Below are 72,089 nucleotides of genomic sequence, written 5' to 3'. Positions count from 1 at the left end.
CACACAGTCGCGTATCTCTGGAGAAAATCTTTTCTACGCGAACGCAAGTACAAGATGCGATCGCGATTCTCCCAGGTGAGTACCCTAACATTAAAACACTGAAAATCTAAAGAGAACCCACTTCTACGCAAAACATAGTAATGACTCTTCCTACTCCCCTAACCTCTGGAAATCATCTCCAACTCTCAATTCTTCAATTTTATTGCAAAATCTTCACTCGTCACTCTCAAGGTATGTGGCTTTCTCTCTTATCTCTTAGTTTCTTTTTTTCTCTCCTTTGCTTGGTGTGAAATGATAAAAGAGCAGCCAGTTCTTGAGGTTTTAGGGCTTTAGTTTAATTTTTGAAGTGTAAATCTTGTGTGCTTTACATATTTGCTTGTTGGGTGAGGTTGGTTGAGTGATTGAGCGTTAACTCTTGAAATATTTGGAGATATATCTGAGCTTTAATTCTGTGAAATTGCTATAAAAACTGAATTCCCATATTTTGCTTGATGAAATGCCTAAAAGAGTTGTGACTGGGTGAGGAAGAAGACCTCACGATCTTGATGCCCACTTTCGCGACCACGTAGTTCAAATTCTGCTACAAGTAAAAATTGCCATTTGCTATCGCGGTTCTCCTTCTGCGATCACGTAGCTTTAAGTCTGCTGAGGAACAAATTGTTCTTCGCGATCGCGTTCCTATTTCCATGATCACGATTCATTAGCTCCCTGACAGCAAAATAGTAACTCTGCCAATTCTGATCCTAAGGCTTTTTTATCACATTCTTTAGCCTAAATACCTCCTAATACAATGCTTTAAGTGCCCATACAGGTGTTTAACATGTTTACTCTTTTGTAGGTACTTTGAGCTTGAAATGGCTTAGACATCAAATGAAAATATTCAAGAATATGTCGAATAAGTTGCCTAAGAGAAGTACTTTGATCGGGACATATTCTTATCTTTAAGATTTTCCCACAACTATGACAAACAGTTGTGTAAAAGCATTATCAAGGAAAAATGCATTCTTTTGGCCGACTTTGAAGGTCGATAGCCCGAGTCTTGTTGAAGGTTGGTGTCGAGTGGATGGATTCACTTTGCTGAGGAACCAAAAAAAGCCAATCACGAAGTGACAAGGAAATTTTATGCATTTCCTTGGAGACCGACTTCAAAAATGATTTGGTTGTTACTGTCAGGGCAAAGCAGTCCGCTTTGATCCATAGTTGATAAATGCATACTACAATATTCCTAATGCTAACAACAATGTGTACAGGGAAAGAGCTACAGAGTTGGGCACACAATAATTTGTGGACCATTTGCATGGCAGAAAGATGCCTAATTGGATAAAATATCACTCAAGGATGGAGTCTTCTGGGTTCACTGCCGAAGCCAAGACTTGTCTCTCCATTATCTGTGCTCAATTCATGCCTTCACGTAATGAGATAGAGATTACACTTGAGAAGGCAAGGGTGATTTGTGCTATCATGGACAGCACACCAGTGAATTTGGGACAAATTATTGTTGATGAGATAGCATCGGTTGTTGCGGAGAGGACTAAGAGTTTATTCTTCCCATCCTTGATCACTTATTTATGCTATGAGGGGCATTTCTTCCTGTGACCGCCTTTCCTACCAAAAAGCTAACCCAACAAAATTCGGGTTTTTTCTAGACTAGACCTATGAGAAAGAGGAGTTTTCTATTCTACTCCCTGGTATTGAACTGGGGTGTATTGGTACTAGACTTGGCGATTCTCGATGTGAAAACACAGAGCCGTGGTTTTTTTTTCCAGTTTCTGATTCCTGAATGACGACTGGGTAACATATTGCTTCTTCCAAAGCATGGGGATAACATTTCTCTTCTGCATGTCCATGGAATTTTGAAAAATCTAAATCAGGTTTAAATTTGAAAGACTGGGCAAGGAAAGAGTCCATCTTTGACAGATCTTATTCGCGAGCATCATTCATTAAAGCCAAACTGGGTAAGATTGAGTGGAGGCAGCTGAAGTGGAGAGAACATGAAAAGAAGAAGACCAAGTTCTTGAAAAAAGATGATGAGCACACTAAGAAAATTTTGTTGATCAGATGACAGTGACAAGGATGGCTTGGAGCTCACAGTTTCCCGTACCTCCAGATAGGAGTGATGCAGTTTCAGGGAGAACCTCTCACATTTTATCTTGTTTGTTTTACTTGCATTGAGGACAGTGCAACATTTTAGGTTGGGGTGGCTCATTATATAGGATGGATGTATGTGGAGCATTATTATTTTGTGAACTTGATAGATTGGTTAACTTTTGTAGTTTAATAGCGATATTTTGTAGTCTATTTCTAGCATGTTAGCACTAGTTTATATTTTGTTTTTGTTACTTTCTTTACTTGTAGTAGTAATAATTAAACTCGTTAATTTTTTTTTATACCGCGGTTCTTTTCTAAGGAAATAATATATGTCGAACCGGGTAAACTTTTTCTATGATGAATGGCGTGACAACTTTCTTAAGGGATTAGTCTTGTTTAGCTTTTCTCTCTTAAAAACAAAATTTAGTTAGTTTAGTAGCTAGTAGTGAATAAATTAGTTATTGGGCGTGATCTTTTTATCCATAAACCAATGTGTGGCTTCTTTCTTACCAACATATTTATACTTTACCGTATGAATTATTGGTGGTTTAAAATAAAAAATGATTGAAGTGATAATCCTTGTTGTGACTTTTAGGTTCTATTTTTGGCTCTTTGATTGATTAAATAGTCTTTTAGGCTATATGCGATTTTCTTTGAGTTTATTGGTTTTAATTGGATTTTAGATTTATATTTCACTTGAGTTTGCATGTGCCATGTGTGATGATATTTATTGAGAGTTCTTTTGCATTATTTATAGTCTACAACTTGTCCGGAATGTTCTTCAAGGCAAAATCCTAGACTAATTTGATTTAAAAAATGATGTTAGCCCTTCCATGGACCGTTCTTTTGACTTAAATTTCATACCCTTGTATATTTTTCCTAGTCAACCCTTTTTGGGCATTTAACCTTTTCTTTGGCGACCATGTTGTAAATTTTAACCTTTTATTCTTTATTGATCTATCTTTTGGTACCCCACCTCCCTAAGTACTTTGAAAGTGTAAATATATGCTAAAAGCCTAAGTTTGGGGGTGACGGTTGGAAAAGTTGTGATGTGAAAGTTATTTTAAAAGAAAAAAGGTAAAACAAAAAAAAATAGTGGAACCTTCCTTGGTTTTTGAAAAAAAAAAGTAAGAGAGAAGGAAAAATAAGGAGTTGTGAATAAAATGGAAGACTAGGGAATGAAATGAAAAATGAAGAAAGGGTGGAAACGTTTTTAAATGAACTATGCTTTATATTGCGAATTGTAGTGCTTAGGGAGGTTTTGAGTCACTCTTACCCAAATTGGACCCTACCTTAACCAAAACACTACATTACAAGCCTTTAAATCCTAAATAATTTTGAACCAAGTGTGTCTACATTAGTGGAGAAATAAATGAAGGGCAAGCCTATGGCACTACATGTGTATAATTGAACATCTTTGTGTGAGAGAGAGTTAATTCTTTCTATTTGATATTCTATTTGTATATTAAAATGCATTTTTATTAGTGTGGGTGTCTCTCTTAACTGTGAGGGCACATGAGATTTGAGTTGTGTATTTAATCCAATTTTTAATTGGGAGGAATGAACAAGGAAAAGTTGTTTTGATAAAGAGGCAAATTTTGAAGCTTTAGTGTCCTGACTTTATTGCTACTTTGATTAACTTGGTGTTTGAGCACTTGAAATGAAATGATTTGTTGAGAAGTTGTTGGTGATTCATATGTTTTGGATTAAATGTTAGTACCAAATAAAGTCATGTACTTATGCTTAAAGTAGATTTTTTGACTTGGTATGATGTTGATGCACTATTGAGTTGATTCTTGAAAAGAGAATGTATGTTTTGATTTGCTTGAGGACAAGCAATAGTTTACGTTTGGGGGTTTAATAAGTTGGTATTTTACCAACTTATCTCTTCTTTAATCTAGGATTTTTGCTATGTTTGATTGATAAAATAGTGTATTTAATATCGTTTACTTCCATTTTACTGGTTTTATGTGATTTAGAAGTGATCGGGAAGAAACTAAGTGAAAACAAGTCAAAAAGGAGCTAAAATGAAGACACAAATTTTGCCCAGTGAATTACCCTATGCGAATGCGAAGGTCATATCGCGAACGTGAAGCTTCAAGAGGCAAACCTTTGAGAACGTAAAGGTCATATAGCAAACGCGAAGGCATGATCCCGAATTCGATGAAGACCTTGGCGGAAAAACTGGACAGTTCTGGAAATTCATATTTTTTTGTCACAAACCATTAAATACTCGACCCAACTCATTTGGAAGATATTTAATGGTTGTCTTTGGCATATCCTTGGACAAAAAAATAAGTTTGGAGCTAGAGTTCTTGCACACACACTTGGCAATTTAAGATTTGAAGACTTTGAATGAGAATTTCTTACCCATTTTTATTCATTTCTTCATTTTGTTTCTTTGCATTGAATATATAAGTATGTAGTATTTATTTCATTACTTGAATCTTGTTTATGGAAATATTCATTATTAAAGTTTGGATTAAATCTCTTGGTGTACTTATGTATTGAATGATTTTTGTTAATATTGAAGTGAGTTATTTATTTCTATAATTATTCTTGTTCTTTAATATTTCCAAAGGGATTAGCTAACCCTAGGACTCGCCCATTAAATTCGGCTTAAACCTAAAAACTTGAGGCGTTAACCCTCATTTTATAGATTCTACCTAAGGATAGGATTGAACTGCTTGTAGCCATATTCGGGTGCACTTAATCTCTTACTTATTTTAGGGATAATTCAATTAGAAAGTCTTGTTAGTCTTTGGAAGAAACTAATAAAAAATTATTATCCAAGGCTAATTAACATAAACTCGCTCATATTTGTAAAATCGTAAAATACATTGGATCGTTACTTGAGTGTAATTCCCCGTGTATACATGCTTGTAATCATTGATCATTTTACTCGCTTTCTAGGTTAGTTTACATTTTTGTATTTAGACATAAATATTTTCTCAAAACCCTTTATTAATGTTTGGCTTATCATGATAAGCGATAATTCTCTTACTATCCTAATAGCCTACATATTATTCTATGTGGGATTCGACCCGACTCATAGTTGGGTAAATTATATTGCATGCGACCGTGTCCACTTACTCATTGAGTAGTGGATTTAGAAAATACCAGCGTATGCCCGGAATTGAATTCGAAAGTTCCTAGGATAATTTGGATTTTTTTGTCGAAAGTTGGCAATTTCAAGGTTTAGAAATTTTATAAGTTTGACCATGGGTGAATTTGTGGCTATCGAGTTTAGATTGTTATTTCGGAACTTGGAATAGGTCCGTATTATCATTTAGAACTTGTGTGCATAGTTTGGGGTCATTTCTAGTTGATTTGGTAGGAATCGAATGCTTTGTTGTGAATATTGAAGTTCTTGAGTTTCATAGCTTGCAAGATGTATTTTGGTGTTCGATTCGTGGTTTTATATGTTTTTTATGTTCCAAGTTTGCGAGAAAGTTCATATGAGGTTTATGTATTTATGTGAAAATTTGGTGTAGGGCTCGAGGGGCTCGGGTGAGTTTGGGAATGATTTTGGATGTTTTGGTGAAGCGTCAGATTTACTACCGTTGCAGACCTCGCATTTGTGATGATCTGCTCACATCTGCGAAGGGCCGCATTTGCGAGAAATTTTGTCGTATTTGCGATGTTTGGCTAGCAGCTGGGGGACTTCCCAAATGCGAAGTGATAGTCGCATTTGTGACATTGGAAGGGGCAGCAAGCTTCGAATTGCGAAGAGTCGGGTCACATTTGCAACATGTGATGTGCAGGCTGGTTTCGCATTTACGATGACTGTGGTCGCATTTATGGAGGTTGCAAATATGACCTCCACAAATGCGACATCTGCAACTTGTTAATAGCTGCGTATTTCGGGACTTAGACTTATTTTATCACATTTGGTATCCTAGACTTGGTGAGGGGCGATTTTTAAAAGAGATTTTCACACATAGCTATAGGATAAGTGATTTTTATTTAATTTTGATAGTATATCTTGTTTTCTTATGGATGTTTACACCAAAATCATGGAATTTGAAAGGAAATTTTGTAAATTTTTTACTATGTTTTGAAAAATAAAAATTTGAAATTTGCGAATCGATTTGAACTCGTGGTGTTATGGGTAGTCGGGATCTATCCCTCGACTCAGGTTTTGACCGTGTGATCCTGGGGTTAACTTTTGTTAACTTTTCGAGATTTGGATAAATATTGAGACTTTTTTGTTTGGAATTGATTCCTTTAGCATTGTTTGATGTTATTGAGTAATATTTAGTTAGATTTGAGGCGGGCGAAGGTGAATTTTAAGGGAAAGGCATTTTTGGAGTATTAAATTGGCTTGTTTGAGGTATGTATATTGCCTAACCTTATGTGGGGGAATACCTCTTAGGATTTGGCCTTAATTATTTATTCGAATTATGTAAAAAGTGACGTGTACATGTGGTGACGAGCGTATATACGAGTTTTATGTATGGCTTATGACCGGATTAGACCTTTAGCTATTAATATGCCTTAATTTTAGGATGTATCTTATATGAAACAAATTTAATCACTTTATGTCTACATGAACATGACTATTATAATTGTTTTATCTGTAGTAATGCTTTATATGTTAAACAACATCCGTATTTTACTATTTTCATGTCCTTGTGTACCTTGTTGATAAATTATGAACTTATATCCTTGATGAAGTTTTGGCATATTTTTTTGTGATTATTGTGGCACATGTAGAGAGAATTGTTAGGTGTTGGCATGAGGTTTTTATCGTGCAATTATGATTGATATTGTGTTAGGACGGAGCGATATAGTGGGATATTGTTATTATGTCAGGGCGGAGCGATACTGTGGGATATTGTTATTGTGTCAGGGAAGAGCGATACGGTGGAATATTGTTATTGTGTCAGGGCAGAGCGATACACTGGAATATTGTTATTGTATCAGGACGGAGTGATAAGGGTGGATATTATTATTGTGCCAGAAATGCGGGCACAAGGTGCCATGTGTTGTGTTTCTATTTGATGACATGTTGTTAAAGCTGAACCTTTACTTGCATTGAGTTGCTATCACTTGTATTAAAGAGATTGTTATTATCTTTGGTTATACATTTTGTTCCCAGTCTTTGATATATTGCACATGTTATTTGACTAGTGAATATCACAGGACTTGAACCTCATCAATTCTTTACTAAGGTTAGCCTTGATACTTACTAGGTACCGAATGTGGTATACTCGTACTATACTTCTGCATAATTTTGTGCAGATCCAGATGTTGGTGGCAGCAGACCCCGAGAGTGAGAGCATGCTTGGTTCATGAGAATTCAAGGTAGAGCTGCATGTTGTTACAGTCCCTTGGAATCTTATCTTTTACATAGATACTGCTAATTTTATGTTCGAACAACATTGTATTTTTTCAATATTCTGTATGTACTCAATTAGAGCTCATGATTCTATACGACCTAGTTATAGGAGATGTTTTGAGTATTGCCACTTTGGCTTGCATTAACTCTATTTTTGATTTTATATTAATTTCTGTCTTATTATATCATGATTCATTGATTTAAATGTTGTGAAGTGACACGCTTACCTAGTATTCTAGATTAGGTTCCATCACGACCCCTATGGTGGGTTTTGGGTCATGACAAGTTGGTATGAGAGCCCTAGAATCATAGGTCCTACGAGTCTTGAGCAAGTCTAGTAGAATCTTGCGGATCGGTACAGAGACGTTTGTACTTATCTTTATAGGGCTATGGGCTATGGGTTTTGGGTCATTAACTTTGCAGATTTGTTTATTCCAATGCTTGAATCTTTACTTTTCTATTCTCTCATAAATGGTGAGGACATATTCTGCTGGATCAGGTAAGCAGACACCAGTGCCCCCTATTAGAGCCGTGAGAGGTCGGAGACGAGGTAGAGGTGAAGGTAGGGAACGTGATACAACTAGAGCACCTCCTAAAGTAACAGATGTAGAGACTCCAGTAGCTCTAGTTGAGGACCAGGAATCCGAGCATATTGAGCATGCACCTGAGCATCCTATTGATAAAGCAGGGCTCCAGGAGCCCTCAGCACACTTCATGAGTATGTTTGGGAGTTTGGCCCAAACAGGGCTGATTTCGATGGCACCATCTACCTCACAGGTTGGGGGAGGAGCTCAGACTCCCGCAGCCCGTACACTAGAGCAGTCAACTCATGCTTACTAGACACCGAGTGTTGTGTCAGTGCAACCAGTAGTTGCAGTTCAACCCCAGGTAAGGCCAATTGTGTTGACGGAGGGACATAGGAGTTTGGAGAGGTTTTAGAAGTTCCACCCTCCCCAATTCAGTGGAGGGGCTTCTGAGAATGCACAGGGTTTCTTTGGATCATTGTCACCGCATTCTGCATATTATGGGTTTAGTGGAATCGAGCAGGGTCGACCTTACTACTTTTCAGGTGACGAGGTCGACATACAAATAAATGGTGGTAGACTTGTGAAGTGAGTAGACTAGCTGGCGCAACACTACTTACTTGGTCCCAGTTCTCAGATCTTTTTTTAAGGGAGTTTATTCCACAGACCTACATGGAGGAGTTGCGCAGGGAGTGTGAGCAGTTGCGTCAGGGGAGCATGATTGTGTCCGAGTATACTATGGGGTGTACAAAGTTATCACATCATGCACCTTCCTTGGTTTTCATAGATAGAGAGAGAGAGAGAGAGAGATAGATAGATTGATAGATAGATAGATAGATAGATAGATAGATAGATAGATAGATAGATAGATAGATAGATAGATAGATAGATAGATAGATAGATAGAGAGAGAGAGAGAGAGAGAGAGAGAGAGAGAGAGAGAGAGAGAGAGAGATTTATTGAGGGACTTGTCTTTAGCCTCATATTTGGGATGGCATGGGAGTTGGAGACTGAGACTGTATTTCATTAGGTTGTGGATATTTCTAGGAGGTTATAGCGTATCCACGGTCAGAAGAGAGAGGATAGGGAGTCAAAGAAGCCTCGTGGTTCTGGAAGATTTAGTGGTTTCTACTCTTTGGCTCAGATCTGTCATGGTAGAGGTTTTGTCAATCGACCATTTCAGTCTGCACTTCAGGTTACTTGCAGTGCTCCAGCTAGTCATAGACTCTAGAGCACTCATATCAAGAAACCATCTTTAAGTGAACCTTCTGCACGGGGTTCCTACAGTGGTCATTTTAGTCATTCGAGGTAGACTCAGTACCAGCAGCCATGCCCGCACAGAGGTTGTTTTTAGTGTGGTGATACTAGGCACAGGGTGAGATATTGTCCTAAATTTTGGATGGGTAGACCTCAGTAGGGTACTTGGGTTATGGTTCCCGCTCCAGTTGCTACTCTACCTGCACAGCCAGCTAGAGGTGGAAGACAGGCAGGTAGAGGTCGTCCTAAAAGGGGAGACCAAGCCCATTGTTATGATTTCCCTGGTAGAATTGAGGCATTTGTATCAGATGCAGTTATTACAAGTATTATTCCATTCTATCATAGAGATGTATCAGTTTTATTTGATCCGTGTGTCATCCTACTTTCCTTCATATTTGGATATGTCTTGTGACTCTCTAGATACTCATGTTTATGTGTCTATACCCATTGAGGATTGTATTATGGTAGACCGTGACTATCATTCTTGTTTGGTCACTATTGAGAGCTACGAGAGTAGGGTTGATACGGTATTGCTTAATATGGTGGATTTAGATGTGATTTAGGGTATGGATTGGCTATCTTTGTACTATCTATTCTTGATTGTCATGCTAAGACCATGACGTTGGTTATGTCGGGGTTGCCTAGTTTGGAATGGAGAAGTTTCTTGGGTCAAGTTCCTAGTAGGGTGATGTCTTTGCTAAAAACTCGGCAGATGGTTGAGAAGAGGTGCTTGACGAACTTAGCCTTTATTAGAGATGTGAATGTTGATACTCCCACGGTTGATTCAGTCTCCATGGTGAGGGAGTATTCAGATGTCTTCCCTCTAGACCTACCAGGTATGCCAACCAATAAGGACATTGATTTTGATAATGATTTGGCACCACACTCAGCCTATATCTATTCCACCATATCGCATGGCTACAGTAGAGTTGAAGGAATTGAAAGAACAGTTGCAGAAATTTCTAAATAATGGTTTCATCATGCCTAGTGTGTCACCTTAGGGTGCTCCGGTTCTATTTGTGAAGAAGAAATACGGTTCTATGAGAATGTGTATTGACTCCCGGCAATTAAACAAGGTTTCCATCAAGAGCAAGTATCTATTGACGTGTATTGATGATTATTTGATCAGCTTCAGGGTGCTAGGGCCTTCTCAAAGATTGATTTGAGATCAAGGTACCATCGATTAAAGATCGGGGCTTCATACATTCCTAAGACGGCCTTCAGGATCCGTTATGGGCATTATGAGTTCTTGGTGATGTCTTTTGGGCTGACCAATCCCCATCAGCTTTCATGCACTTGATGAATAGTGTGTTTCAGCCTTATCTGGATTCCTTCAATATTGTGTTTATTGATAATGTATTGGTGTATTGTCACAGTCGGGAGGAGCATGAGCAACACTTGAGGATTATGCTCTAGATTTTAAGGGAGAAGAAGTTATATGCTAAGTTTTTCAAGTGCGAGTTTTGGTTAGATTCAGTGGCATTCTTGGGCCACGTGGTGTCCAGTGAGGGAATTAAAGTGGATCAGAAGAAGATTGAGGCAGTTCATAGTTGGCCCAGACCTTCTACCGCTATGGATATTAGGGGTTTCCTAGTGTTGGATGGGTATTATTGCCACTTTGTGGATGGGTATTCATCTATTGTAGCCCCATTGACTACGTTGACTCAGAAGGGTGCCCGATTTAAGTGCTCAAACGAGTGTGAGGAGAGCTTTCATAGGATCAAGACTGTCTTGACTACAGCTCCAATGTTGGTTTTGCCTCCGGGATCAGGTTCATATACAGTCTATTATGATGCTTCACGGGTTGGTATTGGGTGTGTGTTGATACAGGACGGTAAAGTGATTGCCTATGCGTCATGCCAGTTGAAGCCCCATGATAAGAACTACCCAGTAGATGATTTGGAGTTAGCAGCTATTGCACACGCGCTCAAGATTTGGAGGCACCACTTATATGGTGTATCTTATGAGGTGTATACGGATCACCAGAGTCTTCAACATCTATTCAAGTAAACAGTAAGTCATTAGTAATATATTTTATTTTGAATTATTACAATTAAGCAAATATTAAGTTAAGTTAATTACAATAAAATATGGGTTAAAAGTGTAATAGGCTATGCTTGCAATTTTTAGATTTTAATTGGCATGGCTATATATTCAATCCTATTTCTTCATCCTCATACCCATCAAAAGGCCCAAAGAATTGGCCCATTAGCCCCTGACCCAGTCTGAAATCTCCTAGCCCAGCTCCCCTTTTCTATCTCAGCAATCCGCGCTACTATTAATGCGCCAATCACCACCTACCACGTCACATGTATCTCCTCTCACAAAGAAAACACACTTTCCATGCCTCTCACAAAACAAGCACAACTAATCAGACCATCAATCTTGGCATCGGACGGTCAAAAATTCATCCACACATTTTTCCTTTAAAAATTATCCCATTTCTCTGCTTATTCGCAGCCGTTGGATCACTCAGATCCAGCGGTTATCATTTATTCTCGCATTTTCCATTTTATTAACTTCCCCAAAATAGTCTCACCCGTTGATCAACAGTGATTCAATAGTCCTCATTCACTCAACCAGCGAACCCCATTTATCCTTAAGATCAAACCTTAATCACTCACTCACCTCTCATACGCCGCCCTCATTCTATCTCACTCCCTCTTCTCTCACCATTTTTACCCAATGAACCCCAACGGCAACTGGTGGTTCACCACCCTCTCTCCCATCACTAAACCCCCACATTTTCCCCTTTCTTTCTTCTCTATCAGATCTCTGGACCTTTCCCTAGTACGAGAGGACCGGGAAAGACGCACCTCTGGTGTACCAGTTATCGTGCCCACGGTAAATGATGGGTAGCCAAGTGCGTAGCGGAGAAATGCGGAGGTCTATCACTTATCCCGGTCAAATTACTTTGGCCTTCATAGGATCTGGAAGATCCTTTGGTTTTGTTAAAGAAACAGTCAAGATTTGGTGAGCCAAAGCATATTCGAGATGGAGCTTCAAAAATGGGAGCGAACAGCCCTCAACGACTCCTTCTCCTCACATCAATCCCTTAAAAGGTGAGACTCCTCTCAAATCTCTTTCTTTCTATCTTTCTCTTCTTTTTATCACATAGACTGCCACTATTTGAAATTCAAAACCCAACCGGGTAGATGAAGCCATAACTATGGCTATGATATAATCTATTAACTTGCAAGGAAAATAATGAGATCTAAGTTAGCAATCTAAGAGAGAAGAGAAAGGAACTAAGTATTCTTATTCATAATCCTCAAATGGGTAAAGTGCAGTACATATAACGTGACTTAGATGGAGACTAAAGTAAAAGAAATATAAGACTAACTGGGCCAAAGTAAAAATACTCTAGGGACTAAACTGCTAGTTCTCAAATTGTATACCGACTTAACTACTTCTTATTCTCGTACTACTCCCGCAGTTGTGCAATTGACGCAGTTTATATCAGTACTCCCCCCTGAAAATCTTCATTGTCCTCAAGGAAGAAAGGATGGAAACCCGACACGCAAAATACTAGCATTTTCCCAAGTTGCTTGATCTTCTGAAAGTTGATCCCATTGAATTAGAAGCTGAACAATTGCCTTATTCCCCTTCTGAACCATCCTTCTGTCCAACACATTAGCAGGGCAAGGAAAATAAGGGCTAGACAAGTCCAAAACTGGGGGGTGAGATACTTTCTGAGGGACCTTGTAACAGGGTTTAAGTAAGGATACATGGAAGGTGGGGTGCAACATCAACTGTGGAGGCAAGGACAGTTTGTAGGCAACATTGCCTACCTTCTGAAGGATCTGGTATGGTCCATAATACTTGGAAGAAAGTTTGGTGAAGTGTCTACTAGATAAAGTCATCTACCTATAGGGTTGAATCTTAAGATACACCCACTCTCCAACCTTAAACTGTTTGTCTGATCTTTTTCTGTTGGCTTGGTCGACCCTCCTCTGTTGAGACCTGGACAGATGGAACTTAAGTAGCTGCAACTTGAGCTCCTTTGTCATCAAGCTTCTAACCACTTCTGGTACCCCTGAATCTCCTTGCATATAAGGCAAGTGTAAAGGTGGAGGCTGACCATACAAGGGTTCATATGGTGTGGTCTGAGTGGATGTGTGAAAGGTGGTGTTATACCACCATTCTGCAAAGATCAAATAATGCCCCCAATCTGCAGGTGAGTCAGAGCAGTAGCATCATAAATAAGTCTCCAAAAACCTATTGATAACCTCAGTTTGACCATCGGACTGTGGGTGGTAAGCAGTAGAAGTGTTTAAGGTCACTCCTTGGGTAGCAAACAGTTCCTGCCACAATTTGCTCGTGAAGATTGGGTCCCTACCACTCACAATATCTTCAGGCATTCCATGAAGCTTAAAGATATTTTCCATGAACAACTTGGCAATGTCTATTGCAGAATAAGGATGTTTAACTGCTATAAAATAAGCATACTTTGTCAATCTATCCACCACCACCCAAATGACTTCTTTCCCATTATACTTGGGCAACCCCTCGATAAAATCCATGCTAATGCTACTCCATACCAGTGCTAGAATTTGTAGTGGCTGCAACAAGCCTGGAGATGCAGAGTGGTCATACTTGCTTTTTTGGCACACATCGCATTTTTTAACATAGTTCTCCACTTCTTCCTTCATCCCCCTCCAGTAAAACAGAGCAGCAACCTTCCTGTAAGTATGGTCGATTCCAGAATGACCACCAGTAACTGAGTCATGCCACAGTTGAAGTATCTCCTTCCTAAGCATTACACTAGACCCAACCACCATTCTCTCATTCTTTCGCAATTGCTGATTAATGAGAGAATACCCCTTCACTTCTTCTTTGAGATTATCCAATTGATGCATTAACTCTTGTAACTCTGGATTTGTAATCCAGCTATTCATGATGGCCTGTAGTAGGTCAGTTCTCAAGGTGGATAGTGAGAGAGCAGCAATTTCCACTGCATAAATTTTGGACAGAGCATTTGCAACTTTATTCTCCTTACCCTCTTATATTCAATTTCAAAGTCATATTGCATAAGTTTAGTCACCCACTTCAATTGTGCTCTTGTGTGCAACTTTTGCTCAAGTAGGAATTTTAAGGCCTTTTGGTCAGTTTTAACAATGAAATGTCTATCTGTTAAATACTAACCCCACCTTGTGACAGCCATTACCAATGCTAGAAACTCTTTGTCATACACAGACATAGTTTGGTGTTGTTGAGATAACCCTTTACTTAGATATTCAATAGGTTGTCCCTTCTGCATAATCACAACTCCAATTCCCACATCACACGCATCGGTTTCGACTGTAAATACCAAGCTAAAATCTGGCAGAGCTAACACTGGTGCAGTAGTTAGAGCATTTTTCAATGACTGAAACGCTGCAGTTGCCTTCCCAGTTCACTTGAAACTATCTCTCTTCAACAGATCAGTCAGCGGCTTGCTAATCTGCCCATAACCCCTAATGAATCTCCTATAATACCCAGCCAACCCCAAGAAGCCTCGTAATTGCTTGACAGTAGAAGGGGTTGGCCACACTTATACTGCCTGGATCTTCTTAGGGTCAGTAGAGACCCCCTTGGCAGAGATATAATGTCCCATAGACTCCACACTTGTTGTAGCAAAATGACATTTAGATTTCCTAGCAAAGAGATAGTGCTGCAGCAACAATCTAAAGGTCTCTTTTAAGTGAGCCATATGATCCTGCATAGTCTCGCTAAAAACCAGTATATCATCAAAGAACACTAAGATAAACTTCCTCAAATGCTCTTGAAAAATGTGGTTCATCAAGCCTTGAAAGCTACAGGGAGCATTCGCCAAATGGCATCACCAAATACTCATAATGACCTGAATGGGTCCTAAAAGCTGTCTTGTGAATGTCTGAGGGTGCCATCCTAATTTGGTGATAGACTGATCCAAGATCAATCTTAGAATACACCCGCCACCCCCCCCCCCCCCCCCCACCCCCCCCCCCCCCCCAATTCATCCAACAGCTCCTCAATGATAGGTATAGGGTACTTGTCTTTAATTGTAATCTGGTTTAAAGCTCTATAATCCACACATAATCTCCACCTGCCATCCTTCTTTCCTACCAATATAACTGGAGAAGCAAATGGACTACTACTGTGTTGTATTAAGCCCTAGGATTGTAATTCCTGCACCATTTTTTCAATAACATCCTTTTGCACTGGAGAATACATATTGGTCCCTTCTTTGAATGGAATGTGATGATCAAAAAGTTCCCTGAAAGGGGGCAACCCCTTTGGTTCACTGAAGACTGCCTCAAACTCATGCAAAACCTGCTGAATCTCAACAGGTTGAATCTCAACAGGTTCATTGCCTAGAATCGGCTCCTGTCCCTCCTTGTGCTTCTCTTGTGCATTCCTTGTAACCACCTTAATCATAAATAGTTGGGCACATTCCCTTTGTATTTTCTGCAAGGCATCTGACTCCACCATCTGTAGTTTGGGTCTAATCCCTTGTAAGAGTAACATCTTCCCTTCAGTTTCTTAAAATTGAACAAAATGTCGCCCAAATCACTTAACCACTGGACCCCCAACACTACATCACAAGTTCACCCCGAACACTACATCACAAGTTCCCAAATAAAGCAATAAGAAGTCTGCTCTAAACACAGAACCTTGCAACAACCACTCAATTCCCTTGCACACTCCTGAGATTGGCATTGTGTTTCCATCAGCTAAATTAGCATCAAGTAATTCGCATGAATCCACCTTCCAGCCCATTTTAGTCACCAAATCCTTGTCAATGAAGTTATGAGTTGATCCTGTATCAATAAGGATATTGAGTGTCCTATGTAGACAGTAACCAGGGAGTCTTAATGTCTTGTAACATGTGGTGCCATGAAGAGCATGGATTGAGATGTCACACGTCTCTGCAACCACTTCCATGTTAAACAAATCTTCCTCGGTTTCCACCATTGTCTCCACTTCCTCTAACTCCAGCAAGTACAGTTGAGCCTTGGCTTTACACACATGAACAAGTTCAAACTTTTCATCACAGACATAGCACAAGCCCTTAGCTCTCTTCTCACTCAATTCTGCAGGGGTGAGTCTCCTCCTCTTAGTCCTATCAAGGACTGTATTCTAGACATGTTTTGGTAAATAGTTAACAGGTGTCGTTATAGGTTTGGCATGGGTGGGTTGTTGTGATGAAGCATTGGTTCTATTGAAGATGTTAGATGACTGTAAAATGGAGGTTCTCAAAGCTTTGGATTGTTTAATAAAGATTGACTCCTGTAACCGAGCCAAATGATAGGCTTGAGGCAGGGAATATGGTTTCAATATCCTCACACATCTCCCAGTTCTAGCTTCAACCCATCTAGGAATATACTAATATCATAGCTAGGTTCCAAATTGAGCCTAATCATAGCTCTATCAAATGACTCTTGAAATTCCGCCACCCCTCCCGTTTGCTTCAACTTAACCAATTCACTCATAGGATCATCAAATTCTGCGCCAAACCTATCGGACAATGCCCAAATATACTCATCCTAACTCGGAATTGGAAGGTTAAGGGGTACCCTGCTCCTCATATAAGTCCGGTGCCACTGCAATGCCAAGTCATCAGGTGCATGGAAGCAACTGTAACCTTCTGATTGTGTGGAACTTCATCCATTGTAAAACATTGCTACACCTGGTACCACCAGTCCTAAAATCCCTTGTCGTTGAACCTAGGGAACTCGATCCTATTTTTTCTCAAAATCGAGTATGAGGGGTGGTAGTTAGGGTAGGTGTTGTAGTGAGTTGAGTAAGGTGAGTACACTGGTTGAGTATTGGGTAGGGTGTTCATAGTTGGTAGCATCTGGTTTTGGTTCATAGGAATGGGTATTGGGTTAGTCATAGAGTTGGGAATCTGGTTAATTGTCCCTGACATTGGTATGTGGTTTTGGGGAAATTGAACTGAAAATTGTGGTGAGGGAATGGGTGCTATAGGTGGAGTCATCTGAGTTCTGGTCATGGAAGCTTGGTGTGTAGCAGAAGTAGGGTGAGGTTGATAGTTGTGAGTTTGATCTGAAGCTGGGTTTGGGAGTTAACAATCTGGGAACCCATTGCTTGATTAGCCTTAGGGTTTGAGTTGGATTGTTGTAAGGGAGATTGATTATCAATACATGCCAGATGCAAGGGCCCTTAGGTGGGTGAGTACAGTTCCCCTCGAGTTAGCTCAGTTATTGTCAGCTCTTTGCCCCTGCTGGAGCTCGAAGCAGCTGCAATAGCTTCCTTCAGTTCCCGACATGCCTGTTCGTTCACTGCTTCCAGTTGATTCTGTCAGACATTGAAATTCGCCACTTCAATAGCCATTCGATCCAACCGATTCAACACTTCTCCAATTTCACCAGTCATGGTTGATGACCCACAGAGCATGAAATTGCTCTGATACCACTGATATAATCTGTTAACTTGCAAGGAAAATAATAAGATCTAAGCTAGCAATTTAAGAGAGAAGAGAAAGGAACTAAGTATTCTCATTCATAATCCTCAAATGGGTAAAGTGGAGTACATATAATGTGACTGAGATGAATACTAAAGTAAAAGAAATATAAGACTAACCGGGATAAAGTGAAAATACTCTAGGGACTAAACTGCTAGTTCTCAAATTATATAACTGACTTAACTACTACTTATTCTCGTACTACTACTCAAGTTCTATGTATTACTCCCGCAGCTGTGTCACCTTAGCCATTGTCTTTAAATGCCTATGTATATATCATGCCTTCGGAAATTGGATGTCTTATTGATTCTTTACAAAATAGCATGTTGTGAATTGATTCTTGCTTGTTGAAATTAGGTTCTTGAAAACTCTTAAGGTTTTAAACATTGTTCTAGTAGGCATGTGCGTATGACAAGATTAATAGGTACAATATATGATCGTCAAATTTGTTTAAATTATTAGGGGAAGCATGTATCCAAGTTGGTATGTTATGGGTCTTTGCTTGAACCAATTTGAAGGGTGATAATAACTTTGTTCCTACCTTCCTGCTTCTTTGAACTATGAATGCAGAGTGTCATCTCTTGTATGCTTATGACTGATATGAAGTTGTGTTAGGGATAAACTTTTTCGAGAAACTATGGCTACAGGTTCTATCACTGACAGTATAAATCTGATTTGAAGTTAATAAATGAATAGGTTTAAGGAGAACTTTTGTCTTGACTAAACACTTAGATTCTAAAATGATGGAATACATGACTGTCTTCTCTATTTGCATCTGCTAGAAAACCAAGCATAAACAAGCTTTTCTGTGATAAGCTATGGGATATCCCATTATAGGAATTCTGTCACCCTTACCTCTTTTACCTCTAACGTGATTCTTAGTTATGATCAAGGACTAATAAGTTATAAAAATGATTTTGTCTTTATGAACAGATAAGTAGATGTGCATGCGCCCTTCGTTTTCTTTGATCCTGGAGAATGACTGATAAGGATATTGTTTTACTATACATGTTCTGGAGTAAAAAAAGTTCGAATATGACCTTTATTGCTAGTAAAGTTATGTGATTGCATGTTTGACAAACTCACCTAGAAGTTTATTACCTGCCAAACTAGGGCACAGAGGATTTAATGAGTTTTGCATGTCTTACTTGGTTGATTGGAGCTTGCTGGCATCTCATATGTGTAATCACGGTTGTCCTCATAGTAATCCTGCCTTGGTTTCAAGATATCCTCCCAGAAATTCTAAATGCTTATGTATGTATTATGTTTGAGGCATTTGAAACATTGATTTGTAAACCTTAGACCTAGAATTAGAAGTTCTATAATCCGTGATAGGTGTTCCTGTTGTGTAACAGTTTGTTTGAAAGACCTACTAGTTAGGAAAATCTCGTGTTTAACTCCCCCATGGAGGAAAAGGGGTTAGTGGCTACTGATATTCATTATAAAGATTGATTCTCATCAAAGGATATCCTTCCTTGGCACAAGCACTGCTCTGGGTCCTTGAGACCCTTGTGAACTCTGAAGTGTCCGAGGTCTAAGGGAGATCCTTTGAAAGCGTAATGTGTTTAAGAAATTCAGTAGTTCTTACTTTGCTAACCTTTGGGGAATTATTCACAATTGTTTGGTTTAACTTACCTTGTTTATCTGATGCTACAATTATGCATTACTTTGTCATTGTATTTCTGTCTTTACTTTTCTTATCAAATAAAATCAAGTTATCTCTTCCTTTACACGAACGCCTGCTGGGCCTGCAGAGCTCATTTTGAACGTTGTCCCAGTTCAAATAAACTGTGTTGTTGCTGCTCCTGTTTCTGGAAAAATTGCATGGGCTCCCCGTTTTGTTTTTCCGTTTGCATCCGTACCCACTTTTTTGTTAAAAGCGTTTTAAAAAGATGATTTTGCCCTTCTTTAATAAAAGACTATTGACAAACTGCAGGACAAAAATTTAAGCATGTTTAAGCTGAAATTTTAACAAATAAACTAAAAAACTTCAGCTTGTTTAGACTGAAGTTTCGGATAAAATTCAGGACAAAACTGTAGACTGCGTTACAAAAATTTAGCATTTTTTGGTATGAAATTTTTTTGCAAATAAACTAAATAACTTCAGCATGCATTAGCAAAAACTCTTTAGAAAATTACTTACTGCAAGACAAAAATTTAAGCATGTTTAGTTTGAAATTTTAGCAAATGAACTAAAAACTTTCAGCATGTTTAGTTTGAAATTTTAGCAAATAAATTAACTAACTTCAGCATGTTTTGTCTGAAATTTTAGCAAATGAACTTAGCAAAAACTCATTAGAAAATTACATACTACAAGACAAAAACTTAAGCATGTTTAGTCTGAAGTTTAGCAAATGAACTAAATAACTTAAGCATGTTTAGTCTGAAGTTTTAGCAAATGAACTAAATAATTTAAGCATGTTTAGCCTGAAGTTTAGTTTAGTCTGAAGTTTTAGCAAATGAACTAAATAATTTTAACATGTTTAGTCTGAAGTTTTAGCAAATGAACTAAATAACTTCATCATTTTTAGACTGAAGTTTCGGATAAAATTAATGGCAAAACTGTAGACTGCAGGATAAATAATTTCAGTATGCATTAAAATGAAGTTTTAGCTTCAAGGTGAAACAACTTCATGCAAGTGTGATTCTGAAGATGAATTTGCACAAGTTTCTGATCTTTTTATAAAGTTGCTGAAAGGAGAGAAGGAGTTCGTTTTATATCTTTTGTCAGGGGTGTAATTGTCATATTATTACGAATTTTTTGTGAGATGATTACCAAATCAATAATTTTAAAAAATAGGTTTCAGGTTAAAAGGTGGCACAAATATAGAGTACGGCTTCAAATTCCCCCTATTTCTGAGCCTGTCGTGCTGCCTCCCGTTATTTTTTAATGGGTTTGATTTACCATCAGCCCAGAATGAAGAGTCTAGCCCCCTTTAAGTCCTTTACTGACTTTGTATATTCATTTTGTGTTAAACTGGGTTTGATTTACCATCATACTTTTCGTTAGTATGACTAGTTGGAAGTTAGCTTTAAGACAATAAATTGTGTAGGATAGAAGCTAAAACACATTTAGACTAGTGCTATCTTTTATAAAACCCGTAACTACTAATACATGTTAGTTTGTCATCAATAAATTATTTTACCAAATTTCTTCTAAAATTGTCTCAGCAAGTGTTTGCAGAACTGGCTTTAAACAAAAAAGGCAAACATTTAGGAATGATCGGTCATTTTTAGAAAAACTGAAATTGGGCTCACCTCACCCTTTTGAAAGGAAACGCGAAGGCAAAGTATAGGGGATTTGCATTTATACCTAGTTTTTGGGTCACCTTTTAACTTTATATTCGCTTTGCAAAAGAAATTACAAGTGTATCCACATTTCGGGTAACTTTTGACATACGAGCCTGAAATAGCAAAAATAGCTAAACTTCAGATATTTTTGCCTGAAGTTTGGCCTGACTTGCAAAGTCAATCACGCAAATTTTAGTTCAATAAAACTGAATCATGTTTTGACTGAATTTTTTGTTTTGTAATTGTTGAACTTCAGCTTTCTAGGAGTTGAAGTGTATTCTAGGAGCTAGGAGCTGAAGTTTGTTTTGTATTTGCTTAACTTCAGCATTCTAGGAGCTGAAGTTTTGTTTATATTTGCTGAACTTCAGCATTCTTAGGAGCTCTTACAAAATTAAATTGCAGCAACTGGAACTAATTTCAGTTGTTTCTCTGATATTGCTATGTCCAGAAGCGAGCAAGATAAGAATATGCATGTTTACATTATATCTATCAACAGATATCTATCTAGTCCTTAAAGCAGTATTATATTTCAAATTGGCACTGTACTGTTCTTACAAGTTTGCAAGAAATGAAGAACAACTTTTTATGAGTCATAAAAGATCGATCACTCACATTAAGCACTAGATTCAATGGAACGTTTGCACCAGCACTTATTCACTATGTACAATGTTTACTATGAAAAGAAGAAGAGAAACCAATTTTTTTTGTAAAAGGTAATATTGACATTTGCAACCAATTTTTTTTTGTAAAAATACCATAAACTACATTAAAATATATTCACAACCACCATATAAAATCATAACCACCATATAAAATCATTGTCACTCGAAGAAGAAGAAGAAGAAAACGAAGGAGGCCTGAAGTTGTTTTAAAAGTGGGTATAAATTAAAAAAAATTTAAAAAGTGAATATATGTTATTTGGTCGCCCCGTGCAATTTTTATCAAAGTATAAGATTTAGCCCAGCTTTGTGATAAAAGATACAAGTCTTTTGAAGCCTAAGTGGTATGACTCAGTTAATCTCTTCAAACAAATCCTTTTAGCAAATATGGTCATTATTTGTGAACTTACGACTCTAGCCAACTTTTACATTATACTTGATCAATCCTTACCCTTTTTTCCTCATTAATTTTCATCTAATAAAGTTGTCAACTCTTCTAATCATTTTCTGTAAAAACAACCATTGTCAAGAATGTCCATTTTTTGCTTTTCTAAAATCAAGCTTTATAACTTTTAGTATGAGTGTAGCTCACGCATGTAGACTTTAATAATAATCAGGGTATAAACAATTTTTTCTCCATTTTTAGACTTAAGTTTGAGGAACTACCTTTAGGTAGGGATATCTTACACCTTCCCCTCAAAATAACTTTGACCCCTTACCTAGTAGTATCTCACTGGTTTAGAAGACTGTTAAAAGTTGATCCTAATATACCTTAAAATATTAGGCGACGATTTCATAATTTTAATAAACCTCGGAATTACCATAATATTGAATCGTGAGTAAAAATAGGGCGCAACACGGTTGATAGTCTTAAAATAGCTGGTTATTCAGATACTAACTTTGGCGGGTGCACAAATGAATATAAGTCCGATGCCATTTCCCGGAAGAGCAGTAAACAGATGTTGGTTACGTCATTGACCGTGTATGCTTAGTTCACAGCTTGTTATATAGTATAGTGCATCCACTAAAGTTGTTTGGCTCTTCCGATATTTTGTTTCGGAACTCATAGTAGTCAATTCAGAGTCCATTGTTAACAGTGCAGTTGTATTCTTTCTAAAAATAATAATTCGCGTTGTGGCATCAAATCAAGTTTATAACAGTTGTCCTTGATCTGTCACGACTCGAACTCCTAACAAATCCGATCGTGATGGCGCCTTACTGTCACGATCCAAAATCTCACTATAAAGGACCTAGTCTCTAAGAACTAGTGAAGCCATAACACAGCCAACGGAAATAAAATAGTCATCATCCCAAAATCTGGTAATACTAAGTCATAAGTTCTATATGGAATACATAAGAAGTCTAAAAAATACATCATTGTTTGGAATACATAAACAGTAGAAAATGAAATAAGAGGGTGACTCTGAGGCCTGCGAACTGAACAGCGGGGATATCTTGAAGTCTCCAACAGCTCTAGCTCAATGACCAGCTCGATTTGAAGTACCTGGATCTGCACAAAGGATATGCAAAAGCATAGTATGAGTACACCATAGTCGGTACCGTCATTGACCATGTATGCTTAGTTCACAGCTTGTTATAGTGCATCCACTAAAGTTGTTTGGCTCCGATATTTTGTTTCGGAACTCATAGTGTTGACTCAATTCAGAAGAGTCCATTGTAATCTATTGTGATAACAGTGCAGTTGTAAATAATTCGCGTTGTGGCATCAAATCAAGTTTATAACAGTTGTCCTTGATCAAGTTTATAACAGTTGTCCTTGATCTGTTACGACTCGAACTTCCAACCAATCGGGTCGTGATGGCGCCTTACTGTCACGATCCAAAATCTCACTATAAAGGTCGTGATGGCACCTAATCTCCAAGAACCTAGGTAAGCCTACCCCATACAATTCAGTCAGAATATAATAACTTCAAATTAAATGAAAACTGAGAAATTGCCATAACACAGCCAACGGAAATACAACAGTCATCATCCCAAAATCTGGTAATACTAAGTCATAAGTTCTACATGGAATACATAAGAAGTCTAAAAAATACATCATTGTTTGGAATACATAAGCAGTAGAAAATGAAATAAGAGGGTGACTCCGAGGCATGCGAACTGAACAGCAGGGATAACTTTGCCAACAGAATATCAGTAGGGGTGGGGCATGAGATAGCATATCAAAATCAATCAACATCTCATAAAACACAAGACGGAAGCATTTAGAAAACAAGTATATCACAACATCAACCTTGTTCCAAACCTTATCTCGCCGCATGTACATCACAGTTAAATACATCCCTTATGTCGTCGAATGCGCATCTTGCCACCCTTATACTCCACACAACATCAATCAACACGTACAATATGTTCACATGTGCCACATATCACTAAAACAATAATCAAAGTCACATCAAGATATAGCCTACGTCTCAACAACAAGGTGCACAAGAATCATAACAATAACATAGGAGTGCGGGAACCATTCAACAATAAAGCATGTTTCCGATAGCAAACAACCCCAATTCCAAGGCATATTAATAGCCTAAGTCTAATCTGGTCATAAACCATACATACGCCCGTGTACACACTAGTCACCTCGTGTACACGTCATTTCACATAGCAAAGTTAATGCAAATTAGACAAAATCCTAAGGTAATTCTCTCGCATAAGTTTAGGCAAGATACTTACTTCAAATAGCCTCAATCAATACTCTAAAAATATTTTTCCTTTAAAATTCACCTCTGCTCAGCTCAAATCTAGCTGAAAATGACTTAATAATATCAAACGATGCAAGAGAAATCAATTTCAAATAATAAAGTTGCAATATTTACCCATTTCCCAAAAAATCAACAAAAGTCAACCCATGGTCAAACTTAAAAAAATTTCTATATCTTCAAACCAACTTTCGGCAAAAAGAGTCAATTCATCCTAGGAACCTCCGAATTCAATTCCGGACATACGCCTAAGTCCAAAATCACCATACGAACTTATTGGAACCATTAAAATTCTGGGATCCTTTTCACAAAAGTCGAACATTGGTCAACTCTTCTAACCTAAGCTTCCAAACTAAGAACCAAGCATCAAATGAACACAAATGAACATACAGGGAGCTTCAAAAGGGAAAATGAGGCTCAAATAAACAAAAAGACCGGTCGAGTCGTTACATTCTCCCCATCTTAAACAAATATTCACCCTCGAACGAGTATAGAGACATACACCTGAAGTGCAAAAAAGATGAGAATATCGGCTCAGCATATCATACTCGGTCTCCAAAGTCACCTCCTCGATCGGTTGACAACTCCACTGAACCTTCATTGGTGCAATGTTCTTCGACCTCAACTTTCAAACCTACCTATCCAAAATTGCTACTGGCTCATCAACATAAGTCAAATCCTTGTCCAACTACACCGAGCTGAAATCTAACACATGTGACGGATCCCTATAGTACTTCTGGAGCATGAAGACATGAAACACTGGGTGAATTCTCGACAATCTGGGTGGAAAAGTAAGTCTGTAGGCCACCACACCAACTTTCTCTAGAATCTCAAAAGGACCAATATACGGAGGGCTCAACTTTCCCTTCTTCTTGAAACCTCATCACACCCTTCATAGGCAAAACTCTGAGTAGAACCTTCTCACCCACCATGAATTCTACATCACGAGCCCTTCTATCAATATAACTCTTCTGCCTGGACTGTGATGTGCAAAGCCGCTCCTGAATCAACTTCCTTCTTTAAAGCATCACGAACCATATCAGTTCCCAACAACCTAGCCTCTCCAGGCTCAAACCAACCAACTGAAGATCGACATTATCTCTCATATAAGGAAGGCCTCATATGGAGCCATCTAGATGCTCGACTGGTAGATGTTCTTGTAGTCGAACTCTACTAGCAGTAGGAACTGATCCCACTGACCCCCGAAATCAATGACATAGGCTCGCAACATGTCCTTCAAGATCAGAATAGTGTGCTCGGACTACGTGTCTCGATCTGATATAATAGACACTGGCACACCATGCAGGTGAACGATCACTCTAAAATATATTTGAGCTAGCCACTCTGAAGAGTAGGTAGTCATAACTGAAATGAAGTGCACAGACTTGGTTAGTCTGTCCACAATGATGCACATAACGTCAAATCTCCTCAAGGTCCATAGTAGCCCAACCACAAAATCCATAGTGATACGCTCCCACTTCCACTCCGGAATATCTAGCCTCTGAAGCAAACCGCCTGGCCTCTGATACACATACTTAACTTGCTGACAGTTCAAACACCGTGCCACATACTCAGTAATATCTTTCTTCATCCTTCTCCACTAGTAGTGCTACTTCGAATCATAGTACATCTTTGCGACACCCAGATGAATGAAATACCGTGAACTATGGGCCTCCTCAAGAATCAACTCCCGCAACCCATCCACATTGGGCACACAAATCTGGCCCTAAAGCCTCAATACTCCATCATTACCAATAGTCACCTCCTTAGCATCACCGTATTGCACCATGTCCTTAAGGACAAGCAAGTGGGGATCATCATACTGACATGCCTTGATGCGCTCAAACAAAGACAACCGTGATACAACGCAAGCAAAAACCCTACTAGGATCCGAAATATCCAATCTCATGAACTTGTTATAAATATCCTAAACATCCAAAGCTAACGGTCTACCCCCAGTTGCGATGAAATCAAGACTCCTCATGCTCTCAGCCTTCCTACCCAAAGCGTCAGCCACCATAGTCCTTTAGTACTTTAACCACTTATGTTGCCTCAAGTTTAAGTCTTTTTGTTTGAATAAGTGCTGAAGACTCTTGTGATCCGTGAACACTTCACAAGACACGCCGTAAAGATAGTGCCTCCAAATCTTGAGCTCGTGTCCGTCTCAGTCTATGATTAGCGAGTTCAGTTGCTTGCTGGGCGGCAGAGTTGCTAGACTAATGACCGAGTTCCCTCTCTTGATGGCGAATCTTGATTGACTGACACTAGGAACCGATTCAGAGAAAGAAGAAGCATGGCACTTAAGCACGTGAATAATGGATGTTAACTCCAAATCGTGCACTGGGTAGTTCTTCTCATGGGGCTTCAATTGACACGAAGCAAAAGCAATCACTTTACCTCCTACATCAACTCACACCCAATGTCAACCTGTGAAGCATCATAATAGACTGTATATAAACCTGATATTCAATGTAAAACCAGAATTGGATTTGTGGTCAAGGTAGTCTTGAGCTTCTAAACAATTTCCTCATACTCGTCAGACTACCTGGATGGGGCACCTTTCTAAGTCAATCTAGTTAAAGGAGTTGCAATGGACGAAAAACCCTCCACAAAGTGGCGATAATACCCAGCCAAGCCTAGAAAACTCCGAATCTTAGTAGCGGTAGAAGGCCGGGGCCAACTTTGAACTGCCTCAACCTTCTTCGGATCTACCTTTATCCCTTCACTGGACACCACCCAAGAATGCCACAAAGCCTAACCAAAACTCGCATTTGGAGAATTTAGCATATAACTTCTTCTCCCTTAAAGTTTGGAGCACGGTCCTCAAGTGTTGCTCATGCTCCTCTCAACTGCGAGAATACACCATTATATCATCAATAAAGACAATGACGAAAGAATATAGGTACGGCTGAAACACATTGTTCATCGAGTGCATGAAAGTTGTTGGGGCATTGGTCAGCCCAAAATATATCACCAATAACTCATAGTGGCCATAGCGGGTCCTGAAAGTCGCCTTCAAAACATCTGAAGCCCAAATCTTCAACTGATGGTACCCTGATCTCAAGTCACTCTTCAAGAATACTCTAGCACCCTGAAGCTGATCAAATAAATCATCAATACGCGGTAGTGGTTACTTGTTATTGACAGTAACCATGTTCAACTGCATGTAGTCAATGCATCTTTCTTCTTCACAAATAGAATTGGAGCACCCCAAGGTGAAACACTCGGTCTGATGAAACCTTCATCAAGTAACTCCTGAAGTTGTTCCTTTAACTCCTTCAACTCTTCTGGAGGGTACTGTGGAATAGATATGGGTTGAGTGTCCGTCACCAAGTCAATACCAAAATTAATATCCCTATCATATGGTATGTTCGGTAGGTATGCTGGAAATACATCTGGAAACTCTCTCATTACCGGAACTGACTTAACGGTGGAGTGTCAGCACTAACATCCCTCACAAAGGCTAATTACGCCAAGCACCCCTTCTCAATCATCTGTTGTGCCTTCAGGAAAGACACCACACTACTAGGAACATGACCCAATGAACCTGTCCACTCTAACCTCGAAAATCCCGGCATATCTTATGTCACGGTCTTAGCATGACAATTAAGAATAGCCTGATATGGTGACAACCTGTTAGCCAAATACTGAACATCCATGGCTAATGGCCTCTCCACCTCCGGTATAAATGTCAAAATCCCTATGCTCTCCGCTTTCCTACTCAAGGCATCAGCCACTACATTGGCCTTTCCCATATGATATAGTATGGTGATATCATAATCTTTCAATGACTCTAACCATCTATGATACCTCAAATTAAGATCCTTCTGCTTGAATAGATGATGGAGACTCCGATGGTAGGTGTAGACCTTGCATGGAACGTCGTATAGATAGTGCCTCCAAATCTTGAGCGTGTGAACAGTGGTTGCTAACTTCAAGTCATGCATAGGGTAATTCTTCTCATGGACCTCTAACTGACAAGATGCGTAGGCAATCACCCTACCATCCTGCAACAATACACGTGAAGTCCAATACGTGATGCATCATAATGTAAGATACTAAGCATATGGCCAACACCAATACTGGGGCTATAGTCAAGGTAGTCTTGAGCCTTCTAAGATCTCTCCTCACACTCGACAGACCATTTGAACAGAGTGCCCTTTTGAGTTAACTTGGTCAACGGGGCTGAGATAGATGAAAACCCCTCAAAGAAATGACGATAGTAGCCCACCAAACCCAAGAAGCCCTGAATCTTTGTAGCTGAAGTAGGTCTAGGTCAATTCTAAACTGGCTATATATTCTTATGATCCACCTTGATATCCTCATAAGATACAACATGACCCAAGAAGGCAATTGAGTCAAACCAGAACTCACACTTCAAAAACTTGGCATATAGTTGACGATCCTTCAAAGTCTGAAGTACAATCCATAGGTGCTGCTTATGCTCATCTCGCTACGAGAGTAAACTAGAATATCATCAATGAAGACAATTACGAAGGAATCCAGATAAGGCTTGAACACTCGGTTCATCAAATCCATGAAGGCTTCTGGACTATTAGTCAAGCCCAATGACATCACCAAGAACTCGCAATGACCATAATGAGTCCTAAAAGTTGTCTTGGGGACATCTGAGGCCCTAATAGCTAGATCTCAAATCAATCTTTGAAAACACCTTGACACCCTGAAGTTGGTCAAATAAATCATCAATTCTAGGCAACAGATACTTGTTCTTGATAGTAACTTTTTTCAACTGCCGATAATCAATGCACATCCTCATCGATCCGTCCTTTTTCATAATCTTAACAAACAACATTGGCGCACTCCAAGGTGATACACTCGGTCTAATGAATCCCTTGTCAAGAAAATACTATAACTGATCCTTCAATTCCTTCAACTCACCTGAGCCATACGGTATGGTGGAATAGAAATAGGTTGAGTTCCCGAGACTAAATCAACGTAAAATTTGACATCCTTATCGAGTGGAAAACCTGACAAATCTATAGGAAACACCTCTGGAAACTCACTCACAACCGGTACCAAATTCATAGAAGGAACCTCTACACTAGAATCATGGATATAAGCCAAATATACCAAACACCCTTTCTCGACCATTCGTCGAGCCTTCATATATGAAACCACCATGTCGACCCAAATAATGACCATGGTAACTCTGTATCGGAAGTGCACTAACGGGAGCTGGAGGTGAACTGTATGTTAGAGGCTCGGAACGAGGCCCATAAGCATTGTTTCTGCGTGAAGTAACATGTGTAACCTGTAGGGATGCCTGTACCTGCATGATAGGATGGCCTCTACCAAAAGAACATCTGCCTCTAGACGAGGAACCACCGAGTCCTCCAAAATAACTGGGCCTTTTGTCAGAGGTCGTCTCCCTAGCATGGCCTCTGATGCGCTCGATCCTCCTATTAATCTCCACTACTTGAGTAAAAGAAATCTCAGCCTTGGTATCTTTGGTCATCCTATGAACCTCCGCATGTTCTCCCTCTCGATAGGGATCATGATAGCTACATGACATGACAAATCAACAAAATCTAGTCTCATACTAAGTACGGTCATGCTACCCTGCTGAAGGCGCTCGATGACTACATAACTCCTCTTTCTGAGTGAAGAGAATTATTTCTTCAAGGACAATTGCGAAAATTGAGTCCATGTGTCTGATCCCGTTGGCCTACCCTGCTCATAAACCTACCATCACTAAAGTGAGGGAAAATCAACTCCATGACTCCATTATACCCATGTTTGTGCAAAATATCATGGCAAAGGTCCAAGAAGTCCTGGGCATCCTCTGAAGGTGCACCACTAAAGTGAGGGGAAAATAACTTGGTGAACTTGTCCAATCTCTTCAGCTCATCAGCTGACATCGCAGGTCTATCCCCGGGCTGTGTAGCAACAATAAGTCGAACCCCCCATCCCAATGGGTAGAACACCTAGGGTCTGGTAACCATGACTCATCTGCTCCGGAGTATGAGTAGTGAAGTCTGAAATCCTCCCTCGGTGTAAGAAATAGATGGTGCCACAGGAAACACACCGTCCTGAGCCATACTATCCATGAGGTCAACCATGTGGACTAAGGCATCCTGAAGCAATAGGGTAGCAATGAACCCCTCTAGTACCCGAGACGGTCCTACGGGCTCAACCTAATCTAGAATCTCGTCATCCTACTCTATATGAGGCTCGGCAATAGGTGTTGTGGCGCGTGCTCTAGGCTGAGCTATGCCTTTACCTCGGCCTCTGCCCTTGCCCTAGCCCCTACCCCTAGTAGTGGATGCAACCTGGGGCTCTGGCTCCTGATCCACTACGGATGACGCACGTGTCCTCACCATCTGTGAGAGAATGCGAAAAGAAAGATTCAAACTTCATGATATAACAAAGTCACTCGATAGATAAAAGAAAGAATGTGAGATTTTCCTAAAGCCTTATAGCCTCTAGAAGATAAGTACAAACGTTTTCGTACCGCTCCTCAAGACTCTACTAAGCTTGATAATAGAGATGGCAGTGGGGCGGGACGGGGCGGTTGCGGGGCGGGTTCAACCTTAACCCGCAAAAATTTCAACCCGCCTCGCACCGCCCCGCATAACAAAATTTTCGGTATTCCCCCCCCCCCCCCTCCACGACCCGCATAAACCCGCCCCCCCCCTCCACGACCCGCATAAACCCGCCCCGCATAGCAAAAGTTTTCTTCTTTTTTTTTTCAATTTTAATGAGTAATTTTTGCCCTATTATTATATTAGTAGTGGTGGCATTTTACCTTGGCAAGAGTAAGAAATCAACGTATTAATATGTAATTTTTTTCTATATATGGTAAGCTTTTAAAAATTTATTGTACTGTTTTCCTCGATTAGCATTTGAATATTCTTCTATATGTCTAAAGCTTCCTGTTCTTATATACAAACATAAAATTATGAAAAAGAGAAAACAATAGTTTGATCTATGGGACAAATTTAGTTAAAAATTATCAAAGATCGATGCAATCCACCACGAGATCTATACTATCTAAGAATTTTTGGTGATTTGCAGAGTTTTTTTATACAAAAAATAAGATTTTAGTGTATTTTGTTCGGAATAGCTGAACAAAAACAAGATTTTGTATTCATGAAAGTCTATTAATCATCATTCAGATTTTTAAGTCTTTCTTGTCAAATTAACATTTTTAATATTAAAAAATAGTCAATTATATATGACTGATAGTCAATGGAAGAACCATAATTTTGTGAGGAAAGCAGCAAATTCACGATGGTATTGTCAAAAATACCTCACACGCAACCGCCCCGCAACCGCATAAGTCTAAACCCATCCCGCCGCGCCCCATTGCCATTCCTACTTGATAATGACTCGTGAGACCTATGCAACCTAGGGCTCTGATACCAACTTGTCATGACTCAAAATCCCAATCAATCGGGTCGTGATGGAGCCTAACACCGCTTGCTAGGCAAGCCAACATACAATAAAAAGTACGAAAGAACTACAATTAATGACTAACAGCAAAATAGTATAAAAGCAACTCAAAGTATATATGATAAGTCTAAAATCAATGCTAAGAGTCAACCATCCCAAGACATGGAGTCACAAGTATGTGAGCTTCTGGAGTTTACTAAATACATTGTCTTGAAGAAAAATACGTCATTGTATGGAAAATAGAAACAGTACAACGAAAATAGAAGATGACTCTAAGGCTTGTGAACGGAATTCAGCTTTACCTCAAATCACCTGACTGGTATCCGCTAAGAACCTCTCGGGACTCCGTTGGTACCAATATACGAATCTGCACAAGAAGTGTAGAAGTATAGTATACAACCGACCTAATGTACTCCGTAAGTGTCAAGCCTAACCCCGATGAGATAATGACGAGGTAAAGACAAGACACCTATAAATAAACCTGTGCAATTCTAATATCAAAAAGTACGAGATGACAAGTAAAGTACTAAGTATAAGGCAGGATTATAACAAGTGAGAATGACAATAAGTACATAAGTAAAGGATATAAAAACAAGAAAGTAAAGGAAAGTATTACTGAGTAAATCACAACTCATGCTTTTACAACAACTCTGAACAACCTTTTAAGAATAAATAACGAAGTCACAACGCCAAGTCCACAATCCGAATATCAAAGTAATGATAAATGAAATCAACAAACGGCGCAGCATCACCCTTCGTGCTTTTACTCTCATCCTTATGTTATAATATAAAAACAAGCACGGAAACACTCCTCATGCGCATCCTCACTTTCACTCAAGCACAGAAATACCCTTCGTGCAATAATATCAATATATGAATAAGGTATGGAAACACCCTTCTTGCACAATCACTCTTCCTCACAAGCACGGCAACACACTTCATGCATTTCACTCTTTCTGACTAGCATGGCAACACCTTTCGTGCATTTCACTCTTCCTCACCAAGGCATCACATACAACACAATCCCAAGCAAGGTGGGAAGCATATTCAACATCAATGATAGTATTTGAACACAACTCGTCATATGAGAATTTACCAATAATTTAGCACCAACAACCAATCAAAAATTCGACGATCTCAACGCCCAATATCTCAACATAGGAAATAACATGAATACGAAAAATTAAAGAATTATACAATCTATCTAATGCATGGAAGACATAATACACAAAGTAACATAGCACCCATAAGGCTAATTCTACTCGCTTGCTTATCCCATGACCGACGCATATACATTCGTCACCTTACATAAACGTCGCTCCAACACATAGATCACATAGCAAATATACTCGATTATATCTTATTTTTTAAAATCAAGATTAACCAAGACACTTACCTCTTTTCGAAACAAGATCAACAATCTCATACGACTTTTCCTTTAGAACAAGCCTTCAAACCACCTGTATCTAATCAATTATTGTGTAAACAAGTTAAAACAAGCTTTAGAAACTACCTTCGAATAAAAAGGATTCAATCTTTATCATAATTGAAAAGGTCAACAAAAAGTCAACTCGCGCCCACGTGATCAAAATCCCAAATTAAGACCAAATCTTGATTATTCATTCACCCTCGAGCCCGATTATGTGATTTATTTCGAAATCTGACCTCAATTTGAGGCCTAAATCTCAATTTTTAAAAATTTCTAAATTCTACCCAAAACCATCAATTACTCTAGGAATCTCAGATTTGATAGTGAAGTTCATAAATTAAAAAAAAAAAAAAGTAATGAAAACTGAACAAAAACAAGAAGATTACTAACCTATGAAGCGGGAAAAAAAATTATTCTCCAAAAATTGGCTCTATAGAGTCTAGGTTTCAAAAACGGTATAAAATGAGTTACGTACCGAAATCCCCAACCTTTACCCAGCTACAGATATCGCAAATTGCGAACTCTTATTCGCAAATGCGAACAGCTGGTCGCATTTGCAAACCAGCCTCTGAGCCTCCGATATCGCAAAAGCGATGCCTTCATTGCAAATGCGAACCTGGAAAATCCACAAATGCGAATAAAGCTTCGCACCCTAACTCCCTCGGAGTCGAAATGTGACAAAACCATAGCAAAAGTGATGACCACCACCATCGCAAAATCGAATATAGCTTCGCAAAAGCAAAATTGTCCCAGCCCCCTCCAGTACCGTAAATGCGAGCTTGACCGCGCGAAAAGGTCCTCATATCGGTGAGGCATGAATACATACTTTTATTATGTATAAATGTCACACGTGGCACTATTATGTTGACTTAATTGAGATATTGTGATTGTTGAAGATCATATTTTAATAACAATACATAGGTCGTCATAGTCCGGTATTCAAGGTTGAGTTGATTTAGGTTAACTAATTAAAGTTTATGGACTTATTTAGCACCCTTTCTTTTTTGTTACACAATTGAGTTTAATCTTTTTTTCTTTTCTTTACACTGTAGTAGCAGACACTATACGCATCTCTCTCACTCCACTCCTCCTCTATCTTCTCATTTCTTCTTTCTCCTCTCTTCATGACATAGCAGATCTCTTCCTATTTCTTACCTCATTCTTTTTTATTTTCTTTTACACGAAGAACAAGAGAAAAATAGTAGATCGTGGTTAGAACATAGATTTTGTAATATTTGGGCGGTGAAAATCATATTCGAAGGTAACTCATTATTGTTGAACAAACTTGAAGAAGTGCGTTTAAATTTCTAATACTTCCTCCGTTTCAATTTATGTGAACATATTTCCTTTTTAGTCCGTGCCAAAAAGAATGACCTCTTTCCTTATTTGGAAACAATTTACCTTTATGTAATGATTTATAATCACACAAAATATATGTGTCTCATTTTACACCACAAGTTCAAAAGTCTTCTCTCTTTTCTTAAACTTCATGCCCAGTCAAATGGGTTCACATAAATTGAAACGGAGGGAGTATAATGTTTGTGAGAAATTTGGAATATATGTTGTTTAGACTTGTTGGAAATAGTCTAAGGAAGTTGTCCCAAAATTTAAAGTCTTTGGTGGAGATTTATTCAAGAGGCTAGAAGTGCTTTTTTCCCCAAAAATACTTTTTTCCTAACTTGAGGTGTTTGGCCAAATTTTTTTTTGGGGAAAAAAGGTTTTTGGGAACAAACAGAATCACTTTCTGAGAAGCAGAAAAAAGTAATTTCTTCCCAAAAGCAGAAGCAGAAGTAGTTTTGACTTTTCTTCTTATCAAGAATACCCTTAACAAAATATAGTATATACCAAAATAATCGTTAAACCTAATACTTATGATATTAATGTATACATATTTCTTATTATTTTTAGGATAGCTTTCTAATATATAGTGACTTTAGGGGTGAATGTTTTTATATTTGTTGAATGATTTTTAATATATTTAACTTATATTAAAAGAATTAAGTACTTTTAAATTTTATTTTCATATTTTACTTAAATAAAATGAAAAGATTTAATTATTGCATGTAATAACAAATTTTTGAGATTATTTATTTACTTATAATATTAACTATTAAGTAAATATATTAATTTGATACTTAAAAACACTTTCTGAAAAGCTTGGTCAAACACAAATTATTGCTCCAAAGTGTTTTTCAGAGTGATTAGCCAAACACAAACTGTTTCTGTCCAAAAGTACTTTTTTCAAAATCACTTTTGAAAAAAGCACTTCTCAAAAAAAGTTGATTTCTCCAGCTTGGTCAAATAGGTTATTAGACTTATCGTCCGATGGCAACTTCCTTGCAGGTTTTCAAGAACCATTGGTCTCACTTCCAGGATCAGAGTTTGAACAACCACTGCACCCTAATATTCAGGTTAATATATATATATATATATATATATATATATATATATATATATATATATATACACACTCAGGGAAGCTCGGACCAACATGTGAACTATACAGTACAGGTATAAATTGAAAAATATAATTACGTGAGTGCAATGTATCGCGTTGGGCTATACTCATGAAAAGTTCCCTTTGCTAGCGCCCAAAAGCCTATATCAATAGACTCCCAATTTGGGGCAATTTTCGGCCCCTAAAGTGGAGGAATTAAAAGTGAGAGTTTTATAGCTTTACCCATAAAAATCAAACTAATTACCCTTATTTATTTATTTACTTTTATACTCATCAAATTAATTATCATTCCTATCCATTTTTGTGGGTAATTGACTCTTTTTCTCCTTTTTTTTCTTCTTTTTCGTTATTTTTTGCTCTTTCTCCCTTTCTGTTATGTTTTTTCAATCATATTACTTTTTATTTTTATTTTTTTACCATAATTTGATTCCATACTCAATTTTAGCTCCTTTATTTTTATTTTGTTTCTTTCCTTTTGTTCATTTTTCTCTATTTCTAGTTCCTTTTCTAATTTCATTTAACTTTTTTTCCCTACATAATCTAATCACATTCACTTTTTAGTTCCCTTTCTTTATTCTTCTTTATTTTATACGTTAATAAAAGATAACTAATATAGTAAATATTCATTCATTATTTTTTAATATAACTGATATAATATACCTTATGTCTTTTATCTCATTTGTTTCTCTAAATCAATTATTAGAACAACTTATACATTGTACATATTTTTTCTTCTCTTTTTTCATTGCACTTTTTTCTTTTTTCTCCTTTTCTAATATTATTTTTATTATTTTTAAATTAGTTTTTTTGTATTTCCTATTTTTTCTCATAATCTAATTCTACACATCTTTTTGGCTCCTTTATTTTTGTTTTTTTCTCTCTCATTGTTTTTATTATATCAATAAAAATAAATAACCGATAGTACATCTTTTTATTTAATTTAATTTTTCTTATACTAATTATCAGAAAATAACTTACTTTAGCATATAGTATACGAAAAATAGTATACTAGTAGCAGTTGAAGTATATTGTTGTAGTATAATCATATACTGACAGGGAATCATAGAGGTATGGTTTATTCCTTCCAAAAATATACTAAGTTTTCTATGATACCTATATGGTCTATACCATATACTGACAGGATATAATGTGGCATTCCTTCCAAAATAACACTCAGTCTTGATGATACCAACCTGATATATAGCATATGCTAATAGGGTCTCAAAGAGGACTAGTCAATTCCTTCAACAAAAAAATACTCGCCAGTACTCTATAATACCCACATGGTATATATTATATACTGACAAGATAGAGTTCTGGTTAATTCCTTCAAAAAAGAGCCGGTCCTCTATGATACCAAACTGATATACAAGTATAATATTTTGGTATACAATACAAATTCTTCTACTTCGCTGCCTCAACTTAATTTAAACCCAAATTTCACAGCTCTAGTGCAAAATCTCCACCAAATTAGCTTAAAATTTAGCCACAACCTCCATTCAACATTTTAAACTAAGTATTTTTTGTTTAAGAAAAGATTTATAAAAAGGAATGAAAACTCTATTGAAACAATGACAAAGGTTCCAATGAAAATGATATCAACCTGGTATATATCATATACTAACAGGGTATCATAGAGGACTAATTCATTCCTTTAACAGAAAAAAAAAATACTCGGCAGTCCTCTAGGATACCCACATGGTATATATTATATACTGACAAGATAGAGTTCTGGTTAATTCCTTCAAAAAAGAGCTCAGTCCTCTATGATTACAAACTCATATACAAGTATACAATTTTGGTATACAATATAAAATGGAGGGAAGCGGGCATAGACGTGAGGCTTGGATCGATTGTCATTTTCAAGAGAGGCAGTTTCAAGTACCTTGGGTTAGTTATGCAGGGGGATGGGGAGATCGATGAGGACATCACACACCGTATAGGGGTTGAGTGGATGAAATAGAGGTTAGCATCTGGAATCCTGTGTGACAAGAAAGTGACACCACTACTCAAAGGTAAGTTTTATAGAGCGGTGGTTAGACCGGCCATGTTGTATGGGATTGAGTGTTGGCCAGTTAAGAACTCACATATCCAGAAGATGAAAGTAGCAGAAATGAGGATGTTAAGGTGGATGCGCGGGCACACTAAGATGGATAAGATTAGGAATGAAGATATTCGTGAGAAGGTGGGCGTGGCTCCCATTGATAACAAGATACGGGAAACGAGACTCAGATGGTTCGGGCACGTACAGAGGAGAAACTTGGATGCCTCGGTAAGGAGGTGCGAGCAGTTGGCGTTGGTGGGTACGAGGAGAGGTAGAGGGCGGCCGAAGAAGTATTGGGGAGAGGTGATCAGGCGGGATATGACGAGGCTTCAGATCTCCGAGGACATGACATTCGATAGGAAGCGGTGGAGGTCGAGCATTAATGTTGTAGGTTAGGAGGTAGTTGAGCATATTTAGTCTACCAGTGTGAGGCTAGGCTGATAGGATTTACTCTTAGAATGCTTAGTGGTCAATGTTGTGTTTACACTACTCTTTCGTTTTCATAGTGTCGGGCCTTATTTACTGGTTATTATTTCTGCTTTCCATCTAGTTACTGGTTCTTGTGTTGATGTTATTATTTTTATGATTTTTTGTTGATAGTACTGATATATATATATTATCTCTTTTCGTTCTCTTGAGCCGAGGGTCTATCGAAAACAGTCTCTCTACCCCTCGGGGTAGAGATAATATTTGCGTACACACTACTCTCCCCAAACTCCACTTGTGGGATTTTACTGGGTCGTTGTTATTGTTGTTATTGTTATTGGTTATATCTCCGACCAGACTCTAGACTCCGGAAATCCGTCTCTTTCTCATTTTACCACCAACAAGAGCTTTCTTGTCTGTGGGAGATAACAACAAGCTGCGGTGAAGATGATTATGACAAATCTCTACATTAGTGTTGACTCCAACATCTGAATTTATCATACACAGAGGATGAAGATGCATATCATGTACTCACGCCAATACGTGTTCTTTTCAGACACTACCATGAAGTACACTGTTTTTTGAACCACTAGATAAATGTCTCGAAGCTAAAATGCTACCCTTCTTTTCACCAAATCTCTCCAAGCAATTATAACCTAGGACCAGCTTCTAGCTTTATACAGTGGGATTCTTTCAATAGAGATGCCGTGCTGCAAAAGCTATTACCCAGCTAGACAGAAATTATGTGCCTTTAAATCCAATATTAAGATTTTATAAACGTCAGACAAGGAAAATCTTTTGGTCTAATACAACCCATCCCTAGTAGATTTTGTTTCCTCGCAGCTTTCAAAGTAAATCTTACAAGTAACTATTTAAATATTTAAGCTTTTTGGTCTCATACAAATCATCCCTAGTTTCGGGGTCAATCTGACATCTAACTACTTGAGTTAATAAATCTAAACATTTTGTCTAATGTAAACCATCTTGTATAGCATTTGAATCAATCTAACTATTGTTTCTTTCCTTTTGTTCATTTTTCTCTATTTCTGGTTCCTTTTCTAATTTCATTTAACTCTTTTTTTCCCTACATAATCTAATCACATTCACTTTTTAGTTTTCTTTCTTTATTCTTCTTTATTTTATACAGTAATAAAAGATAACTAATATAGTAAATATTCATTCACTATTTTTTAATATAACTGGTATAATATACCTTATGTCTTTTATCTCATTGTTTTCTCTAAATCAATTATTAGAATAACTTATACATTGTACATATTTTTTCTTCTCTTTTTTCATTGCACTTTTTTCCTTTTTCTCCTTTTCTGATATTATTTTTAAATTAGTTTTTCTGTATTTCCTATTTTTCCTCATAATCTAATTCTACACATCTTTTTTGCTCCTCTATTTTTGTTCTTTTCTCTCTCATTGTTTTTATTATATCAATAAAAAAAATAACCAATATAGTACATCTTTTTATTTAATTTAATTTTTCTTATACTAATTATGAGAAAATAATTTACTTTTGCATATAGTATACGAAAAATAGTATATTAGTAGCAGTTGAAGTATATTGTTATAGCATACTATGATATTCACATGGTATATAATCATATTATGACAGGGCATCATAGAGGTATGGTTTATTCCTTCCAAAAATATACTAAGTTTTCTATGATACCTATATGGTCTATACCATATACTGACAGGATATAATGTGGCATTCCTTCCAAAATAACACTCAGTCTTGATGATACCAACCTGGTATATAGCATATGCTAATAGGGTCTCATAGAGGACTAGTTCATTCCTTCAACAAAAACATACTCGCCAGTACTCTATAATACCCACATGGTATATATTATATACTGACAAGATAGAGTTCTGGTTAATTCCTTCAAAAAAGAGCCCAGTCCTCTATGATACCAAACTGATATACAAGTATAATATTTTGGTATACAATACAAATTCTTCTACTTCGCTACCTCAACTTAATTTAAACCCAAATTTCACAGCTCTAGTACAAAATCTCCACCAAATTAGTTTAAAATTTAGCCACAACCTCCATTCAACATTTCAAACTAAGTATTTTTGTTTTAGAAATGTGTTTTTTAAAAAAAGGAATGAAAACTCTATTGAAACAATGAAAAGGGTTCCAATGAAAAAGATACCAATCTGGTATATATCATATACTAACAGGGTATCATAGAGGACTAGTTCATTCTTTTAACAGAAAAAACAAATACTCGACAGTCCTCTATGATACCCACATGGTATATATTATATACTGACAAGATAGAGTTCTGGTTAATTCCTTCAAAAAAGAGCCCAGTCCTCTATGATACCAAAATAATATACAAGTATACCATTTTGGTGTACAATATAAATTCTTCTACTTCGCTTCCTCAACTTAATTTCAACCCACTTTTCACAGCTATAGTATAAAATCTCCACCAAATTAGCTTAAACTTTAGCCACAACCTCCATTAAATATATCAAACTAAGTATTTTTGTTTAAGAAAAGATTTAAAAAAAAAAAAAGGAATGAAAACTCTATTGAAACAATGAAAAAGGTTCCAATGAAAAAGATACCAACCTGGTATATATCATATACTAACAGGGTATAATAGAGGACTAGTTCATTCTTTTAACAGAAAAAAATACTCGATAATCCTCTATGATACCCACATGGTATATATTATATACTCACAAGATAGAGTTCTGGTTAATTCCTTTAAAAAAGAGCCCAGTCCTCTATGATGCCAAAATGATATACAAGTATACCATCTTGGTGTACAATATAAATTCTTCTACTTCGCTTCCTCAACTTAATTTCAATCCACTTTTCACAGCTATAGTATAAAATCTCCACCAAATTAGCTTAAACTTTAGCCACAACCTCCATTCAATATATCAAACTAAGTATTTTTGTTTAAGAAAAAAAAATTAAAAAGGCGTGAAAACTCTATTAAAACATTGAAAAAGGTTCCAATGAAAACAATACCAACCTGGTATACATCATATACTAACAGGGTATCATAGAAGACTAGTTCAATCCTTTAATAGAAACAAAAAATACTCGCCAGTCCTCTATGATACCCACATGGTATATATTATATACTGACACGATAGAGTTCAGGTTAATTCCTTCAAAAAAAGATCTCAGTCCTCTATGATACCAAAACTGATATACAAGTATACCATTTTGGTATACAATACAAATTCTTCTACTTCGCTACCTCAACTTAATTTCAACCCAAATTTCATATCTCTAGTGTAAAATCTCCACCAAATTAGCTTAAAATTTAGCTGTAACTGAGTATTTTTATTTAAGAAAAAATTTAAAAAAGGCGTGAAAACTCTATTGAAACATTGAAAAGGGTTCCAATGAAAACGATATCAACCTGGTATATATCATATACTAACAAGGTATCATAGAAGACTAGTTCAATCCTTTAATAGGAAAAAAAATACTCGTCAGCCCTCTATGATGCCCACATGGTATATATTATATACTGACAAGATAGAGTTCTGGTTAATTCCTTCAGAAAAGAGCCCAGTCCTCTATGATACCAAACTAATATACAAGTATACCATTTTGGTATACAATACAAATTCTTCTACTTCGCTACCTCAACTTAATTTCAACCAAATTTTACAGCTCTAGTGCAAAATATCCACCAAATTAGCTTAAAATTTAGCCACAACCTTCATTTAACATTTCAAACTGAGTATTTTTGTTTAAGACAAAATTAAAAAAAAGGCGTGAAAACTCTATTGAAACATTGAAAAAGGTTTCAATGAAAAATATATCAACATGGTATATAGCATATACTAATAGGGTATCATTGAAGATTAGTTTATTCCTTTAACAGAAAAAAAATACTCGTCAGTCCTCTATGATACCCACATGGTATATATCATTATAGGTATGGTTCATTCTTTCAAAAAAGAGCCCAATCCTTTATGATGCCAAACCGGTATACATGTATACTATTTTGGTATATAGTATAGATTCATCTTCTTCGCTAGTTCAACTCAATTTCAACCCCCAAATTTCACAACTCTGCAAAAAATCCACCAAATTGGCTCAACTTTAGACACAACCTCCATTCAACATTTAAAAGTAAATATTTTTGTTTAATAAAATTTTGAAAAAGGCATGAATAATTTTAGGGTAGATAAATAGTTTAGGTTTTATAGATATTTTGTGTAGATTCCTCACTAAAATTCTCTTAATTTTGGAAAAAAAAAGAAAGAGACCCAAGTGTTTGCCAATAACATGTCTTCTTAATGCTTTTATTTATGCACATTTCCGTCATGCACTCTCAAATACTATCAGCTTGGGCTTTTTTCACTTTTAGCCCGTGTCAGAAACTATTTACATTCGGTAGTCGAAAAAGTGTATAAAATTTTTATAATTTTTCTATATGTTAATACAGAATGTGTATATATATACAAAAAATATATTTTTTCGGCTATTATTTTGAAAGCGACTATACAATGTGATTTATGAAATTAACACCAAACTTTAAAGTGATCATATTACCAAAAACAATTTAGGAGTAACCAACACTTCCTGAATAAAAGGAAAAGAAGTGACTAGCTTGCCCTCTATTTATTTGTAATGAGAATTGAACTATTTTGAAAACGTAAAAAGTAAAGCATAAAAATAGTAAATCATTTGAACTTTTATAGATGGTATCATATATAGTACAATGAAATATGATTGTATGTAACTTAACCGTGTATTATATTACAGAAAAAGTATTATTCACACAAATTAAATTTTTTTTTCTTATTGCTAATTATTGAACTTATAGATATTTGAAGGAGAACAAAATGAAAAAAGGAATACTCTATTGAGGGGAAATACTTTCAGTTTTTCTGATTGGCCAACCATTGAAATCAAGAACGCAAAAGATCATGCAAAATCGGAAGGGAACTTATAGTCTGTTTGGCCAAGCTTCAAAATTTATTTGTTTTGAAAAGATTTTTTTGTTAAAAGTATTTTTTTTTAAAATACTTTTAGAAAATAATAATTTATGTTAGGCTAATTAATTTAAAAATTAATTTTCTTAAAGCAACAAAACAGTTAGAATAGTCGTAAGGGTCTTATTACCTCTTTATTATCAAATTTGCTAATTCCTCGTACTTACGACTCCTATGGTTTTCATGCATGAATATGTGATGAATGGAAAATTCATATATATTTCTCCTTTAAGCATTTCCCAAGGCATTGGTAGTTGGAGCTATGTTCATACCCTATTCATGAAGCTTCTTATTGTCGTTGGAAATATGCATGTTTTAAGGAGAAAAAGAAAAACAATTCCTTCTTTTCAGCTTATAAAATCCTTATAAAATCAACTTTTCGGATACTCAAAGTTATTAATGGGATATATGGTGTTTCACCATGATAATTATTCTAAGCCAAGATGAATGTGGCCTAGGTCATAAGGTCATGTGTATAGCACAGGAAAATATAATTTTGCTTTCATCGTGCAGCTAAGATGAAAAATTAGTATTATTTAATGTAAACAATTTAACTATTTTCAAAAAGCAAAAGGGCACATGTATACTTATATGTAATTTTATTTTTTTATTTTATTCTTAACAATATACTTTTTGTAACCACATAAATATCATGAGATGTTTTAAAACATAAGTTTTATATGTCGTTTTTTCTTTCTTTAATTTCGTGCTAGATTAACAACCACCACATAAATTAAAATAGAGGAGTAAAAAAAACCAAATATATTTTTAGAAAAGGCTAACTACCCAGTTATTAAGGGTGTGTATGAAGAAAAATAATTTTTAGAAAATATCATCCATTATTTTTATGTTTGTTGGCTTAAATATTTTCCTCATATTTTTCTCCAGTTGGAGGAAAATAATTTCCCTACCAAAAGAACGAAAAATATTTTTCAAAACCCCTTCTCAACCTTCCTCACCCTATTTTCCACCCCAACCCTCCACCCCTCCCCCTAATATCGTTGCCGCCACTTCGGCCCCTAGAGGCCTAGGCCCTAACCTAACACCCTCCCCCGCCCTTATCCATTTCGTGTTTGTCTAAATTATATATTTTTCAAAAATATTTTCTGCTACCTAATCAAACACCGAAAAATAAGTAAGAAAACTACTTATTTTTCAATAAAAGATTTTCTAGAGAAAGTATTTTTCTTCAATACCAAACACACCCTAACTCTTCACTCTCTTTTGTTGTCATGAAGAGTCCAATTTTGACCATATCTGAATTAACTGAAAGTTTTCCTCATAGACCTACTTTTATGACTTGCTACTAGCAATAGAATCTTGGAAGTTCAAATTCCAAAGAAACTTATGTTTATTAAAAGTTAATGTCAGCAAATGTAGCTAAACCACATGGAATGCAAGCATCAGCCATTTTCATAACTTTTACTCTTTTAGCAGCCATATTTCCCTGCTTCCTTTTTTTTCCTAAACATTCATGCAGATTCCGTGGAGTTTCAGTTAGAAGTAGAACTCCTTATTTTTGTTTTCCAACTAACTTAATTTCTTTCAACTTCCTTAGCTCATTCGCTTCCCCTTCCTTCTCCTAATTTCACATGCATTTTCTCTTTAAAACATTCCAAACTGTGGGCCTGAAAACACAAAGTTTTACTCTCTGTTTATGTCAACCTATTTGATTAAATATATAGAGTTTAAGATAGAAAAAAAGATTTTTAGATTATCTAGTCCAATGTAAGCTATGATATTTCTATGACTATAGAATCATAATATTATATTAGGGATAAAATGAGAAGTTTAAAGTTAAATTATTTTTAAATATCATACATATATATCACTTTTATTAAAACAGACAAAAAAGGATATAAGTTTTTTGTGAGATTTCAAGTTGCTATAAACTTATAATATCTAAAACAATCCACATGGATAAGCATATGAGGACGTCAACCACATTTTAGCACCTTTTTCTTTTTCTTGTTCCAATTATTTCATTCTTGTTTAATTTCCTTCAACTGAAGATTCAGCTTTTACCTTTGCCTTGTGTCTACTTTGATTAAACTTTTAAAATAAAGTTTTCATATTTTCCAAATTTAGCAAAACGTCTTACCAACTTCACCCCGAAAATCTTGCTAATATTCTTGCAAGTTATATGTATTTGTCTTCTATTTTTGGTAAGTTCCCTCGACCCCGTGAAACTATAAATAGCCCTAATAACATCTCTATAGCAACTCACCTCTTTCTTTTCTATCATACAAACTATCAACACATTGTTATTTCAAAATATAAATGGCTTATTTTACTAGGATGACAAGCTCTTTCTTTGCCTTATTGTTCTTCCTAGTTCTTGCTTGTGAAGCTAGAGTTCCAGGAAAAACTAGTAGAGGATTTGTTAGAACAAATGGTGCACATTTTGTACTAAATAGATCACCTTTTCTATTCAATGGTTTTAACTCCTATTGGCTTATGCACGTAGCATCTGATCCTAGTGAAAGGTACAAAGTCTCTGAGGTATTTCAAGAAGCATCTGCTGCTCGCCTTTCTGTTTGTCGAACTTGGGCTTTCAGTGATGGAGGAGATACAGCATTACAAATATCACCTGGTGTTTATGATGAACGTGTTTTTCAGGTAATTATATTTAGGATTTAACTTATATAAATTAACAAAGGAAAAAATTACACCATAAATAAATTATTTTAACATGTAGTAGAACCACTCTTATTTTCCAAATTAAAATCCCACTTGTCATGGACTATATATTAATATCGACAATATTCTCTTCTAAGTGAGCTTTAAGATTTTTACTAAATATTTTAATAGGATAAGTTTCTCCTTTTATGAAATTCAGGGATTGGATTTTGTGATCTCGGAAGCCAGGAAATATGGGATTCGCTTAATATTGAGCTTCGTCAACAATTATAATGATTTTGGAGGGAGAGCTCAATATGCTCAATGGGCACGAAATGCAGGAGTACTCCAGATTAACAGTGAAGACGATTTCTACACTCATCCAGTGCTCAAAGATTATTACAAGAATCATATTAGGGTATGACAATATATACTACTGCTAGTATATATTTAAGAAATTACAAATTTAATTTCTTTCATACCACTGGTAGAATTTTTTAAAATTATTTTTGGCTGTTTATATTTCAATCTGGAGCTAAGTAACTAATAATACTGTGATTATATTTATGTTGCGCAGAAAGTTGTAACAAGGTTGAATACTATCACTGGAATGGCTTATAGGGATGATTCAACAATAATGGCATGGGAACTTATGAATGAGCCTCGTTGTAAAGCTGATTATTCTGGGAAAATAGTAAATGTGAGCAAAAATATAGGGGAAAAATAGTTTGTTATTTCCAAATGTGACGTCTTTTGGCCTTCTAATATTGTGCGATTTTTTACAGGCATGGGTTCAAGAAATGGCAACTTTTGTGAAATCAATAGACAGGAAGCATTTGTTGGAGATAGGAATGGAGGGATTTTATGGTGATTCAATGCCTGAAAAGAAGCAATTTAATCCTGGTTACCAAGTTGGAACAGACTTCATTAGTAGTCATCTCATCAAAGAGATTGATTTTGCCACTATTCATGCATATACTGACCAATGGTAATTAAGCAATTCTTCTAGACCTCCAATTTTGACAAAGGAATATTTGTTCTTTAGATTTTACTCACTATGTTTCGACGGGTTAAAAAACACTTTTAGCTAGAATATGTGGTCCTAAACAAGTTATGACATTTATGTGACTCTAAATCATGATATTAAGGGTGAAATATAAAATTTAAAGTTAAAATTGTTTTATAAATATAGAAATCTGATTTTTTATATAAAAAAGACTATAAAAGAAAGAGTGATGGAACAAATGGAGTAACTTTTATACACTGATAGACGACAGTGTGAAAGATTCCATATAACGTCAAAGTTACTTAAAAGATAACTTAATGTAACTTTTCACAGAAATTAGAATTAGTAACCTAGAAAATACCTAGAATACACTAGTTGAACAAAAAAATTATAATATCAATGTGTACGTACGTATAATTTAAATTCTTTGAATTATGATACAAGATTTTTGATCGCAGGTTGTCGGGACAAAATGATGATGCTCAAATGGCATTCATGCAAAGGTGGATAACAAGTCATTGGCAAGATTCAAGCACAATACTAAAGAAGCCATTAGTCCTAGCTGAATTTGGAAAGTCAAGCAAAGATCGAGGATTCAATCTAAATGCAAGAGACACATTCATGAGTAGCGTATACAGAAACATCTATAATTATGCAAAATCAGGTGGAACTATGGGAGGGAGTTTAGTATGGCAACTAGTGGCACAAGGGATGGAGAATATTGATGATGGATACTCAATTATCTTAGCACAAAATCCATCAACTGCTGGAATTATCTCTGGCCAATCACATGCCATGACAACATTAGCTCATTTGGTTATTCAGTCCGACAAGTCTAAAACATAGCCATCATCCATTTTGGTAGAAAAGCATTTCCATAGTTGCTTCTTATATTAGATCAAATTATTCTTTAATTTTGATAATGCAAGAAAAAGAAGAATTATATAAGCTTATCATGCCCAATTTATTTTTAGTCACAATTGGAGAGTGTAATGCACATTATCAGAAAAGAGTTGATTAATTTCTTGAATGTATTAATTTTGTGCACATCGTCTGGAAGCAATGAAAAGTAGTGAAGTCATAATCTTATAGTTTGATAATATTGTTATCGGTGATTAATTCAAGTTATTTGACCATGTGGCTCAATGAATACTTCTGCTCTACGAGCGAAAAAGGCAAAAATATTCTTTCAAAACCATGCTGTTATTTTCTTTTCAGGGGGGAGTGTGAGTGGATCGGAGGTGGTTTAGGAAAGTAACAGAAAATAAAAACAAGCAACATGGAACAGTTAGCCACTCAGCAAATCTTGGTAGCAAGAATTTCTTCAATTTGTTTTAACTGATCATGCAACAAATCAGACTCATCTTCTAAGGCATCAGGCAGAAGTGACAATACCAGCGGATAGCAGTTATATGTTGTCATGAAAATGTATTTTGAATTCCGGCTAAAAATGCATAAGCGGTTTTCCTCGTACATATCTGATGCATGCATATAACTGCTGAGTTTCGTCCTCTATCTTATCCACTGAATGAATGTTTTTTCCAAAATGCACTGAGCAAAACTATATGCTTACTCGCTATATCGATCAGATATAACAAAAACACGAGTTACTACGCCTCCCACATCATACTCCCACTTCTGGGAAAAAGTTGTCCAGACAATGCTTTTAAACGCTAGTTAAACTGATGAGAAGAATACATCAAGGTAGGCTCATATAAGAGGAAAGTTCATTTCACAAAACCAAGAGCTCAAATTCTAGAAAAAAAGACTGAACTGTGCCATCTCTTTCATTATTTCTTAAACCCATCGTTGAGAGCCAATTGTTTTTACAAATACAATTAACACGAGGCAACCCTTTTTCAACAAATTATATGAATATTTTTTAAGAATAAAATGCCAAACAAGGAAAACAAAAACTCAGCCACGCTATTCTACAAAAAGAGTCACTCTACAACAATCTTCGCCTACCCAGGCAAATACTGCCATGCAGCATAATATGAACAGGTTTCTCCATGGCATTGCTGGCAAAAATCTTTAATCACGTGGGATGAACAGCTCCCCATATTGATCTGAATCAGATCGTCCGAACTCGTTTCACAAGGGCGCTACATGCTAGCATTTAGAGCAAATCCAATAGAGGGGGCTGCTCTGGCTGAGACTTTGCATTACTAGACCCTGATGTTGAGGACCTCAGTTGCCCTTGATTTCCCCTTCCTCTTCCCCTTCCTCTACCAACAGCAGTTGATGGAGGTGGAGCAAGCCTTGGTGCAGTCTGCTCACCCTTGTTCGAGGAAAAAATTGATCCAATATCGTTGGCTCGACCACTAGAAGCATTCATAGCTGATGGCCCTTGACTTTGTTTCATAAATCCAACAGAATTCTGTGGGTTAAAACCCCAACTAGTGAGACCATCAGTGTGCGATGCAGTTCCTTGATTCTGTTTCAAGGGCTGAGAAGAAATTGGGGTGCTGAAAGCCCAAGAATCAAGGCCATTTGTTTGAGAGTTTAAACCATTCAGAAGAGTTGCACTATTGGCAGACACGGGTCTGTTTGCGAATGGGGCCACTGATCCATTGTTCAAAGAGTGAGAAGCAGCCGAGGAGCCACTTGGCCGGGGAGGCCAGTTAGCAAAAGGATCAATATCATCGAGAGTTGAACCCAATGCCCCCTTATTTTCTGGTTGTTTCTCAGAACTCCCAAGGATGGTGGTACCAAATGATGAAGATCTAGGAGGCCATTCCACATCAACTGCAGGACATGAAGATGAAAGTTGCTGGCTAGATAGAGCAGATGTCATGGACGATTGTGAATGTCCAGAATTAACTTGGATCGACTGGCCTGCAGTAGTAGACTGAGCAGGCAATGTTGTAGAAGACTGGATGGTGGTTGAAGGTCCCCTTGCAGGAACCCAGTCTTCGTCCCATGATGGGCTGCGTTTTGTGGTAGGTTGAGAATTCGCACTTGTTTTATTCACTTGTCTGGGCAGCTGACTGTCAACTGTTGGAGATGATTTTATGTTTACTGCTGGATTTCCAGAGTCACTCAGTGTCACTCCTCGTTTCTCTTCTATTTTCCTGTATCCCAAGAAATTGAAAAAAATAATAATAAATGGAGATGATACAAAATTTAAAACCTGATGCACTAGAAAGTTCACTCAAATGGAAGTCTACAAGTATACATTACAGCATACCATTTCTTAAACATGTAGAACTGCTTTTTCTTTTGTCTTCTCCTTTACTTTTACATTTCGTTTAATTCTTTTTTTTTTTTTTTTTTTTGGGGGGGGGGGGGGGGGTTTAGCGTTGCCATGTGCCGATGTCAAAATTTCTCAATTAAGCAAAAGCAAGACTGAAGCACACAAGTTTTGCAGTTGGTATCCTACTAATCATAAAACAACTGGAGAGAACAAGAAAACACGGGCTACCAGTTAGCTCATCAACGTTTTTAGCATCTGCAAGTTCCAGAATCCCTCTTTCAAGTGTGTACATGGACATGTGTGTGTGGGTGGGGATGAGTATTAGCGGCTGGATGTAAAATGCAATACCTGAGAATATCCTTCACAAAAGCCATATATTTTGCAAACTGCTGAACATTTAATTGTTGAGCAATGAGAAGAGGCATGACAAGTGGAAGGACATGCTCCGCCACAAATTCTATCCCATTCTGGAGAAAAAACAAATTATGTAAAAGCAAAGCAATCAGTTAGATACTGTTGGTGTAAGCACCAGCAATCAAGTTGGCCGAGATAGCATATACCTTCTTCAAGATAGAGTTGGCTACCCCAAGGGTACACATAAGAGTTGGTGCAGAACGATCAACTGCAGTACAACGTTGGATCGTCTGTAAGATCTCTAGAACAGCAGGCCTATCTAGCGTGTGAACCATATCCCCCAAACATAACAATGCATTGACCCTCACCTGCGAAGAGAAAAAATTATTGCGTGTCTATCAATGTTCAACTTGGTCAACCACCAAAAAGAAGGGGCTAGCTTATCAACAATCAGTGACACTGGAAAACGAACTTATGTATCAAGAAAAAATGATTTAGGAATGTTCACAAGGTAAACAAATGTGACAAAAAACTTTAGGGATATTGACGTGCCAAAGCAAAACAAGCAGTCTTTTGCTCTGAAAGGATGAAATTTACGATGAAACTATCAATTCCCCAATATTCAGGATTTTGTGGTTTTTCAATTCGCAGTCACAACTCACAAGACTTTTGAGTAACTCATGCCATAACATTCCTGCACAGAATAATGACTACGTACCGCAGCAACAGTTGTTTTCAGTGCCAAACCATGAACACGAGGCATGATTGCCTGTTTTACTAACTGCAAAAAAAAAAATGCATTTACAAACTCAAATATGAAATCAATTATAAGTCTAATAGCAGTAATGTGATACTAGTTCTCCAGACCTTAAGATCATATTCATTCACATCCAAGCATTAATCTCTCCCCTAACACGTATGCAGGTTACATCAATATTTGACAAAGAGAAATAAACCTCATACGCGGGTTAATCAATGTTTGACAAAGAGAAATAGACCTCATTGTGTCACAGGAAACTAGTGTTAAGTGGTCAACTAAAATTAAGCTTACCATACACACACACGAATCAACTGTGAACAATCTTAAAAACTCTAAGTGAAGTTCATTAACTCCACAAATAGAAGACTATGACTTACCCAATAAAGTGTCAATATTTATCTTAAATCTTGAATGGTTAACGAGATAATTCATTCCAAGGATTTACATTGAGATAAAACCATTTTTATAAAGCTTTTTGCGCGGAATATTAACTTTTAATGTAATTCTTAACATTTTGTACATAATCAACCCATGTAATTAACAAAAGGAAAATAGAGCCTACTGTGAACTGAAACAGCAACATAATTTTTCAAATTACATAGAATGGTTGAGAAGTGAAATCCACTAGCCACAGTTTTTTTTTTTTTTTTTTTCATTAATCCACTAGCCACATTTATAAAGAACAGTCATTTTTAATATTACTTTCTACATAAATGGTTAGAGGCCACGAAAAGGCTACACCATTGCGACACTAATCTAAATGATGGTTTAGAACTCAAAATAGATAATACAACCAAATTCTGAACACCTCAGAAGCTAGAGAAGGAATGGTTGCAATTAGTATACTTCCAAACTTCAACATAGATTCCGAAGATGATAATTCAATAGAAGTTTTTCCTACAACGTTCTTAAAAGGGAGAAGAAATGGCACATACTATCTTCTATAGAGTGCCTTCCACGACATCACCTAGCAAATGTTCTGAGATTTTGATGTAACCTCTCCATTTTAGGATTTGTCCTCATACCTTGCTTTTCTATTACGAAATCACTTATCAAATGAGTATAAACCTAAAGAGAATTTTCTTAAATAATGTTCAATTTGAACGAATTGTATCTGCATCTCATATTCTACCGCGTCATCAATACAAAGAACATGTAGGTTACTGGTTGGCTACAATGCCATAGCCCAAGATCCAATCTCATTATTTCTTCCCAGTCCTTAAAAATGACATCTTTCTGTCATTGATCTTGCCAGAAAGTATTCTATGCAAGTACCTCACAAATTTCCACCCATATATCAGAAACTGAGTAAACATGTCCCCAAACACCCGGCATCCCTCTCACCTACTTTCACTTCATCTTGGCACTCACATTCTTTATCAAGTTGAGCTGCCTGAGGATCTTCCTCAGTGATGAAACTTCATTAAGGAACTTTCATTAGGAGGATCAGATTATACAACATTTTTTCCTTTTCCTTTTCTTGGTAGAACCGGTGAACTCAATATAAACAGCCATTAGTCTCAATTCAGCCAACCAACTGATGTGACAATTAGAAATAATAAAGGACACCAATTACCTGAACATCAAGTTGCTTAGCAAGTGGTACAGTCTTTTTCAGGACTTCCTCTTGCAAACGTGGATCGGTATCATCATAAGCTCGGACAAGCATGGGCAGGACATGTGAGATTAAGTGGTCCTGACTAGCCTGCAGATGAGAAGATGCTATAAGAGATAAAGCAACGATAATAAACAAGCACCAAGTATATATCAACTTGCAAGGATTATTGCAAGGTGGAGAAATTCCCTACAGTATATCTGGGTCTACCATTGGGGGCAAGACAAAATGATACATTGATGTGGCAAGAAGTAATTGAGATGTAAGAAGAAATTGATGCCTTGGAAAGCGGTATTTATCTCATTGGGGGGTGTTGACTTTGGTGAACCGTGTGTTGGATGGTATACCAACATATCTCATGTCTTTGCTTCTAATTCCTACAAATATTATGAAGCAACTTAACAAAATCAGATCTGACTTTTATGGGAAGGTGGGAGTGTTAACAGGAGATACCATTTAGTAAAATGGTCGACAGTCATTCAGGATAAAAAGTTTGGAGGCATGGGAGTCAGAAATCTGAAATTGCACAACAATAGTTTGCTATATAAATGGCATTGGAGGTGCAACAATGGAAAAGAAGGATTGAGGAAGAAGGTAGCAACAGTTAAATATGGGTTGGAATCTTCCTGGTGTACTAAGCTTGTGAAGGAACCTTATGGAGTAGATTTGTGGAGGCAAATAACAAATTGTAGGGATGAATTTAATGTTCAATACAAGTCTGAAAATTGTATATGGAAGAATGGTCAGATTCTGGGTGGATAAATGGTTGGAAAATACTCATTTAAGGGATATATTTTTAGATTTGTATAATTTGGCCACTGATGGAACATGTACTGTAGCAAGCTGCTATTCTAAAGGCAGTTGGAATCTTATTTTTAGAAGAAATTTCAATGATTGGGAGATTAGAAATGTGAGCAGCTTACTATAAAAATTAAATGCTGTACTTTTAGTTAAAGGCAAAGAAGATCGCTTATCCTGGTTTGCAGCATTGACGGAGAATTTTCAGTTAAGTCCTCCTATAAATTACTTTAGGACAAGATGATTCAGGGAAATGTAACTGGCCCTGGAAGCTTATTTGAAAAACAAGAGCCCCTCTGAAAGTTGCTTGTGTTGGGTGGATTGCAGCAAATGATTCTTGCCTCGCTCAAGATAATTTGCAAAGGAGAGGAGTAATCGGTAGTAGATGTAGCATGTTCAGACAGGCGATGGAATCAGTCAATCATCTTTTTATTCATTGCAACGTTGTTTGGCAGATATGGTGCATGTTTGTAAATCTCTGTGGTGTTCAATCGGGTGATGCCAAGAAATTTGGAGCAGCTGTTCAATTGCTGGCTGGGACAGAAGCCTAACAATAGGTGCAGATAACTATGGAGGTCTATTCAGTTGTGTATATTAATTATGGGCTATCTGCTTAGACAGGAATAATAGGACTTTCGAGGGGAAAAAGATTGTATTTCCCATATCAAATTTAGATGCATTCAGAATTTGTAATGCTGGAGTAATAGAAATGTAGCAAGTGAGTTTGCAGATACTTTGGCTCTTCTGGACTCCTTATAGGCTTAGGAGTAGGGGATCAGACATCTTTGTACTGATCAGTAGGTCTTGGTACTATTTGAATTAATACAAATTATACCTTTCATCAAAAAGAAAAAAAACACCAGGTAGGTAAGTATTCAACAAAGAAACGAGTAAGAATAAGAAACTAGAAAAGTCTTCTGTTGTTTTGCTTCAAACAAGGCCAAAGTTAAGCTTTTGTCACTGTCCTATAGTATTCCGCTTCTTAATAAACAAGCTTGGTTTTCTTTTTCTTTTTTCTTTTTCTTTTTTTCCCCTTCCTCTTCTTAGGCGTTTAGGAGGCATCGCTATTACAAGTTTGAATATATGTACTGCAATCGTTAAAAAGTGATCAGGTTATAAACAATTAAAAGAATAACCAAAAGGTCAGCAGCTACTTTCTTACCTTGTTGATAATAAGCTCTGCATGCTTAACTAGTAGCAATAATGTTTCACCTGCTGCACTGCTTAGGACAGGAACAAGAGCTGGCAGGGTTGACATCTCAAAATCACTTTTATCCTGCAGTGCACCACTCAATCAGTCATACCACACAAAATTGATTGATAATACATGTAGGTAATCACATTGCGACAGCTTATAAAGATCAGTCCTGATAACCCAGAAATATAATATAATGATTAATCCTTGTACTGCTGTACAAATCAATTTAACAGATTCAATAACAGAAAAGTGAACAATAAGAGACAAACAAATTGACATGAATAAGCAATATTACATACATAACTTTGAAGCATGTTCTGGAATACAACATTGATACAAGGACAAAAACAGACAGTACAAGCAAAGATCAAACATTAGGAGATTCTATTATAAGATTGAGCTATGCAAACATATACGCAAAGATGAGTACATAGGCTACAATGTTTCACTACGGATAATTTACAAGGTTTTACTTAAAATTATCGTTGAAGATGTCAAGCTGAGATGGACAGTGCAGTGCAATGAGCTGGGAATGAATCAAAGCTGTTATGCAGTGCATTGTACCAGTTAGTTAGTTGAGAGAGCTACGTAAGCTGACGTGTACAGAAAATATCTAGGAGCTGTGATGCTTTGTGAATGGCAATCGAGTAGATTAAATTAGGTAAGTTGGCGAGTTGAGATTATTTTGTATATATAACTCAATCAGTTGAGGTAGGTTAGATGTTATAGCTCAGGTCACGTGTTTTTTTCATTTCCAGAATTTAGGCAGCAAAAGTTAGTTTCAATTCTCTCAAGATTTCCTCTCAAATTCATCTACTACATTTCGATTAATGAGTGTGCTTCGACTGTGATAAACAATACACTGTTTCTATCCATGATAAATTGTTCTAGTCGTTGATAACACACATAACATGCTTCTTTAAGAAACAGTTTCTCGTCATAATTTTCTGCTTCACAGACTAAATAGCCATTCTAAGTCACTAAACATGTCCAATGATGAACTTGTGCGAATCCACAGTAATGTTTGCTTCGAAATTGAGACTACAACACCACCACCTTATTAGATGACCCTAAATCTCACACAGATTGCAAGAAACAAGATTAAAGAAATGAGGTGATACTACATATTTATACCATACACTCAAAACATAATAATACTAATTGGCGGAATTTGGATTTGGATTAAAAAAATTAGTCAAGCGTACCAGCTATACATATCAGATAAACATGGTGAAGCAAATAATACCTGAGATTCTGCAATTGTCAGAACCATGGGAAGAATCATGGGTTGCATTACCACATTCCGAAGCTCTGCGCATAGTGGAGGAAGAACCTGCATCATAATACAAAAATGATAAGTTCTCCAACCATTTAGAATTGCAAAAGCAATTAACAAGTACTTGAGCAACAGAAGAGCACATAATTGATTTATCAAATAAAAAAATGACTTATAAACAGGGATGACCACCAAACCTTATAACGCAGTACACGGGAGTCAAAATCTTTCCACATGTCAGACAATGCCTTTAAAAACTCAGACTTCTGCATGTTATCTCTTTCCTACAAAATGAAAAGTTTTCCTATTAATACTGAGCTTTAAATCATTTTGTAACATTGTACTGTTGCCAAACGTTATAGCATATATTCCTGCAAGCATGCTCAAGCTAAAATATGAATCCGTACAAGCATGTGATCCAGGAAGCGAAGAGCACGCAACCTAGTGTCGTCACGAAAAAAAGATGAACCTGTAGAGAAAAGAAATAATTTTTAGATGAAATTTAAGTTCTTGAAGCATATGCTCATTCAAGTAAGTAGCTGAATAGCTATACAAACAGAAGGACTGTGAAACTAAACTTCTCAACCACATTTGTCTTCTAAGACCAATTATTTTTGTCATTCATCTAAATAAAAGATGATCAATTATTCTTGTGATTATGTGTGGACAAAGGAGAATTCAGTCTCAGTTAAACAAGAAAGAACTTGGTTCCATAGTATCCACCTCAACTAAACACACTACTAAAGCCCAAACAATGGCTAAAAATTAAACATATTTTTTTTGGTAATAATTTTAAACATATTACTTAACCCAAAAATGATAATAAGCATATTTCGCATTCTCACTTGCACCAAACACTTAATTATTCTTTTCTTTCTGCTTTCCTTAGTGATTTGAGAATCCAGTATCTTCAAGTGTATACCAATGCCACTCCCTCAATTATCGGATCAGATCATTGAAACTGGGATATTCTAGTTTAAAACGTTGGCATCCTGGGAAGAATAACTTTTAAAATCAAAGAGAAAGGTTAAATTTCACTTGGTAGGAATAATAAATTATTATGATGAGCAAAAGAGCTATTTCACTATAAAATTTTAAGACTTAAACCCCCTTTAGTTCACTGTATTAATGAACTGTGACATAATTCAAATTGATCATTAAAAGTTTAGAGATAACAATATTTATCCAAGAAAAAAAAAGTTCAGAGATAAACAACCCCCTTTATGCAATCTATTCACAATATTCCAACATGATAAACAGTACGTAGATGTGAATGGATGAAGACTAATCATGATCATATTGCACTTTGCGACATGCTTTCAGAAAACCACGCAAAGTCAACAAGGAACACAACAGAAAAACAAGGAAACTGATACAACAAATAAAAACTATTTTCTAAATTATCAAGGTTTTTTTAGTAAGGAAAATAATCAAGGTTTTATGACGTGTGGTTCCTAAAATTATCTTTTACTCTCTTTCTTCTTCTTTTGTCCTGTTTTAATTGATAAGTGGGCCCTGAATCTATATATTTTACAAAGAAAAAATAAAACCAACAAGAAAGATAAAGAGAAAGGATTGGTAGCAGTGGATACACCTCACGAGAAATAAAAGAAATGACAATACTTACTTGTTAAACCCATGGCAGTTGGTCTCAGAGCCTCATTTGCAGAAAGCATATTCTGCAAGTCCGGAACTAGTTCTTGTGGAATAGACGAGAAAGCTTCGCTGGATAAGTAATTCAAATTGTTCATGTACTGCAAGAAAGTTGTACAAGGACCACTATTATCAAAAGAAACCTAAAATAAGAGTAACAACAATTCCAAAGTCATGTTTCATCAAATATTCATCTGATACAAGAATAGATCTCAAAGAGAATATATTAGATATGCAACAAGGTATCATATTTAACTTACGACTATCAAATATCTTCAATTTTGGTAGAAAAGATGTTCACTCCGGTAAAATCTCTTGGTCGAGTTACAACTATTGCTAGTTATGGTTGAGAGGATAATCGCAGAAACTTAAGCTCACAAATTATTCAACACCAATAACTTCACCATACTTTCTCCCCAAGAAGAAGAATATATAAGTTCATCAGCAGCTTAAGACATACATAAGAATACACCTACTTTGTTCGGCCTAGATCACTAAGTCAATTTATACAAAATGGCAAGAAAATTTCAGACATATACCTGGATGCTACATATAAAATTTTAGAATGTGATCAGAGTGGCATTTATACTTCAAGTATTTAACATGGCAAAGCCCAATGTTCCAAGTTACAGTACAAATGAATATGACAGACTACGAACACAAGATTGAACGAGCTAAACTTTCTTCCCATACCCCAACTTGTTCCTTCTTCCTTAGGTTGTAGTAAAGCCTCAAGCGCGGTGAACCAGAAAACTAGGATTTTTGGTACAGAATATTCATTATGCGGATCATCAAAAGCAGACCCCAATAATCTATGTAAATGATCACAGCTGAGTTAGTCACCGTAGAGCAGAAACATAGTGTGGACTAAATAAAGACCTTCAGAAGTTGCACATGAAGAAAGTTCTCTTAAGACAGATATAATGAGTAGGTGCACCCAGAAGGCCCTACTTGTATTAGACGATTGGGTGGCTTTTGTAGAGGCCCTTTTTTTGGGTATACTGCTTGTATATGGGGTTTTCTCCAACATCAATAATATTATTTAGCTTATCAGAGAAGAAAGGTATAATGAAATCTACTATGGACAAAAAAAAAAAGAATTGTTCTACTATGAACAACCTAGCAATACTATCAGGACGCTGCACACAGTTTCAGTCATTAATTTACAGAAAGTAACTACATTTGCAAGTACCATTTTCACATTGTTGTGGCAGTCCAACAAAGGCTTCCGAGCAATCAAGTGGTAGGCAAGGCACCCAAAACTGAATATATCAGAGGAGCACCCAATCGAAGATGTCTTACTTCGAACCAGCTCTGGTGCAGTGTAGTTCAGTGATGGCTGAAGTGGTATAATAGAATCCTCAACATCATATTCCTGAAAATTCATCAGATAATAAAGCTAGTTTTTAGCAAATATCACCTCCAGACCAAAATATCTAATAGATAAATAGACTTGTTCAATACAGAAATTTTACAGGTAATGAATAATACAAGTCATCATCAGCTAGATAAGTTATTTCTTATTCACATTCTCTATCAAAATTAAAAAATTATTTATTCCCATGATAGAAGACTAGAGTGGGGAAAGGAGGGAGCTGTGAAGGTAATTCTGGCATACCATGAGCACGTAAAAAAGTAGCTTTCTGTACATGGTGTGTGTGCCAGACACTATTAACACCAGATAATTTCAGAAAGAAGAGAAGGTTGGTGGAGAGTTAGTGTTGCTTGTGTAGAGAGGTGGCGGAAAGTTACTGATCATGTCTTATTACAGTGCGGACTCACAACACATTTTTTTTGGGGGTAAGGACAGACTCACAACACAGTTGTAATTGATAATATATTCTGAAGTTTATCTCGAGGCCTTTTTTTTAATAAGGTAAGATCAGTTTATCTCGGCGCTTTTAGACCCATCCAAGTAAGTGGTATTCGATTGAAAGAAAAAAGGTAGAGATTTGCATTATCAACCTGGGCTACGCCGAGGACAGCGACAAAGACAATCACCAGTTGGACTATAAAAAGGATAGGCAACGAGAACAAGGCAGCATGGAACACTCTACCATGTATTCTTTGGACTATTCGGAACATGAGAAGATTATGTCATGAACATTATTTTTGACAAGGTATGTCATGGACATTATGTGTTAAAAAATATTTTATATTTAATATTTTTGGTGTAAATAAAGAATACCAGTGTGTAGATGATAGGGATGTTTTGATAGATTGTGGTGGTTGAGCCACTCAATTATTTCGTAAACAGGTTTGACACGATTGTGGTGTGATATCAATGAAATGTCTAGACTTATCAGTAAAGTTCAAAAGGAAAAAAGAACATCAACTGTAAGTGATAACACGTAAAAGGAGAAAAAGACACACAAAGAGAGACATTCAGTTGCTAAACTTCAAATTATGTGAAAAATATCATTTCATATTGTATTTTGGATTAACTCCATCCATGTATTTGCACAGTCTAAGAAATGCTTGTCCCACTTAGGCGAAAAACCAAATAACAGGATGCCACGTCAAAGGCATTCCCCTTTGGCTCATATACAATTAACATACAAAAGAGAAGCCGTCTTGTAATGACTTGTAACTTTTAACTTAACCGTCCATTTCAGTATTTTCATACTACATAAATAATAGGAAGTAAAAAAAAAATCTGGTCCACTACATTTGACTAAGATGCAATTTCGTTCCTACTATTTCTGATTGAGCCAATTCCGTCCTCAGAGCATGAAATTTATTTAAATGGTCTAAGAGTTTTCAGTGGCCAAATCAGACCTTTTTTTCTTTTTTTTCTTTTTATTTTTTTTGGGGGGGTTGGAGGGGGGGGGGGAGGAGGAGGAGGGGAGCGTAAGCAACATAAAAAAGACTGCCAGCACATATTATTTTAAAAAAGATCTGCACAGAAGCATTAAGTTACTGCACGTCAGAGCATATCTGTTTTATTTATCGCGACGTAAAAAAGAAAACTCCATGTCAACTTGATCAGTGTGCAATATAATAGTGGCATTAAGCTTATCAGTCATATCCTCTAACTTCAGGCCACTACTTACTATGAAAAAAGACCTGATACAATGTAAATGAAAGGAGCACATCAGTACATGACAAATATACAATGACTTGAAAGAAAATGAACTACGTACTAAGCCCCATATTGTTCACATTTAACTTCGAAAATCCCCGGCAAAAATTTTATGAACACCAAGAGCATCATAGTCAAATTCATATAAAATTCCATAAGCAACTAGGAGCCGTCAACAGTATAGACAGTATCATTTCCTTGTTCACAGCTGCATCAATGGTATGTTTTGCAACACACAGGAATTTGAACTAGGGAACAAAGAAAAGCAAGTTCTCCAGATGCACAGTAAAATTCAAGGCAAATAAAATATGAGTTCCAAGCTCTTAGAATTATTTACTTACAGCATAATGGAAAGCCTGCATGTTGGATAAATCAGCTGCTTGATCCACTGAAATGGCAAAACCAAAACCACCAAGTTTCCAAGCTCCATTTGAAGTGATGAGAATAGTCTGCAACAGTAATTTGCAGGGAAAATCAATTTTCAATTTCACATCCCGACACAAGGTATATACTCTAACTGGTTTTCCTTAAGAAATGAGCAACTTTTTATAACAACAGAAGGAGTAACAACCTATCATTTTCCAGGTGTACACAGACATAACTATGACAACTTCATACATGATATCAACCTAACAGCTGTGCCAAGTAGCTACCTGATCTTGCTCTTGGAAGATAAAGAAGTATATTAAAGGGCAATTCCTATCGAGGACCATCAAATTATCCAACCTATTTTTTTTTCTTTTCTTTGCAATAAGCAGTAACCTTAGGAATTTCTCTCAAGCAAACACAGCCATAATCTATATCTCACATGCATGGGCAAAATTAGCACATTTGACCAGCATATCCTGGAGATATCCTACACCTATCAAGCAAAGCCAGACTTCCTCAGGAAAAAACTCAAAAATCATTTTCATTTGACAAACTTGCAATTACATATGCAAGAACCCATTCTCCACCAGCAGGAATGATCAAATAAGAGAACAAGTATGATACTCCTTTAAAAGAATAAAAGAGTAGCACTAGCAAAACATTTATGGTAAGATCCACATAACTCTGCTAGAAATTCCAATATACCTCCATTACCCATCAAAAAAAAAAAAAAAAATATACCTCCATTAGCCTCCAAACATCTTAAAGGGCCAACCTCGCAGAGATCAACACCATCGTTTATTCCTCAAAAATTGCCAAAAACAAACTCTACCATTATACTCCAACTCTTATTGCCAACAGTCCCACAAGTTACTTCTTGAAACACAACGCACCATTTTACTAAAATGCACAACACAGCATCACCTGTTCTTCATTAGCCAGCAACCCCAACTCCCAGGTAAGAGGTAACCCACCTCTACTTCTGCCGTATCACAAGCTACATAATTTAACAAACATAATATGGCCTTGCCTTTTTCTTTCCTAAACCAAGGTGGCACACTTAATCACTAGAAATATACTAACATCTTAATAATTAGCTGTGAAGATGTAGTGAATTGTAGAAGAGGAAGAGGGACAAGGAGGAGAACATTATAATGAACAATTAAAATTTCAAGATAGGGGTAATATGAAATGAGTCATGAATACAAGCTTTAGGATAAGCTTCTTTCCTCCTCTTCTTAGTGCACCAAACATCAAATAAACACTCTACTTCAAATAAAACCAAGCCCATAAGAACAATTCTCAATTTTTGTTCCAGCTATGAGGGTGAAGAAAGAAAAAAGATAATGGATATATTTGGTAACGGTCTCACTACCTCAGTTGTCTCTATAACCATATTAGATGTACTGTAAACCTATACATACCAAAGCAAGGGCAAACTTCGGATGAGAAATGGAAGGTATCATATAAATTATATGCATGATAACAATGCCTCACCCACACAAAGGTAATAACGTAAATAGTTAAGAAAATGGAAAAACAAAAATAAATACCTCCGGTGATATAGACCGATGAATTAGACGAGCATTGCCGTGGAGGAAATCCAAGGTTTCTGCAATTTGGAGCAGACCATGTTTAACCTCAAGCAATCCCATTTCCTGCAAAGCGAGATCTCATCAGCAGAGTATCCAGTACCACCAAGTGCTAACCTACTGCCAAATCGGAAAAAACATAAGGTAATAGTTTGCATCTTTTATTACAAAAATGTATCAAATTCAGTGTTTCTTAAAAATCTTAATTTGCAAATAAAAATTATGTATGTACGATCAGAATTTCCTAGGTCGAAGAGGAAGCACCGAAAGATGAGACAACTATCGAAGTAAAAGTTGTTTCTCAGCTTGCACTCTCTGCTTTAAGCATCTTATTTTTGTCTTAGGTTTAATGCTGTTTTAGTTTTATCACTGGAAATTTCAGTAATAAGGAGTAGTTTCCCTAATGACAACAAGTGCATCTCTGCTTCATGGCTGTATTGAAACTCTATTGTCCTTTTTTGGTTATAGATTTAAGATGATCACTCCAAAAAAAGGCAATGCCATAGGTAAATATCAATCAAAGAGTGCATGAATTTGGAAAGATAAGATGATTAATACAGTCACCTATCAGAAGCTTAGGCTTCCCAACACGAGGCAATTGCTGCAACAGACCATCTACTCCAAACACCACTTGCTTGTTTTATCTCCCTCTCCAGATACTTTAGAACTATTTGGTTTTACGTATAGCAGAGTTATTGAGAGCCTCAAGCATGTTCTTTTACGAGGTTAGAGCTTCAAAAGTGGTTTAATGTTTTGTATAATACCACTATGTTAGCGAGTCCGATAAACAAAATTTGCTCCCCCTCCTCCCAATTTATGTGGCATCATTTGACCGGGCATGGAGTTTAAGGAAAAAACGAAGACTTTTGAAAATTGTGGTCTAAAACAAAGTTTCAGATATTTTGTGTGGGTGTGGCTATAATGTTAAGGGTAAAATTAGAATTTTAAAGTTAAATTATTTCTAAACATAGAAAGGTAACATTCTTTTTGGACAAACTAAAAAGAAAAGTGTGACACATAAATTGCGACAAAGGGAGTAATAATTATTCTTTTCCATATCCCAGAGGGTTGATAAAAACGCTCAAGTATATTCTTGTTGATTTGATATAAGGAAATGAAAGCTTACTAGCAAAAGGTGATGCCTATATACAAAAGATTGATAAGAAAAAGCTCTACAATCTATAATTCTCAAGAAAACCCAACTTGACATCTGTACAAGCAGGAGTGACAAGTGCACTAAGAAAAAATATATAGAAAAGGGAAAAAGCAGGGTCAGAAATTGAATTTTCTTTTCCTTCTATAAGGTTCACATTACAACTGGGGGAGATTCCCCAAGCTCCATGCTCCATAGCAGTGCAGCTCTGCATTTCCAGCTCCACACGAGCTGCTCTACATTCCAGGGCATAGCTGATGCCAAACAGGTGTAACAATAGATTATACTTTTTTGTTGCTACGAAGCTAGCATCCCCGTGGTGCCCAATGACAATGCAATACCTCTTTTACTTAAAAAAGGAATACCTATAGCATGATTGCAATATAATCTCTTCGTTTAGTTGGCTTGTGCAACCAGACATAGACACCTACAATGTAATCCAAATCCAAGGTATATAACAAAGTCATCATTCTCTAGCCCATCCCTCTCCCAATCGTGCCACACTCTTCTAGAGTACACATCAACTACGCTCAATCACAAACTAATCGAGGCCAGTTACATGAATCCTCTGGATTCATTATGCTCAATTCGGGCCAAGTCATTCCAATACTAATAATTTGTCTTTTAAGGAAAATTAAGTGTTCCTGAAATCACATGCTTATACCTACAGTGGGTTCAACATTTGTGAAGGATGCTGAGATCGAATTTGTGTCGAGCCGAGGGAAGCGGGCATGGACGTGAGGCTTGGATCGCAGGTCATTTCCAAGAGAGGCAGTTTCAAGTACCTTGGGTCGGTTATGAAGGGGGATGGGGAGATCGATGAGGATGTCACACACCGTATAGGGGTGGGATGGATAAAATGGAGGTTAGCATTTGGAGTCATGTGTGACAAGAAAGTGACGCCGCTACTCAAAGGTAAGTTTTATAGAGCGGTGGTTAGACCGGCCATATTGTATGGGGCTGAGTGTTGGCCAGTTAAGAACTCACATATCCATAAGAAATGAGGATGTTGAGGTGGATGTGCAGGCACACTAGGATGGATAAGATTAGGAATGAAAATATTCGGGAGAAGGTGGGCGTGGCTCCCATTGATGACAAGATGCGGGAAATGAGGCTCGGATGGTTCGGGCAAGTACAGAGGAGAAGCTTGGATGCCCCGGTAAGGAGGTGCGAGCGGTTGGCGTTGGTGGGTACGAGGAGAGGTAGAGGGCGGCCGAAGAAGTATTGGGGAGAGGTGATCAGGCGGGATATGGCGAGGCTTCAGATTTTCGAGGACATGGCACTCGATAGGAAGCGGTGGAAGTCGAGCATTAAGATTGTAAGTTAGGAGGTAGTTGAGCATATTTAGTCTACCAGTGTGAGGCTAGGCTGATAAGACTTAGTCTTAGAATGCCAGTGGTCAATGTTGTGTTTACACTACTCTTCCGTTTTCATAGTGTCGGGCCTTATTTACTGGTTACTATTTCTGCTTTTCATCTAGTTACTGGTTCTTGTGATGTTGTTATTATTTCTATGATTTTTTGTTGATTGTACTGATATATTGTCTCTTTTCGTTTTCTTGAGCCGAGGGTCTATCGGAAACAGCCTCTCTACCCCTCGGGGTAGAGGTAAGGTTTCCGTACACACTACCCTCCCCATACCCCACTTGTGGGATTTTACTGGGCCGTTGTTGTTGTTGTTGTTGGTTATGTCTCCGAACAGACTCTAGACTCCTGAAATCCGTCTCTTTCTCATTTTGCCACCAACAAGAGCTTCCTTGTCTGTGGGAGATAACAACAACAAGCTGCGGTGAAGATGATTATGACAAATCTCTACATCAGTGTTGACTCCAACATCTGAATTTATCATAAGGTATTGTGATAACCATACACAGAGGATGAAGATGCATATCATGTACTCACGCCAATACGTGTTCTTTTCAGACACTACCATGAAGTACACTGTTTTTTGAACCACTAGATAAATGTCTCGAAGCTAAAATGCTACCCTTCTTTTCACCAAATCTCTCCAAGCAATTATAACCTAGGACCAGCTTCTAGCTTTATACAGTGGGATTCTTTCAATAGAGATGCCGAGCTGCAAAAGCTATTACCCAGCTAGACAGAAATTATGTGCCTTTAAATCCAATATTAAGATTTTATAAACGTCAGACAAGGAAAATCTTTTGGTCTAATACAACCCATCCCTAGTAGATTTTTTTCGTGGCAGCTTTCAAAGTAAATCTTACAAGTAACTATTTAAATATCTAAACTTTCTGGTCTAATACAAATCATCCCTAGCTTTCGGGGTCAATCTGACATCTAACTACTTGAGTTAATAAATCTAAACATTTTGTCTAATGTAAACCATCCTGTATAGCATTTGAATCAATCTACATCAAACTTTAAGTCGCACACATAAACTAAAAAAGTGCAAAAATCTTTATATAGGAAATGACACAGAGTGAGTTCCCATCATGTTCAATTGCTCAATTAACTACACATCAATCCCAAACTAGTTGAGAGGTAGTTGTTATCATCACATCATTATAACTCCAAAATTCATACTAATAGCCCACATATTATCTTCATTTTTTCTTTCTTTTACGTGATAAAACCACAATGTAGCTCAAAGATCATCAAAACCACAAAAAACTTCAAAGTTTCCATGAAAGATTCGATAGACAAAACAAAAATATTATGGACCTCCGACAAGCAAGGTAAACTCTTTGGTCTAATAGAATGCGTTCGTAATAGCTTTTGCAGTCAATCTTACATCTAACTATTTAAGATAATAAATCCGAACTTTTGGTCTAATACAAACCCTTCCTAGTAGGCAGTAGCTATCGGAGATTCAGAGTCCTCACATCTAACTACATAAGTTAGTAAATTGCACACCTAAATCCAAAGCAAGTTAACAAAAAGTGAACCATCTAGTAATGAAATGACACAAAAAACACTAATTAGCATCAATATACTAATTACCCAACCACAATGTAACTAACTCAAAAAACAAAATCACACACTTGAACCAGCTCAAAATTATCATAAAAGCGTAAAAAAATTCAAACTTTGCACGAAAAATTCAATGAAATTTGCAGTTAATTACGCAGTTATCTAAAAGACTCAGAATAACACAATTACCATTCCTTTAAGCTCCTTAGGAACTTTCTCAATATTCTCCAAATCCCCCAAAGCATTAGCAGCAGAAGCAAACAAGGGTTCAGTAACCATAGCCATAGCATTCTTACTCTCATCAAGTGCCTGCACTACATGAACAACCCCAGGATGCCTCAACCTCACCAACCGGGCCGCATCAGCCCGAATAACATCAAAAAACAAGTCTTCAGCAGTCTTAGAAAGGCCGGCCCGTTGTCGCGCCTCGGAAAGGGCCCGCTTGTCGAGAAGCCAAACGCAGACGTTCGGGTAAACCGCATGACCGTCTCGGGCCTTGGCTGAGTACAACTTCCAAACTAGGCCCGGCCCAGCTGACCCGATCTGATCTAAGAGATCGTAGTCTTGTAAAGCTCTGGGTAAACCGGTGACTTCTTGTACGGTGGTTTGAACGGTTTTTTCGATCACCGCTGAGGCTTTAGCTGAGGCTTTGGCGAAGGCTTGGGTTAGAGTTTTCATGTTTATTGACATTTTTTAAATATTTTGAAAATTATACGGTGGAAATTTGGATCGTCAACGGCGGCGACGTGGCGGTGGCGGTGGCGGTGGTGGAGGTGGGTGGAGGAAGAAAAGGGAAATTGAGATTGGAGGTTGAGGAAGATGGGATCCCAACAACAGCCTTTTTGTTTTCTCTCACTCCGACGAACAAAGTCCTTTTTTTCTGTTTTATTAATTACTTCGTATATAAGTTAACAGAGAAGATCTAATTGGCTACAATTTAGAAATTGTGATGATCATGAATAGGGAGCATAATTAAGTTACTACTGTCTGAATTCTGCCCGTTTTAACACTATTTTATCCTGCCTTTGAAAGTTTACAATTTAATTATTATTTTCTTTGATACTACTATATTTCTTGATCTTTCGCTTTTTCTTTTATTTCTCTGTTTTTGGCTGTTCACGTTGGAATGTACATTTTGAATTTTTTTATCATTCTTTTTTGAAAAGATAATTTTAAAATACGTTTACAAAGGTTACAATCACGTTTAAAATTCAGAAATTAATGAATTAATATTCAAATTGAGACCTAATTAGATAGTTTATTCTCAAACGTAAACTTTTTATCTTTCTTTTTTAATGAAGGAAATATTATATTATGATTATCGATATTTAATAAAGTTAAAAAATAAATTACATGTGTTTACCCCAAAATTAGGTAACAATTAAATTTGTACGCGGTTTAAAGGATACGTGATTTAATTCAACACGAATAATTAAGAACAACATATAGATGAATTAAAGAAGAATAAAACGATCAAATCAATCACAATGTTATGACCAAGCCTGAAACTAAATCAAACAATGAGCTCGTCCTCGATTAGACCCTCGATTCAAGCTCAGTCTTGAATGAAGAAAACACATACAAGTAATACCCCGAACAGTTGCTAGAAGACAAAAATAAACTTTTTTGCTTTGAATTGCGTGTTACCATATTTTGATCAAAGAAAAAACTTTTCTTTTATATAGTAGGAGAATTTCATTCCTATTATAAGTCTAAAAAGGTAAAAAATTTCTTTTCCCGATAATTATTAATCCATAATTGTTACTAAACGAGATTTGCGCTGTAATGTCCGGTTGAAGTCAAGTATTACGGCCTCCGTAGCAATTATGCATAACCGTCCACCGTGTCTCAAGATATCTAGGAGCTATACTCGGTCCGTGGTGCGTCGCCTTACCATGTCTGATGTCGGATATATCGTTCATACTTCCTGGGTCTCGATATGAAGGGTCTCTGGCCCCAACTATAATCGCGTAGATCCGTGCTCCCTCTTTGTTCTTTTATCGGGAAATCGGGATAGACACTACCCCCGATTTTACCCGTACACAACATGAATCAATTTTTAGGACATCTAACTATGAAGCCTCTTCGGATGTAATGTTACGCGGCGCCTTCCTGATGTTCCTTGGAAGGGCGACGTAAGGCTAAGCAACCGATGTCAGTGCGGTTGCTATGCGCCAACTAGGGTCCTCGCCGTACGCTAGACTAGATTATCAGTGCCGTACGGGAAAACCAAATGTCGTAAGCAATTGAGCAGCGGAAAATGAGCAACTGATGATGAAAGCTGATGATTGTATTGATGATGATGATGAAAGCTATTACAAGATGCAATGCAGTGTCGGGGGGGAGAGACACCAGTACAGAGAATTGTTTGAATACTTGAATGTTTGAATGCTTTGGTCCCCCTTAATAATGCTTAAAAAAATAAACCAAAGTTACATGAGTTGACCTAAGAAAGCTGTAGAAGCACACTGAAAATAAATGAAGTAAAACTACTCTATAATTACAATGAAAAGGACTTAGTCTTCTATGGAAGCAAGTCCGATGGCAGCAACTTTGTCTTGAGCAGCAGGGTCTGCGCGCGCATTGCTGTGGGCGCGCGCGGCACTATTTGGATCTGCCAGCGGCGGGGTGCTGGCGCTTGGCATTGGGTCTGCGCGCGGGGCACTATTTGGGAGTGCGGCGCTGATGGCAACATGATGATTTGGGCGCGCGGCATTGTCGGTGCGCGCGGCGCTGATGGCATTGGCCAGCCGCTGGGCGCTGGCATTGATTATCGGTGGGGCGACAGAGGCGCATGCTCGCTTGTTACTTGGCGCTGCCGAGACCACGGGGCCGACCGTGGCGCTAGGCGTTGGGAGGCTTGCCGGGATGCCACGGGGCGCGTCCAAGGGGTCATGGGTCGATAATGGAAAGCAGCCCATGACTTAATCATTCAAAATGTGATTTTTCATTTGAAATCAAAATATTTTTTCCTAAAATCACATTTTCTAGCACTACAATTTACAAGTGTTCAACTTCTTTTTCATCCTCGTAGGCTTGTGGCATAGATTCCTTGTGCTAGTTACTGTTAAGAGCATAATGCAACTTCATATATTTTGAAACCCATATCACATTCAGGGTGCCAAAATATTCTCATTTTGAATTTAAAAAAAATTCCCTACACTTAAGTAGGTAACTGGTGTCACGTACTTGACTATTCCTCCTTAAGGATTTCTATTATCGATATACTAGTTAACTCTATGCCTCATTTGTCAAATCAATGATGTCATCACTATGATTAATTTTGTCAGCGTTATCAGTAGTAAGCTTCATGTCTTTTAGGATATATAACCTCATGAAATACTCTACTTAGCCCATTGATGGATTCTTGAATAATTCCAGCCAAGCCTCGAACCCCGTTGTTCCTCCTTGTATTAAATCTATGGGGGTTGAAGGTTCAAATATGTCAAAGAAGAAGCATCATCCCGTGATCAAATATATGGGATAGGAAATTTTATCGCCATATGCATGCTAGCACATCTTAGAGAAATTGTTTGAGGTCGCCAAAGGTTTAGTTTGGGTGTTCGGCATAGAGATTTAGAGTTGAAGAAAGTAAATGGGTTATTCTCAATATTTTCTCCATGAGGATGTTACGTGAATTTCTAATAAGCGTAAAGTATGTGCAGTCACATTAGGCCTTATGAAATCCTGAAGGAAATATGCCAAACTATGAGTATGATGTTTCCCTATTGTTGTCCTCCATGTACCTGGTGTTTCATGTGACAGTGTCTAAGAAAGGTAGTTGGAGTTCTTGGTCTACCGTTCCGGTGAAAGCTAGTGGAGGTGAAGTAAATAGATAATTGGCCTATGAGAGGTACTTAATTATCATCCTTGTTAGATAAGGTCTGGGAGTTGAGATTGCCTCTGTGAATGTGTTATGTCGAAGTCTATGAGTCGAGGAGCCCACCTCGAAGGCCGAAATTGTTAGGGAAAGAAAATGTTCCCACTTGGTTGTATAGTCAAATAATTGTGGGTCGAAAGGTATTTTCTATGTATTATGATTTAAATAGGTGCAACTCATGTCCAGGTATCAATTTTGATAATATAATACTTGTAATATTGAAATTAGTGTTGTTGATATACATTGTGATGCTTTGTCGAGTTGTGAATGTGTTGTTAGGATGATTTTGGTGATTCTCTAGCAGGTGGATAAACCCAATTACAAAGAAAATTCTGCCAAAATTTCTGAAAAATTTGGGAGTTAGTCAAAATTTTGGGAACTTGAGGTGTGTAAGAGTTAAATTATGTTCGGTGTTGGGGTCTACTCTACTCCTCATTCGAGGATGAATGATCCTAAGTGTGGGAGAATGTATCACTCCGGAAAATTTTAAAGTACCTAACCACTATTAAGGAAATTGATGTGTGCTAATTATATTATTTTGTGTGCAGACGAGGGCTATTAATATGATGAATATTAATTGGATATGATAATAAGTGTACGTGATATATTATAAGTGATGTGGGGTCTAAGAAGAGGCTTAAGTCTAAGTCAAGTTGGAAAATTACATAATAGACTAAAGTTTCAAATGAGTACGCACACGACCAAACTTTGGAGGATCATATATACATCAATATAAAGAGTTATGTGATAAACATCCTATCACATGAAAGATCTTGGAGTCTAATTTCTAACGCTTCAAACCGTTCATCATTTGGACACTCCTACAAGAAGTTATGACCAAATTACCAAATGCTGACAGAATGTGACACTACCGTGCCGCCCCATGCGGCGCGCCTGTGGGGATTTCCAGAACACTTCAAAATTTCGTTTCTAGGCATATTTTTCACTACCGCGTCGCGCCCCACGGCGTCCCATGCAGTGCGACTATACAAATTTTGTGGTTTTTACAACCCGACCCCATTTTAATAAATAGCCTTTGGGGTTTTGTTTGGGACGATTTTCTGGTGAGTCTAGAGAGAGGTGAGAGCATTTTAGAGAGAGAAGGAGAAAACCTAACCTCCCAATCATCCAATCTTGCACCAATCTTCAAGAATCAAGAAAGTCAATTACTAGATTATCTTTTATCCGGATAAGTCCTACTTCTAAGCTTTCATACAAGAGGTTATGAGTTCAAATATATTGTGGGTTGGAAGTAGGCCATACATGTGACACAAAGTTGTAGTAGGTGGGATTAATGAACCATTTTGGGTAGTTTCTTATTGAAATTGGTTGAGGGATGAAATGATCTCCATTGTAGAGCCTTGTGGTCTATTTCGCGTGTTAGGTGTTTGACAAAATTCCTAAGAGAGTTACATCATAGAAATCCTTCTAATTATTAATCGATTTTCACTATCTTCCTATAGATTGTTATTGTTAGAAGTGTTGGGGCATTGTAGCAACTTAAGGAAAGCTCGGACA

At 37.0% G+C, this 72,089-nt stretch overlaps 2 protein-coding genes and 1 long non-coding RNA gene across 4 annotated transcripts; 2 read left to right on the top strand and 1 right to left on the bottom strand.

The window, feature by feature from the left end:
* Positions 1-11,618: 11,618 nt before the first annotated feature.
* LOC107817876 (uncharacterized) lies at positions 11,619-19,385 on the top strand. Its single transcript, XR_001655308.2, has 2 exons — positions 11,619-12,271; positions 18,589-19,385. It is a non-coding gene; the product is annotated as an uncharacterized LOC107817876 (long non-coding RNA).
* Positions 19,386-45,319: 25,934 nt separating this feature from the next.
* On the top strand, positions 45,320-47,750 carry LOC107817877 (mannan endo-1,4-beta-mannosidase 5-like). The gene is made up of 5 exons (XM_016643765.2): positions 45,320-45,706; positions 45,927-46,124; positions 46,284-46,406; positions 46,492-46,694; positions 47,171-47,750. Exons 1-5 carry the CDS (start codon positions 45,368-45,370, stop codon positions 47,556-47,558), a joined length of 1,251 nt encoding a protein of 416 aa, XP_016499251.2. The 5' UTR covers positions 45,320-45,367; the 3' UTR covers positions 47,559-47,750.
* Positions 47,751-48,468: 718 nt separating this feature from the next.
* On the bottom strand, positions 48,469-67,702 carry LOC107824020 (SCY1-like protein 2 A). 2 transcript variants are annotated; one of them, XM_075252274.1, is made up of 14 exons: positions 66,881-67,702; positions 62,567-62,671; positions 60,986-61,093; positions 58,755-58,937; positions 57,537-57,663; positions 56,317-56,378; positions 56,107-56,193; positions 55,880-55,966; positions 54,598-54,711; positions 52,599-52,727; positions 50,981-51,043; positions 50,469-50,630; positions 50,257-50,375; positions 48,469-49,786 (listed from the first exon to the last, which is right to left on the bottom strand). In XM_075252274.1, exons 1-14 carry the CDS (start codon positions 67,379-67,381, stop codon positions 48,832-48,834), a joined length of 2,802 nt encoding a protein of 933 aa, XP_075108375.1. In that variant the 5' UTR covers positions 67,382-67,702; the 3' UTR covers positions 48,469-48,831. The 2 variants fall into 2 exon arrangements, with proteins under 2 accessions (XP_075108375.1, XP_075108376.1); XM_075252275.1 differs by having other exon boundaries at positions 62,567-62,725; positions 66,881-67,571.
* Positions 67,703-72,089: the final 4,387 nt, after the last annotated feature.

Source organism: Nicotiana tabacum, chromosome 4 (genome assembly GCF_000715075.1).
Source record: "Nicotiana tabacum cultivar K326 chromosome 4, ASM71507v2, whole genome shotgun sequence".
Taxonomy (NCBI): Eukaryota; Viridiplantae; Streptophyta; class Magnoliopsida; order Solanales; family Solanaceae; genus Nicotiana; species Nicotiana tabacum.
This window is presented reverse-complemented; position numbering and strand designations above follow the sequence as displayed.

Coding starts and splice junctions, on each gene's coding strand:
- LOC107817877 (XM_016643765.2), top strand. CDS start 45,368: ATGGCTTATTTTACTAGGATGACAAGCTCTTTCTTTGCCTTATTGTTC. Junction 46,125..46,283: donor ATTACAAGAATCATATTAGG/GTATGACAATAT, acceptor TATGTTGCGCAG/AAAGTTGTAACAAGGTTGAA. Junction 46,695..47,170: donor CATGCATATACTGACCAATG/GTAATTAAGCAA, acceptor TTTTGATCGCAG/GTTGTCGGGACAAAATGATG.
- LOC107824020 (XM_075252274.1), bottom strand. CDS start 67,381: ATGTCAATAAACATGAAAACTCTAACCCAAGCCTTCGCCAAAGCCTCA. Junction 55,967..56,106: donor CCCGTGTACTGCGTTATAAG/GTTTGGTGGTCA, acceptor ATTATGATGCAG/GTTCTTCCTCCACTATGCGC. Junction 54,712..55,879: donor TGACAATTGCAGAATCTCAG/GTATTATTTGCT, acceptor GGTGCACTGCAG/GATAAAAGTGATTTTGAGAT.